Consider the following 72,089-nt stretch of genomic DNA (forward strand, 5'->3'; position numbering starts at 1 on the left):
CCTGTCAGGGAGTGGTGGAGCTGCGGAATCCACCGCAGGAAATGTAGCAGAATCGTGGCCGTGATTGTGGCCTGGGAGTGCTGATCTGTCGGCTGAAGTTCGGCAGTGGTCGGAGTCCGGCCACCGTAGAGGTCCGGACGAAGACTGTCTGCAGTCGTTGGAATCGAGGACGGAGCCCGGCTCCCACAGGAGTCCGGGCGAAGTCTTCCTGCAATCAAGGTTAAAGGCGAAGTCCGGCTCCCGTCGGAGTCCGGACAAGGCTTACCAGCAGTTATCGTTGAGGACGGAGCCCGGCTCCCGTGGGAGTCCGGCGGAGTGTGCTCGCTGCTGAAGTTATCGGCGGAGTTCGGCTCCCGTAGGAGTCCGGACGCAGTCTGTCTTGCAGCCGTTGGAGTCGAGGACGAAGCTCGGCTCCCGTAGGAGTCCGGGCAAGTTTTCCTGCAGTCAAGGTTAAAGGCGAAGTCCGGCTCCCGTAGGAGTCCGGACGGGGCTTACCAGCAGTTGACGCTGAGGACGGAGCCCGGTTCCCGTAGGAGTCCGGGCGGAGCTGTCCTGTAGTCGATTTCGACGGCGGAGCCCGGCTCCCGTAGGAGTCCGGGCGGAGTCTGCTTGCGGCTGAAGTTGTTGGCGTCGAGGATGAAGCCCGACTCCCATAAGAGTCCGGACGGAGTCTCCCTGCAATTAAAGTCAGAGGGGAGGTCCGACTCCTGTAGGAGTCCGGACGAGGCCTACCGGCGGTTGATGCTGAGGACGGAGCCCGGCTCCCGTAGGAGTCCGGGCGGAGCTATCTGTAGTCGATGTCGGCGGCGGAGCCCGGCTCCCGTAGGAGTCCGGGCGGAGTCTGCTTGCGGCTGAAGTTGTTGGCGTCGAGGATGAAGCCCGGCTCCCATAAGAGTCCGGGCGGAGTCTCCCTGCAATTAAAGTCAGAGGGGAGGTCCGGCTCCTGTAGGAGTCCGGACGAGGCCTACCGACGGTTGATGCTGAGGACGGAGCCCGGCTCCCGTAGTAGTCCGGGCGGAGCTGTCCTGTAGTCGATGTCGGCGGCGGAGCCCGGCTCCCGTAGGAGTCCGGGCGGAGTCTGCTTGCGGCTGAAGTTGTTGGCGTCGAGGATGAAGCCCGGCTCCCATAAGAGTCCGGGCGAAGTCTCCCTGCAATTAAAGTCAGAGGGGAGGTCCGGCTCCCGTAGGAGTCCGGACGAGGCCTACCAGCGGTTGATGCTGAGGACGGAGCCCGGCTCCCGTAGGAGTCCAGGCGGAGCTGTCCTGTAGTCGATGTCGGCGGCGGAGCCCGGCTCCCGTAGGAGTCCGGACGAAGTCTGCTCGTAGCTGTTGGAGTTGTCGGTGATGGAGCCCGGCTCCCGTAGGAGTCCGGGCGGAGTTGTCATGTAGTCGATTCCACTGAGAACTTTGGCTGTGGGTATTTTATACCCAACAGGTGTGAATAATTTAGCATAGACTCAACAAATAAGGCGGGACTTGAGAATGACTACTTGTTTTTTTTTTTTTTTTTTGATAAAAAATGGCTACTTGGTTTCTAAGCACATATAGCACAAACATCCATTATCAATTTACCGCATATATATATATATATATATATATATATATATATATATATATATATATAGAGGATATGAATATGGAGATGCGGGGTGCCCATCTCTATACCTCTCACATGCTAACCGTCTGATCTGAGCTACAACCTCATCATTTTTTTTTCAATTATTTTTAAAATATAATAGAATAATATAAGAAATTATAATAAATAAAAGTGTTCAATAATCAAAACTCTACTGCACGTAAATTTAATAGTAATTGAGCAGAAACTTTCATCATTAATATTAGTTAGTAGTGCCAGTATCTATAAGGTGGATAGAAAATTTTGCACGAGGGCATTCCTATCATCAATATGGTGAAAAGTTGTACCGGAATAGGATATCTCCTCTAATTTATGGAATATTCGGCTATGAGGATCATGAGAGCAGTTGCAGGGAAGGAGCAATGCCGTGGTGATCACTAAAGTGTTGTGGAAGCCAAATTTGACTTGGTCCTTGCAGCGGAATCCAAGGATGACCATGGTGGTTTACTTCAAGCAAATGGAACCTGTCAAAACTGACTAGGTGGTAGTTGGTATATAATGGACTGCGGGACCAAATTGAAGGACCCATTCAAACATCCTGGAATCCTTTTTAATGTTTTTTTTTTCCTCCATGATTTAACGTTAGTGGAAAACATTTTTTTCAGCAAAAAAAAAAAGATGATTCCGCAGTCATCGACCCCAGTGCACAAGAGATTACTACAGCGCTACATATGAATTGGAAATTGAGACTAGGAATGATTGAATCCTCACAGACTTTTTTCTCTTTTCCAAAGGGGAAAATGCTCTGTATATGATCCTATCAGCCATATTGCCCACCGAATTGAATGTCCCAATGGAATATCTTGGAATCTCTTTTTGTCCTTTTCGTGATTTTTAAATTTAGTGGTTGACATTTTTTTTAAAAAAAATGATGATTCAGTAGTCACCATCCCCAGTGCGCAACAAATCACGCTACATATGGATCGAAAGTGGAGGACTTTTTTTTAATCTTTTTCTAAGGGGAAAAAACTTCTCAATTCATCTGCCTCGGGAAACACATATATAAAGTTCTTCTTGTGAAAATTCTCACAAACAAACAAAGGCGTATCGATCAGCCAGGCCATTTTAGACCGGACGTGCTTGCTCCTGATCATTTTAGATTGGTCAATCTTTACACCATGCTTTACAAAATGTGTACAAAAATTCTGATCAAATATCTACAGTTGATGATTTCTCGTCTGATTACTTCAGAGCATGGAAGCAAGAAGTTTTTGTTGGGGGTCGAAGTATCACCAATAATATCTTGCTTGTCTAGAAGTTCATGTATGACCTTCAGCATGCATCTATTCGTCAGAGCATGATGGCGATCAAGCTAGTCATGGAACGTGTCTATGATCAGATAAGCTGGAATTTTTTGTGCAGAACGCTCCTTGATTTCGGCTTCTGCACTAGCTGGGTGGACTGGATCATGGACTGTATGGAGAATCCGAGCTTTACCATCCTGATCAATCGTGCCCCTACGGACTTCTTCTATTCAACTGGCGGCCTCCAGAAAAGGTGCCCCCTCTTCTCCTACTTGTTTATTTTGTATGCTGATTATTTCCCGCATGCTCCAAGGGGCTATCCAGAGGGAGGAGCTTGAGCCCTACCAGCCAACCCTAGGGACCTACTTTTGTCGCATCTCCTTTTTGCTGATGACTGTCTGCTTATTGGTCGGGCTTCACTCCAAAATGCGAGGTGCTTTGCAACCATTGTGGAGGTCTATTGTCGGGTTTTGGGCCAGCTGGTGAAACTACATAAATCATCCATCATGTTCAGTCCCAAGACTCAAGTTCGGATGAAGCAGGCGATCCGCAATTGACTGGGGATCCTCGAGCACCTACCTGGGGGTTTCTATCACTGGGTGGAGAATATGGAGGGTGGAGTACAGACATTTGGAGCAGAGGATCTGAGAGCGCCTTGATGGCTGGCAGGCCCAGTATGCTTTCTATAATGGGTCGGACCACTTTGCTGAGATTGGTGTTGAGCTCCATCCCGGTCTATCTTTGGACGAACACCGTGATACCTTGCTCTACTCTTAGGAGTCTTGAGCAGCAGTTCCGGGCTTTCTTGTGGGGCACTCATCAAGGGGGGCATGGAGTCCATCTACTTTCTTGGGGTGTGGTGTGCCAGTTGACTCGTGATGGTGGCGTCGGGATCCAACCTCTTTTGGTCTGGAGAGAGGCTATGATTGTGAGACATGCAATCAGATTTCTGACTCAGTCTGATTGCTTGTGGAGCCGAGTGATGTGGGCCCACTAAGGCCATTGGAGTCTGGGGTCCTGGATTCGAAGCGAGCATGGATGTTCCTTCATTTGGAAAGAGATCGCGCATGTGGCCTGAGTATTGCAGCTTAGGTGAGGTGGCTGATCGGTGATGGTGCCTCGATTGATATGAGCCAAGACTCCTAGATATCCAACTTACCTCTCTCACGTTGGCCGACTTATATCAGCGCTAAGGTAGATGACCATATGGAGGTTTGCGAGTTGATCACTGCTGATGGGATAGGCTGGAGGACTGAGGTTGTCACCAATCTCTTTGGTGGCCAGCTTGCTGATATGATTCTTATCATTCCGATTCCTGTTCATTGGAGTCGGGATCGGAGGGTGTGGGATCGATCTTGCTGCCCCAGGATGCTGACCAGAGATCTTGTCGACATGCGCAGACCGGAGCTTGCTAGGAGGACCGAGACGATCTAGATTTGGAGGGTGGAGGCTCATCCTAGGATCAGGCTTTTCCTCTGAAAGGTTGTTTGGGATAGGCTCCCGATGCGTGTGCTTCTCAGAGGGAGAGGTGTGGAGGTTCTGATTGTCTGCCTGATCTATGGCTCGGAGAAGGAGTCCACGGATCATGCGCTCCTACGCTGCCTTAGAGCAGAGTTGATTTGGAGATTGACGGACGTTCAGTCATGGAGAGAGGGCAGTGGCCCTGGGATTCCCATCTTTCTAGATACTATCCATCAGAGTGCTGATGATGCTTGGCTTGAAGCCTGTCATCTTATCTATATTGCCTATCAGATTTAGTTGTCTCGGAACAGTCTTAGTTTTGATGAGGAGGTGGTTCCTGCTAGATGTGTTTTACAGAGGGCCTACAATTTGGCCACAAAGTATCACCGCTTCGACTCCACCGAGCTACCCTTGCACGACCTGAGTTCCTGGGACTCCCTGGCTATGTTTGCAGCATCTCAAAGGATTTTTTTCTTTTCTAGGGAGTCCCCACACTTTGGATTCGTCAAGATCAATTTCGATAACAGTGTCAGAGGGGGCAGAGGTGGCTCAAGATACGTCATTCGGGATCAGGACTTGAGATTGATTGCTGCAGGGGGCTCACCGCTATTGGAGCCGTCCGTCCCTAGTGCCGAGCTTCGTGCTGCATGGGCTGGTGTGCTATGTGCGACCCGAGAGCTGAGGGCTGGTAGGATCATCATTGAGAGGGACTCAATGATGGTTATCTGCTGGATCAGGAGTGGAGCCAAGTATCGCGAGGCTCACCCGTTCCTCAGAGATATATGGAGGGCGCTTCGTCAGTGCACTAATGCATCCACTCAGTATGTGTTCTGAGAAGCCAACAGTGTAGCAGACTGGATGGCTTCCTTCGTTGCTGATTACTTCGATGATTGGAGCTGGCGTCCGGGTGATGTTTGGCCCTAAGGCTTAAGGGATATACTCTTTGATATACTCTTTTTTGATTCCTTAGGCTATATTCGTATCAGAACTGTGTGATCGTCCATTTGTATCTGAAAAAAAAAAAAATGGAGTATCTACCAATTCCAAAGGCAGCAAGCAATCTTTGAGCCTTCTTCTTTTTAAAAAAAAAAAATAATAATAAAATATGATCTAATTTTGTACGAATATTGACAACAATGTAACGTTAAATCCACCCAGCTATAGGGTATAGAAAATAACAATATTTATTTCTCAATAATATTGCATACATATCAATTGACAAAATGGGGGTGCATCCTGCCCATTCCAAACATCACTCCTCCTCCAACCATAATTACAAGGATGAAGCAAGCAAGCAGAGCTAGGTTGCGAGGATGAGTCCTCTCCATCTGAGACGAATTAGATGGAAGCAAAAAGCATTAAGCAGTCACAGATGTCTCGATTGCAAGCTTGCCCTTGTATCGGACATCCTCTGATTTCTCAGCATCCTCCCACAGCTCAGGCAACGCTTCCCTGATGTTGTGGATGTTCTCCAATGAATGGTCTGCACCTTTGACTCTATGCGAAGTGCCCACCTGAATCAAACAAATTAAGGCAGCAATCGATCATATAACCATACCCAATCTCAAACCAACCCACTCCCAGCCCAGGAACAAAACTTGCATCAAAGAAACATGGGTAGCAAAGGGGCTCACCAGCACTGTATGGAGACCAATGCGTTTGCCTGACTGGATATTGCGGACACTGTCATCAAAGAAAATCTGGAAAGCAATTTGCAGCAATACACAACATCAGTATTTAGCACAATTCACCAAGAATATTTTGAGCAGTAAAGCTTATATGTGTTCTTAGGATGGTCCTATAATGTTAAGCTGATATGCAGAGAAGGAGTCTCACTGTTCTCTGGGGGTTAATGTTGGCGATTCTGAGAGCATGCTCCATAGAATCTGTGGATGGTTTGCACCGAATTGGTGTCTTCGGTAGATCGGAACCAGCATCTGGCTGAGAGAAGTGCTTGAGGATGTCGAAGACGTCTGCTGTGGTGGTGCGTCGGATGGTGAAGACGGATCAGTTGGTGGATTCAGAGTCTCAAAGCATATAATTCCTTCAAAACAGTCTTCCAACCCCAGCTTGCTAAGTACTTTGGCTGCATGGACCTTATCAGCATTTGTGAAAATCTGTTTTACGGTAGCAAAGACACATGCATCAGATTACAGTAAATCTTAGCAGGAGCATTTACCATTCCATGCAGGAGTGTTTGAGAAACTTACCACTTTGCGAATTGGCAGGCTTAGGAGAAGATGTCTAAGGATAGGATCTGGCTTCAACTTGTCATAAGGTAATCTTCCATGAACAAAACTGTTGAATACCAAAATATATGGTTAATATAACATAGACCATCACAAAATTATAGACACCGAATGTAGTAACCGACAAGGATGGAAGATGTGGCATTCATTACCTGTGGTAATCATCATAATCAAAAGTGTAGCCAATGGCCTGGGCAACATATAGTAGAAAACATATAAGAAAACAAGTAGAATAGTAATTTCAGATATTAAGAACAGGAGAAAACGTTATGTATCATACCCTGAGACCGGCCATGGTTGTCCCATAGTGCTTGTACAGTATATTACACATGTCTGAGATCTTGCTCTCCTCAATCCCTAGCTTCTCGATCATATAATCTGAACATAATAGCAATAGTTATGAGCCAGACGTGCCCGCTGCAAACTCTCTAAATATGACATAGAGAAACCATCAACAAAATTCAGAGAAGTGAATGCACACCTCCAATGTTTTTGCGGCACTCGGTTGCTATGCCAGAGCCGTAAGGGTATAGAGTATCGTCGAGATCTATATGTTGTTATAAAGCATAGAATTGGTAAATATTTGTTTTACTCAAATAGTATGTCTTAGAATAAAACTCCAAAGCAGAATACATACCAAAGAGAAGGCAATCATAATTAGGTGTCTGTGCCGGTCGGTATCGGTCCTCAAATTCCATTTCGATCTACTAGGACTTCAAAAGAAGAACAGAAAGGTCTTAGTCATATCGAACAAAACCAGCAAAATGGAGATGGGAAGGATGATTATTTTTCTCAAAATATAACATCCAATCATCCAAGAAGGTGCATTATACGTTTCTCGGTAGCTAATGAATATGAACTGAATTAAATGAAAGCCCCGTCTTCCTCAAATTTATAAAACATATGGTTGTATTAAAACCTCCCATTTTTCAGTACGGGCCAAAAAAAAAAAAAAAAAAATTCAGGCCATTTAAGTTTAAACTCCCCCACGAAAGAGGCACTTGACAAGCTAAGTTCGAGAAGGCTATCCCAAAGCCCAAACGATATAATCTTTGGGGGGGGAAAAAAAAGATTCATCATTTAGCTCTCCTTCATCAGAGGCCCATAGATTGCAAAACCTCCAAAACAGAATGCATTTGATTAAGTAGCGAAATAATCGAGCAATCAACAAAAAGTTAGAAAATTTCTTCACGAAAACAGGTCTTCGTCGAGATTTTTCTCGGGAAAGCAAGCAAGAAAAGTCGGAGGACAGGGATGGGGAAGATACCGGATTCAAACGTCCAAATATCAAATACGCAATGCGGAAGAGATCAATAGGGACGCAGCGAGAGATCGAAGGAGGGCAAAAGCTGGGGTTTTTCCTCGAAGAGAGGAATGGCGAAATCGAAGGCGGAGGGGGAAGAAGAGAGGTCGGGTTCCCCGGGTTTAAATAGGCGAACCGTTGGCCCTTCTAAACGCGATTGGTAGTAATTAAGATTTTTCTTAAATTAATTACGAACAAAAAAAAAAAAACGGGAGAAAAAGGTTCCTCGATTCCTCGCCTGCCAGCTTTCACAAAATAATTGGTAGAATGGTAGATCCCAACTGACGTGACACACGGTTTAATCGCCTGTCGAAGTCCAAATTATTTACGAAACTGTTTCTTTCTAGAGAAATGGGGACCGTTCAAACACAGCAGTCTAGGAATATCTGGCCCTTTGGAGCTAGGACGGGGGAAGCAACGGTGTCATCCGTGACGATTGAAAAGACGCGTAGGAGGGGGGCACTTCACCGGATGGTGGTCGTAGTCATACGTCTCTCGTGGGGGGCTTCTCTAAGCCGATAAATAATTGTCGCCACAAAGAGTGCTGACCAAGGTTTCAATTTCATAGTTTGCCGGTCGGTAGAAATAAGCTCAATGGTGGAGGGGTTTGGTTCGTAACTTCACGGAATAAAATGGTTTGGTCACGATTTGTAGAAAAAGCATCCTCTTCGCCGGCCAAATGATATACGTCCCTCTTTCTTGCATTATCCGGAGGACTTTTGCATACGATCCAAAACAATTTTCCATAGCATAAATTGCTTTTGCACTTAATTGCTGAGGGATAGTACAGAGTGCAGGCAATCCAGCTACCTGTCAATTCATTTAACTTACGCGATTGTTGTTCGGCTTGTGATGATTTGATTGATCTGCCATGGATGTTCTCAATTTTTACAAGTTTCTTTTTTTTTTTTTTCAATGCCATATTGATGAAAAATCTAATGATATAATTGATCGAGTGCCTAATAATTGAAGAATTTGGCGCTTATCATCTACTATAAATAGAAAGAATTAGTATATCTATAAATTCTCCCGAACACATATTCTCTATGATGTTTGGTACAAATTGTTGTACAGCTCTCGATCACTAATATCAAAAAATAGATGATCATTAAATAATATATGTCATGTATAATATAATATGTATGTTATTTGATGATCATTCATTTTTAAATGGCAGCCATCAAAAATTGTGCATCATGGAGAATCTTGATTGTATTATCTCACATGGGGAAACTGGAAAGTATGTAGCGTAGAGATTTTTTTATTATTTTTATATATATCTGCCCTGATACGTGGGCACCATGCAAAGTAGAATCGATCCACCAAGGGTGTTGATCGTAGTGTGTTTCGAAGCAGGTGCGGTTAATATTTTTTTAATACTTAATCCCGTTTTTTACTCCAACAAGTCAGCTTGGGTCACGTGATGGTCCAGGCATGGTATCAAAGCATCTAGCCTGGGAAAGATAGGCGTGAGTTATTTGCCCCGAAGAGACATGTGTGTAGTCCACGGAACTCCCACGTGTCTAATGAAGCTGTGGGAAAGGCCACTGTAGTTATGTTAGGAGGCAATTATTGGAGCATATATTTATGTGGAATTTGACATCCAGCTAGTGGAAACGCGTGGCAGCGGGATGCCCATAACTCTCCCCCCACCCCCCGGCAGAGCTTATAGGTTGGCAAGGTGGGACACGTGGCGTGAAACTCCGAACGGAGACGTGATAAGCCAACAGTGCAATGATTTGTCGACATTCGAAGCTTTCAATCGATGGATTTATCTAAAACTGTCGTCCTCTATTTTTTTTAAAAAAAAGGATCTCCTCCGGTGTTCCACTGCCGTCGGTTTATCACGGCTGGCAGGAAGGAGAGCCATCCATTCCAAGGTGAGCGCTGCATTGGTGGGTTTGCCAGTGAGTGTATACTATAACGATTCCATGAGCAGCCATGCTAGCTGGAATGCGGTGTATGTGACACCACATGTGGTCCAACCCTTTATTGTGCATCCTGAGTGATGGGTGCAGTACAGTGAGTACGACTCGTGACAGTAAAGAAGTGCCCAAATGGAAGGACAAAAATGCGTTCACATGTCTCCCTACAATAATTGCTGGTATTGTTATTTCTGTGCCAGATAAGCTGCTCCGCCCAAGATATTTGGGGGTCACTCTCTCTCTCGCTCTCTCACACACACACAAACACACGGATTACACATGAGACTTTGATTTCATTTTTTTTAATTCAAAGAGCATTGATCGTAATAAAACATATTTTGCCACCCATCGTTTTTTACTAAGAGGAATCTCTTTGATTTCACACGGTGTTTTCATTCGGGGACATGGAGCGCCGAGTCGGGCTGACCACGGAATTTGGTGATGGACAGGTGAAGCATGCAGGGGTGGTCGAAAGAAGAAAAGAAGAAGAAGAAGAGTATGCGGTATATATGAAAGCACCGAGGCCGGAGTGCTCTATTAAATAATCATTCCCAGTGCCACCAATTATTCATGCGCATCCTGATGGTTATGTTTCAACACCAAAAAAGTGATTAGGTTCAATTTCTGCTAGATATTATCTTATTTATTCTAAATTTTTTTTATGATTGACAACCTCTACATGGATGATAAAGACCGCTCAACAAGCCTCCTCTTCCTGCAACGTTCAACTTGCTTGAAAACATTGAAGGGCAATATGACGGAGCAACATATATGTGTATATTATACTACTCTGTTGGAGTCATACTTGATTATTACAACTTGTCGTGAAATGAAATGATTGACAATTGGGATTATTTCATTTTTTTTATTCACAATGTAGCTTTTATTCAGACTTAAATAATGAATGGGAAAGAACTAGTGTTTTGTATAGTAGGCTATAATCTATGACCCTTGGCTCTAGTTCTGTCTAAAATGTGATGTCAACTCTTATGCTAAACAAAAATTCAGTCAAAATAAGCAAACTTTATAAAATAAAAAAAAAGAAAATCAGATGAAATATATAATATTTTATGTTTTCCTTAATGTTTTGCTGATTTCGTGGAACTTCAAGAAATTTGATTTTGGAACGAAATATTTCTACCTCTGTGGCGTTATAAGTTAAAAATAGTCCCTTGTTAATAAGTTAATCTTTGTTCTTCAACATACAATTAAAGATAGTATAGAAGCATCTTTTAAAATACGTGATCAAGCTATGACCATACAAACCTGGGGTTATATAATTCACATATACTATAAATATTATAAATTCATAAACTAATAATTCACATATACTAATAATTTGAAAGGACCGACCTGACGTCCCAAGACAATTCTCATGCTTGTGATTGTTTCTGCAAAAAATAGAAGGTTTGGACGGTGAGACCACTCAATTTGAAATGACCGACCTGAAGTCGCGTAGCGGCGAAGGAACACAATAAGAGAAAAAAAACGCAACAATCCAACGGGGCAGGTGAATGAACTATCACAGCAAGGAAGTCCGTGGAGAGCAGGCTCTTTGGATCTTCTTTTCTTGTTCATAGGAAGATTGTTAAATATTGAGTAACTTGCTACCACAAAATAAATTTAAAAAAAAAAAAATATTGAGCAAGTGAAAGCTCCATCAGTTTTAGCTCTTTCTGCTTCTGCAAATTTTCTAGTGGCTCCACAGATTCCAAACCTAGGATCCGTCTTCAGGCCCAATCCATTTTGTCTTCATTATTATAGAAGCCTTCGATATCATTGGCCCACAGACTCCAGCCGAAAGCCTGTCCACATCATTCATGCATGATTATGATTTGAACGACCCTGCCAGCCAGAAGATCAATTATTTATCGCTAACCAAATTGCCGGGCAATCAAGCCTCGAGAATACGTCAGAATAGCACGTAAATGTTAGGTTGTTAAGCAATGAACCCAAGATCTGAAGGATTTCAGAAATCACTGGAAGTGGCTCGAGTATGGGTCCAAAGGGTGAGAGTAAAACAAGAGACCAACGCAAGCATGGCAATGAACCAAGGGACCTACGCTAATGATAAGGATGCAGCTGTTTTTGAGTTAAGCAGACATAAAATATAATTTTCTGATATCCCAATTGTTTTAACCTCCCCGATCATCCACTCAAAAGGTCAGAGGAAGGATGAGATTCCCAGGCGACGGGCTCTCCTTTTCTGATGACCCACCACGCAAACCAGAATAATTGATTGGGGACACTAGTTTTCAGCAAACAATACCAACATCCAACACAACCAAAACTCTTTAAATAATTAAAGCCTGAAAACACAAACCACGCCTGCTTTGCTGTATTGGACCACAATAGCAGGGAGAATTCTCCGCCCAAATTTGTCAAATCTCAATAAATTTATGACAAATGAATAGCGAAAAAGAATTAAGCTTACACGGCAAGGTGTTTGTCTTATGCAGATGCTGATTTGTACAGTTTCTCGAATACAAGGAAAAATAAATGTGGAAATTTATATGTTGAGTATACCTTGCCAAAACACCCTGGCTATGTGGGCACAACTTCCCCACTGAGTGATGACGACCTGTCATCTTCCTCAATGGCCTTTGAAGGTTCTCTACCCTCATCCTCCGCTTCCTCTTGGAACCCTTGTTTAAACCTATCATAATTTGTTGGTTCGCTCGATTTGAATGGGCGCTCACCAAGGACCCTGACTAAGTCATCTTGGTGCAGGACCTCCTTTTCCAATAGCAGCTCAGCGATCTGGATTACTTGATCCTTGTGTTCCTTTATCAGTTCCACTGTTCTCTGATAGGCCTTGGTAACCCATTCCCTCACCTCTGAATCAATAATTGCTGCGGTCTTGCTGCTGTAAGGCTTGGTCATTTCGAAAGTATCATCTCTCTGCGGAAATGAAAGGAGCCCAACCTTGTCACTGAAACCGTATACCGCTACTTGAGCGTAAGTCATCTTGGTCACTTTCTCCAAATCGTCTTGAGCTCCAGTAGAAATCTTCCCCAACAAGACCTAAGGAACCCATAAAAAATGACTAAGTTCTTGTCATGGTTAAACCATCTATCAGTCACCGCACAAAACATTAAGCTAAATGCATTGAATGGTGGGTGATCTAATACACTTTTGTGCTTTTATTTATTCTTTGTGATTTTCATATATCATCACTTTGCAAAGGAGTTAAGTTTGTAATCAATCAAATTATACTCCAGGACTGAAGTGCACAAGGCAACTAATGGAACTGGCACGACATTAATAAAGAAATCCACCATTTCAGTTTTATGATCATCAACCAGTGACGCAGTATGGCACAACCTTTTAAAAGGTGCGCAACAGTCTTGGTTACAATTGGAACTTCAACACAAATGGCGTGTCCATAAACAGTCACATATTCTGTTAACCAAACTAAAAGTCTATGGCTTACTACTTTGTCAAAAGGTTCTGAAAAACACATAGATGAGCAGAAGCAGATGCACCTACGACATCATGCTTTCAAGAAACAGCAGATTCCAAAACATGATCAGAGCATTCAATTCAAACATTGTTAAGATGGAATATTTGATTGACAGGGAAAGAGAAAACAGAAGGTGACCTGTATAGTTCAACGATCATATGTTACATGCATAAACAATGATATTCATTTCCCACCTAATACTTAATCCAGTAAAGATTCTTAGCAAAAACTCCAATTGTTTAAAAAAAGTCCAATTAAAGAGAATATCACAGAAAAAAAAAAAAATACTGCATGACATACCACAATATACACTGACGCCATTTTACTGAGATGCATTGATTTAAGCCGTATATGTGAATTATGAAAGGAACTATCAAATACTACTTTCAGTTATTATAGTTAAATGGTATCAAGTGCAATATCACACTATCAGGAAAAAGAGAAAGATATAAGCTACTTTCAAAATTTTCATAATAACATATCTAAGTTTTAATTTTCCATCCTTTTCACTTTTTTCTTTTTTTAACTTCTTGCATGGAACCTGATTATTTAATAGATGAAAGTGAGAAGGGAGACAGTTTTTTACCTCTTCAGATGCACGCCCACCCAGTGTCCTGCATGTCATGTCAAAAAGCTGCTCCTTGGTCATTAGGAGGTTTTCATTTGGCACATACTGGGCAAAGCCCAATGCCGCAGTTCCACGTGGAACTATGGTAACTTTAAGTAAAGGCTCTGCATGCTCCAAAAACCATCCAGCAACAGCATGACCTGATTCATGGTAAGCAACAGTTCGACGTTCCAGCTTGCTGATCGCCTACCAACAAGATAATGGCATCAGCTTGGCCAATTACAGTGACAAAGTCAGGATAAAAATCTTTGTAGCATTAGCAGGAGAATTCGAAGCATAACAAGCTTCAGTCTGGAATTTTGGTTATAAAAATGTTGATATTAATATAGTTGAAAAACTGAGTACAGAGTTTTAAATTGGCTATCAGTGGTACAAGCTAATATATTTTTCCTGATATTTGTACTGTTAAATTTTCAGGAAGTCCATGAATGTTTTTGAGCCAGTTATATACATGTAATACGCCTTGTAGAGTGCTACATGTTCTCAGTAGCTCTATCGATGCATAAGGATGCCAAAAGATCACTAGACAAGGTTTAACATTGTTGAATACTAAACACTGATATTATTCATGTCTCATGGAGCACAAGATGTCGGCAACATTGGACTTTTACTCCAAACAACCTGTTATTACAGATAATTTTAAACAGCAGGATTGCCTGATAACTGAAGATGTACCTTTCATCAATTTAGACCACAAATTGTCAATGGAATGTGTTTAATCTATTTTCTTTTAATTGGTCAGAAAAAGTTGGGGAATAGGATACACAATACATCAGTTAACAAGAAAACGCACAAGGGAACAAACCTGAAATAAAAGTGAAAGCAGTTCACTGAAATAGTTTACAAACTCTAGAACCACCAGTAAGACCAAGAAAGCCCATACGCTTGTCAGCTCAGCTAAGCATAAAAAGAAAGCTTGCAAGCTTGTTGCCTAACCTAAGCATTTGGAAGAAAGATGTAACTTCTCCTGACCTATGTCCCTCCTTCCATTAGGGCATTCCACCATGAGCCCAAGGAATAACAGTGCCAAGATTCACTTCTTATGTGAGTGGCAGAACCAAAGTGGGGTTCTGGTGAAAGTTTGTCAAATATGTGTCTCTAGCTCCATAAAAATGAAGACCAAACTGCTAATTTTAAACCTTGACTTCAGAGAAGGTTTCAGAAAGTGGGCACCTTCACTTTCAAGCATTTACTTCCAACCAACTACAGCCAAGGAGAGATGCATCAATCTATGGCCTACTTGTCTCAAGAATACAACAAGGTCTTTTGCCTCCATTTGAGGTATTGCTCTATATAGCATAAAAAACCCCGGACCACCAAAGTAGGAAGGGCCCAGCTTTTTAAAACATTGATTCCATCAAAACTGACATCAAGAACAGTGCATGCAGACAGTTACAGGTGTTAATTTGATTTCATTGTTAAAACGGGAATTCTGTGTGCTCCAATCAGATACCAAGCAATTGCTTCCCAAGCTGAACAAACCCTCTTTGTTGAAGAACCTACAAACTAGAAAGAGCTGTCAATTTTATGTGTCTACGTGAGAAGTTTAATGAAGGAGAGCTTTTCCTCAAATGTTTCCCATTCCTCACTTTCAAATAATCCACACTGAATTTGCAAATCCAACCAAAACAAAAACCATAATTTTTTACCATCCCACAAAACATCAACAGTGATACTTGAAGAATACCTAGCGCACATCCAGCAAGACTAGGAAGCATGACCAGCAATGCATATAATAGCTGGGGAGACCATTTGCTGAAAATCCATTGCTAAGCAAATAAGACAATAGTTGAGCATCCCAAAGAGCTTAAACTCATGTTATGGTAGCCAACCATTTAGACAGCTGGGGATAGCATGGGAGAAGGGGAAGCTGGAAAAGCAAATAGATCCAGCACAGTGCAAGTGATGATGAAGGCTGAAAGGATTTATCTTGAAAACAAAATTCTTTGAAGAAAACACAAGAAAAATAAAAAAAATAGATGGGCATTTTTCTAATCTCAATTCTTATGCATGGATTATGTTTACATGTTTAAGAATGTCTAATGGCATAAGCCTTGTTGATTAACTTCAATAGCAGCCAAAAAAAAAAAAGAATAAGCACAATGTCACTCAACAGAAAATTACCAAATATAAATCATCAAACATGATAAAGTTCTCGCAACAGAAGAGAAGAGTGTCTATCAAAGCAACCTAATAATTTCAACAATAACTTAAATGATAGTACTAAAAAAGGTTCATGGTAATAACAGCAACACAAATGAAGAGGGACCGCACAATAGTTAAGATAACAATATTTAAAGAGAGGTTAAGAAAAATAGTATGAATAATAACTGAACAACCATAAATAGAAAATAGGAAATGAAATGAACATTGAAGTAAAGTTACCTTATTTTTCTTCTCCAAACCACCAATTATACGATCAATAGCAGCTTCAAAATGCTGCATTGTAACATGTGTTTCTTCACTTCTTGCAGCTATAAGAGCAGCCTCATTGCAAACATTGGCAATGTCAGCGCCAGCAAATCCAGGCGTAAGGGCAGCTAGCCTTTGGGAGTAATATGATGGATCTTTATCCATCTTGATCTTCTTAAGATATATACGGAATATCTGATCACGTCCTTTTATGTCAGGTTTGTCGATTGTAATTTGACGATCAAACCGACCTGGCCTTAACAGGGCCTTATCCAAGATATCAGGCCGATTGGTGCCAGCAAGTACAACCACCCCAGAGGTTGTTCCAAATCCATCCATCTCCACGAGTAATTGATTTAGTGTGCTTTCACGCTCATCATTGGAACCCGAGAAGCCTCCACGGCCTCTTGCTCGACCAATTGCATCAATTTCATCAATAAAAATTATGCTAGGTGCACACTGTCGGGCTTCTGCAAACAAGTTCCTCACTCTGGAAGGTCCAACACCAACAAACATTTCCATAAAATCTGAACCAGCAATAGACAAGAAAGGTACACCAGATTCCCCAGCTGTTGCTTTTGCAAGAAGTGTTTTCCCTGTACCAGGAGGGCCTACAAGAAGGGCACCTTTGGGAATTTTCGCTCCTAGTTCCTCATATTTCTTTGGATTTTTTAAGAAGTGCACAAATTCCATAATTTCTTGTTTGGCCTCATCACAGCCAGCTACATCTTTAAAGAATACCTGGACCAGACATACAGGTACAAAATCATCACTACCCATTCAACTAAAATGATCAAGCAAAAGTCATTATATAAAGCATCAAAAAGATGGAACTGATCATGATGAATATGCTCTCCAATGCAACTATTGGTAGTATCATAATTCAATCCTTATCCTGTAATCAACCCACAATAGTTAAAGGTGAACATTACAGATGGGAGGAAAGGGCTAATGTGCAAGTGAGATGCTGACCTTATTTTTTGAATTCTTATCCATCTTTGTCACTTGAGCTTTTCCAATGTTAAATATCCCACGATTCCCCCTTCCTGCACCACCACCTATGCTAAATCCGCCTTGTATTCTTCGCCCCATCAGGTAAATAAGCCCCACAAGAAACAATGTTGGAGCAAATCTAAGCAATTCCTGGTACCAAATTACTTCAGAAATATATCTGACAGGGACATAATCATGAGGATCTATCCCCAAGGCTTTCTGAGCTTCATCCAATTTTTCTTCAAATGATTCCACAGTTCCAATGTTGAAGTAATACTTATACTGGCTACCAGTATGCCCGGGAGGCATATTTGTTGGGGATCGTTGGATCTCATTGTCCTCCGTTTGCTTGCTTATCTTTGGATAATTTCTGACATACACTTTTGCAACTGATTTATTGGACACAACAATGTGATCCACTAAACCAGGTTCCAACAGCTTATTCTTAAACTCCTGGAAACTAATCTGTAAGAAATAACATTAAAATCATCTGACATCAGAAAAATGGAAAAGCAAGAAATTACATTGATATCTAGGCACAAACTACTATTACTGAAAAACTACAAATTCAGTCTTCTCAGGACAACACAACTTTATTTTTCTGCATGGAACAAGTTACTGGTGGCATGTGATTGAATAAAAATATCAAGGAATCCTATTATTTAGAAGTGACAACAAACAGATGAAATGTAAAATCACTTAATTGGTCATAAATGCAGGACTAACCTCTTTTTGGTCAGAAGAGCCCAATGAAAAGGATGAAAGCAATAGTCCAATAAACAGTATAGGAGTGAGGTAACTCAGCAACTGTTTCATAAAATTCTCCTGAAAATATCCCTGATCTTCTGTATTGGAATTCTCTAAAAGAAAGCAACAAAAATAAATAAATAAATAAATAAATAAATTGCTGCAAATAATTTCCACTTGAAAGATCCAGCAAAAACACAATATGTAAATGCTGAAAGAAATATGAAATGTCACATAAATCTGACCTCATTTGCTATACACTAAATGAAATTCCTTTCACAAAATGCAAGCTTTTTGACATATCGTTTTACTAAATGATGGAAACAATATTCTCTCAGCATAGGTATTGCAAGTATTTCCATTATGGTGGAGGATTGCATAAGTGATGGCTGACAACCATGTTAACACTTCTGTTTACTGATCAATGGTATATTAAAGGTTACTACTTCTGAGAAATTACATAGAAAAACTAAAATCAAAATATCTCTCACATACACACATGCAGACAAGTTGCTTTTTTAGAATAATTACATGTTTTTACTTGCAAATAATATAAGTCACCTTAACGAGGATTCCGTGGATGAAGTTCCATCCACGTATAAATAATACAAATAATCTTAAGAGGATTCCAATTGTGTTGATGTAGTATCCAGATTAAGGTAGATCTTAAATAGAACATAATACTCGAACTCAGGTCAAAGAGGGATTTTTTTTTTCCAATCTAATAGATTTTATATGTTGTCCTCCCATAATATCCCCATTCATGTTGACTTTGAAATGTATGAACTGCTTATAAAATGGACATTGACCTAGTTTCAGTTTCTGACCACTATGGGTGTCACTGGGTCTGATTACACCAGCTTGCTGCAATTTGGAATACTTTTCTTCGACTAGTCACATATCTCTGCACAACCGAAGACTGTCTCATAACAGCAAGAGTCATGTCCTTCCATCCTCTAGAGTTTCAATTGCAATAAGACTTGACCAAAGTTGGCCTGATTGGGCCCAATTTTGCCAGGCTTGGGAAAGGGTCTTTGGCCCATCGAGTCACATCAGGCTCAAACTTGGCATTTTTAACCTAGCCTAGCCTGACTATATGTTATATATATTATCTATATATTATAAATTATATATCATAATATATTTTTAATTATTTTAAAATTAAAAATGTGAAATAGAAGGGAAGGGGGAGAATTGAGAGCTCTAAAGGCTAAAACTGTAATCCCCCATCCTCTTCTTTAACGCATACGTCATTAGCTGCCCCGTCGATTCTACTCCAACCTCTTCCGCCTCCTCTCTCTATTTGTGCTTCCCCACCAGCCAAACTGCCACTGCTCTCTACACCTCCAGCCACCACTACTCCTCTCACCCCTTCTCTCTAGGTCCCACCAAGCCAGCTGCCCTCTTTGCCACCCGCCCAGCCCCACTACCTTCCTCCCCAGCCCTCAGCCCCAACCTAGCCAAAGAAATAAAGGCTAGGAACTCCATCTCTCTCTCTCTCTCTCTCACACACACACACACACACACACACAACACATGGGGCACCTAGGTTGGTTCGGGCCATTAAGCCAAGCCAAACTGGGCTTTTAGGATATGCATTGGGCCAAGCTCAGACTCTGAATATCAAACATGAAGCCGAGCCAGGTCAAGTCTGACTTGGAAAATTTTCGTTGATAACAGACTCAAGCCTAGCCCTAAATATGCAAAAAGATACCAAATATATCAACATCTATTTAGATCAAGTCCTTTTAGGGTAGGTACCTGTTCAGGATCAAGTAAATCCTTTCTATGGTAGCTAATATATGTAAAAATATACCAAATACATCAACATCTATTTACCCTAAATCCATCTCAAACTCAGAACAAAGACCTTACTTTCATGCAACAAAAACAAGGGCTATAAGGCACCAAGTACCCATCCATAATGACTACAGAGGCACTCTACTTTAACTCAAATTTAATGTACCTGGATGGGACCAATTTTGATCAATTTCACTTTGAGTTTGACTGGAGCAATCCCTCTAACAACCTAAGCTACAAAAGTAAGATACTCTGAAACCATGGTACACTTTCTTTTCGAGGTTTTAAATACAGATGTTAAGTCTCCTCTAAAACGCAAGTAAGCTTTGCAAAACTACTATATTTTTCACAGAACATGAATAAAGATATATCCTTATCTTCTGTAACATCAACTGACAACCGTAGAGAAACTATATATGGAACGATCCAGGTGCCTCATGACCAGTCCTTGCCTTGTGGCTTGTCAAGATAGGGCCGTTAGGCGCATCCCTTGGCTTAACTTTTGGGCACATAAACTTGGTTCATGAAAACTAGACTAGCTAAAATTATTGTTCTCATGAGAACTAGACTAGCTAAAATTATTGTTCGCAAGCAAGTCTATATCAATTTTGATCTCATTGATCCGAACCAAGTTTTCCATGGATTGAAGAAATTTGCAATGGTGAAGATCTTCATATATTTTGGAAGTGATCATGATCATCAAAATTTCATATCTTGTCAATTATCTGGGATCAGATGACTGTGTATAGGATCTCTAATATTTGGATATTCAAAATGGTTGGAGATCTCTTCTACCATATCATTATTTTCTAGATCATCAATCTTGTTGTTTACTTGGTTTGACATCCAATTTGAATGTTGGCAAGATACTTTTATTGTCTCACGTCCAACAATGTCATTGATTTGATGGAAAACATAAAGAAGCTGAAATAACAAACTGTTGCCCCACAATTGTAAATCGATAGGTACCATGATGATAGAAAGTTTTGCTACTATAATAATAATTGGTCAAGAGTCTACAAATGCCAGCTGATCGACCCAAGAAAATGCTGAAAAGACGGGAAAAAAAATGAAAGAACCTTGGAATTCCTCAGTAAAAATACCACTTGGGAATTCATTATGCAAAAAAGGTCACCATAAAACATTCAAAAACTCATACGCTCATTTATAAAGACATCAAGGGCCTAAATCCAATAGCGACAGCATTACAAGTTTCCAAAGCACAGAAGGAATATGTTTGTATGGAGCAACCAACATATCTTTGATGTTGACAAAACATCCAAAAACAAACAAGGTAATAGAAGAAACTAATTCCAAGATTTCTGACTCTAACTGATGTAAACATCGTTTAAAAAACAACCCACCACTCAGACGATAATTACATATTTTTTCCAGTTCCACGACCAGTATTGTCAAGTATCACATTCCGTTATTCCATTTGAACGGTTGTGTTACAGATTGTTTATTAAAACTCCTTTTTCTTCTTCTATTGAAATGAATACTAAAGAAGATGGAATAATACCACATACCTTTCGAATCCGATTTGTTATTCTCATTTCCTTTCGGAGTTTCCTTCTTATGCTTCGGGTAGTAGTTCTCATAATCTAGCAATTAATGAAACAGAAAATTCCAACTTAACAGAGCCACCAAAGAAAGAGAGAGGGCCCGGGAAAAAACAGACATTGGAAGATCGAAACTTTAAACGCCTACTCTTCTTGTTCGGTGATTCAGTAGAAAAGAACCGTCTCAAGCTAGGATTCGCAAGCAAGAATCTCCAATCCCGCTGGTAATTATTGGCTCCAAGAGCCTTATTCGCTCCAATGGAAGTCAAATAACTCCTCAGAAACCCCAAACCTCCACTGTCACCACGAAAAACCGGTGATTGCAGCAGGGATTCTTTCGAACACCCAGACCTCACACCATGACCACACGAGATAGCGCCCTTCGGATGGAAACCGATACATAAGAAGAGTAGAAAACGGAAAATAATCGAAGAAAAGATCAAAGAGGGGTATGAGAAACGAACTTACGGTTTCGAATCGGGAACGCGAGGATCGCGAGAGAGAGCGTCCGAGCCTGGAAAGGATCATCTTTTTCCGCGAGCTAACGCATGAACTGGCGAGGAAAGGGCGGAGAAGAACCCTAGAACGATGGTTTCGAATCCGATTAACGGGGAGTAGTGGTAGGGAAAGAAGGAAGAAGGGGATTTATGAGGTGTCACGGTCATCAGCCAGAGAAGATGTCGCGGTTCAGGCTCTGGCGCCTAAGATAAATGCAGCAGACCGGAGTGCAATGGTACCGACGGTGATCATAACCAGCGTTGCGGGCGATATGAATTTTTAAACAGAGCCGTGGTGGCGGCTGGCACGCCAGAAGGACGGGAAAAAGTCCAAGTGAAGGGTGAGACTTTCTAGAACATTAAGCAAGTCTTCCCTTCTCGCGCGAGGCTATTGCTTGGGGACCAAGATTTGGATGGGCTTGGCGGGTTCACGGATTGCAGCTACGGAGGTGACCGGATCCCAGACTGGCTGCTGCTAGGGAACTCTTTGAAGACCCTCCAAACGGATGGTTGATTGGAACATCGTATAGGATGACCAGTTTTATGCTACCCATGTAATCATTTTAGTCATCTTTCAGCAACCGGGATGCATCTATTTTTGTTCTGCAGCATTTGGCTCGGTTATGATTTCTTTTAAAGAAAATATGTTTGTATAGCTTACCTCAGCCAAAAAAATAGATGTCTGTCTGGCTCCTTGCTAAAACAGAATAATCGTGTCTGTTATTCCAGTTGATATGCTGATTTCAGAGGTAAATGCCTTTTGATCTAAAAGAAATTATTTATGCATCGTGGGCAGTATAGAATCGTACGTACTGTTCGTAATAATTAGTTCATGCGCAAAATCAAAATGCGATGCACAAAAAAAAAAATTTTTTGTTTCATCCACCCTGAGGAACTAATCACCACGGGCGATGTGCGCTGTTCTGCACTGCCCATGGTTCCCTCTCTATTAAAAAAAAAAAAAAAAAAAAAAAAGGCGTTTTCAGGTACAGGGTTATGCTTAAACGAACGGCTCAATTCATGAATCATTTGCATGCCACTTCTATAAAAATATCCAACAGACCCTCATCGGTTTGAATAAAAATTATGTTTTAGTAAATCTAATATAATTTGCTATTGTTTTTGACTGAACTCTATAATTCAGATTTGATAAAATACGAGACGAGTCTAGCAGCTACAGCCTCTTTTATTTTTTATTTTTCAAAAGAAAGATGAGTACAGCATGGAGGCAACCTACGTTCTCCCCCCCTCGCGCTCTTCCTGCGCTCCCCCTCTGCGCCGCAGCGCCACCTTCCTGCTCTTTCCCCTAAAAATCCCACCAATATCTCTCTCAGACCCAACCACAAACACCTGATCCCCATGTCAGCCTCTTCCCACTCCCAACCTAACCTCCCAAAACCCAAACACCTGATCCCCATGTCAGCCTCTTCCCACTCCCAACCTAACCTCCCAAAACCCTTCTCCTTCTCCTACTTCGGCATGACATAAGTCTTCTGGCCCTGGCTCTTCGCTGTCCTCCTCGCCGCCTACGGCATCTATTCCTTCTTCTTCTTCTTCGAGTCTTCCATCCGGAAGCGCCTCCACGGTGAGTTCTACCCCCGCTCCCACGTCCCCAAGTGGGATGCCAGCCTCCCCCGCGCCCAGATTAGGTTGGCAGTCTTCGGATTCGTCGGGCACTGGCCTGCTGCGTGTGAAGGGCGCCCGTGTTGCACCGGACCTCGGGCGGGTGGGCCAGTGTGGAGATGTGGCTTTTGTTTGCTATGACGCTCTTCATGCGCCACCACTCAATAATTCTTTACCTCTCGAGAAGGTGGTGCGGTTCGTGCCGTGTCGGTGGGTGCACGATCCACAATGCTGCTGTTTGCTCTACATTGCATCACGCGCGCCGATTGGCTTGTTGTTTCTTCTCGTGGTGAAATTGCCGTATTAAGGGCGAAAGGCAGAGTTGGAGTCGTCTCTGATCTTGGAGACTTTTAGGGAGAGGAACACGGAGTATATGAAAAAGGTCAGGTGTAGGCTAATTCCTCTTTTCTATTGATCGATTAGTTTGTGTGTGTTTAGCATCTTTGCTCTTTTTCTTGTTAGCAGGAATCTTACTCTCAGAACGATGAGCTTGAGACTATGACACGTAGGTTTCTTTTTCTTTTTCTTTTCTTCGATGTCAAATAATGTGTACCATATTGCTTTTACCATCATTTTGCGCTACATTTTGTATCTTTGGTGAATTATAGAATCACTACAAGTAATATTTTCACGATCAATTTACCTTCTATGAGGTCCTAACTTTTTTGAAATTGCCTATGTTTTTGAATGAACATAACAAAAATGAAAAATACAATAAACAAAGAAGTATAATCCACTTGCCTTTTTTCCGTTTGTTGTTTGTCTCTAGCTTTATGGATTGTCTTCGCTGGTGGTTCCTAGCAAGGCCTATCTTGCTGTTTCGCTGTCTACAGTCAATATATGCTTCTTTGGATGCTCGTACAAACTCCATCCAATAACATTTCATAATGATGTTAGTACAAAGGGACCTTCTTCATTATAGCTGCCATCATTTTGGCACTAAAAAATGACATCGAGAATAAATTGGACCGGGGAAAAAGGTTAATTCCTAGTGACATGAGTGATGTAGAAGCAGTCCATTTGGGATATGGAGGAAAGATGTCCTGGATCTTGTCATATGCTTAAGTGCACCTTTTCTTCAATTTGATACATGGATTAATAAGAAGCAAAAAATCTATTATTCTAGTTTAGGTGGAGGGAAGATGGTTTTTTTGAACCTGCAGGCATGGAGACAATCAAGCAAACATAAGGAGAAGGCAGTGTTCTGGATGTCCGCTGCCATTCAAATATTGAGATTATAGATCCTAGAGTTTGAAGACCGAGATCTTACGTATATTGTAATATAAGCTTCTCAGAAATAACTTAACCTTTGTCAGCCCATTGCCTCTATAAAGATTTTGTACTTAAGGAAACTCACCTCTCTCGCCTTTAAGAAAGGAACCAGAAAATACAGCACATTTTTCAGTTTACATAAATAAAAAAAAAAAAAGAAAAATGTTGGATCAGATGGGATAAAAGTCATTCATCCTTCTATCCATTCCTCTGCTCTAAAATGTTGACTTTTCTTCTTCTCCACTTTAAGGAAACAAAAGAAGGGAAAAAAAAACCTTCAGGTTTGAGGTAAGCTATAACTTTTGCAGAAGCCTACAAAGCTGACCCCTTTCTTGTTCACTACGTTTTGTTTTTAGAGCAAGGGGTTCCAACTTAAGAGAGCAAAAGCACTTTTGGTGTGTGGAGTCTTTAAGTCTAGAGATATATCTAGGGGCTCTAAGTCAGACATGTGAGGACAGGATGACACAACATGGTTAAATGATACATGGTGCTATAATTGTTGCATTATTGTTCCATACAAGAGGCTGGTGTATGTGATAATCAACTAGAGTGGTAATGATGGTTTGTTTAGGTTAATGCTTTATGATAGCACTAATAAATATTGATATTGTTATGATGGTAAGGGGAGTTTAGGGATAAAAACAGATTGGCTATCGATATACTACTGTGTGTATCCATTTTTATTTGATGCTTTTGGATATGGATGCAGAATATTAATTGGATACTGAAATTCATGTCCATGTTTGTTTTAATTGCATATGAATACAAGTCAGAGTTGACAGTACTGATATACAAGTATATTTAACTTGAATGATGAAATTTTATGAACAATCAAATCAAAGATATCACTCAGTGGAAAGTAAATTAAAGACGTGTGAGTATTGTCCCTCGTTTCCATGTTTGTATCTGCTTTTTTTGGCAGAATATTAGTCAGCTGTTGGAATTTGTATTCATATCCAGATAGATTCGGATATAGAAATAGACACGGGATGGATATTATCCAGTCCATTTTCACCCCCAGTGAAGTGTCTTATTAAGATGGAAATTTTATTTGACATATTAGAAATCAGAAATTTATTTATAGTCAGAACAATCCTATTGTTGCTTTAGGTAGAAAGTTTGGATTATCAACAATTTAGAATTATTGTATACTTTGTCCAGTGTGGTTATAACAACCTAAGATACATTCTCTCTCTCTCATACTCTGTGTGTGTTGTGAGTCTAGAAGTGCCAATGAGGAATCCACTTCCATGACACATTAATAGATGTGGCAAGCAATTATTAGTGGCATTCAGAGTTTTTATTGAGTTGATGATACGATTAGCATAGATAAAGATTTGTTGGTGCCATATTTCTCTATAAGCTCTTTTTTCCTGATTTATGTTTGGACCACTGCATCTCTGTTGTACTGTTTTGTGTTTAGTGTATAAAAGTCATAAACTCATGACATCTGGGAAGGTTAGCTTGAGGCTGAGTTCACCAAAAGGCTTTTAATCTACATGATCCATAAGCCAATATGGATAAAATATGACACGCTGGTGTAAGGTTTGTGTGCAAGTGGAATTGGAGCCTTGTCCCAGCATCAGTGCATGTAATGGTTGATAGTGCTGTCCTATATTAGATATGGACTAGTAGGTGTCAAAAGCTTTCCTTTTCAATGAATATCTTCATACATGGTACTTCCGATGCATGTATTTTTGGCTAGCATCCTTCTATGCAGCACATTGAAATTGAAACCCACTTGTGACAATACCTCTTTGCAATATGGCCATCATAACACGGTGTATTGACAGTAGCATCACCGGACCAAAATGATAGGATAACTTACATGATAAAACATTCTTGGAATAGGTAGATATAAGAACTGCCTTCCTAAATTGACTAATGGAAAGCATCGCTTAACAACCAACCACCAACATAAATACTTATGGGACACTGGTTACTGAACTGCCTTTCTTTCGTCCTGTCCATCCATGGGAAAAGATACTATGGTAACTTAGAACTGAATGCACCATTCATATACTCAATCTCCCACTCTGTTCATAAATAAAAAAAATTAGATAAAGGGCTACTCAACGTTATTGAATGGTGATTTTTAAAAAAGTGTGCAGTTTGCTGTAGGTCTGTGAGGCTCCACTAATTGGTGTACAGCTGAAAAGTACTGATATTTGCTGACAAATCTTATATGACTTAAGATGAGCCAATGATTTATGCACCACTTGCATATGTACAGACTAAGTAAGCTTCTTTTGGCAAGCTCAAAACAGAAAAATGCTTGTGCATCAACATCTATTCATCTTATTTTAATTAGGGATAATTAGCAGGCATGTTGTGCAATTCAGTTGTGCATCTTCTAACTGGGTGTCTAGTATTGCTGTATCATTAATTATTTTTAACTGGTGAGATACATCAGGCTTGTTGGCATTCGGCTTAAAAATGAACTTGATTAGGTATGTGCTTGTTGACCAAGGCCAGCAAATAATTTGTTTGTGTTACCATGCTTGAGTGATTATGCAATCTCCTTGCCTTTGTCATCATAAGATTGGCTTTATCCATAACTTTAATTTCTACCTAGTAGTGATAGAAAGTCTTAGATTCATAAAAAGTTGGGTTTCTGTAACAGCCCAGGTTCTTGGGCCTGTAAATCCTTGACGGCCCAACGAAGGAAAAAAAAAAATTTTAACGGAAGGAGGAAGACTCCTAATTCTTCCTCTCCGTTTCCGATGAAATCGGACTCAAGGAGTCCGGCTAGGGTAGAAGACCTTCCCTATAAAATCCTCCTTCCCTCCCTTAAGACTCTCCACCGGCGATCTTCGAGCTTGATCTCTTGATTTCTTCTGTTGAAGCCGTGACCTCTCATACTCGTGCTCGCCGGAAATTGGAGCCAACGATGCTGCTGAAGCTTGAGGTAAACCCTTTTCCTCCTTCCTCTCTTCCTTCCCCTCCTTTCCATGGCCTCGTGCACCCTCGCCAGCCGTCGGGATCGTCGGAAAATTCACAAAACATCATGACCCTGTTTTGCTCTGTTCGAACGAGCCATCTTCCTCTCTTTTCCGGCCACCGACATCGCCGTTTGCGGCGTCTCACCCCTAGGATAGGACCTTCATCCCTCTATCCCTCTTCCTTGAAGGTCTTGGCCGTCGGTGACCGGCCAATGATTGGAAAATAAAAGAAAAAGTAGCGATCCCCTGTTTTTCCGATCTCTTCTTGATTTCTCACCGGTCGAACCTTGCCGATGGCCATCCCTTGCTCCACCGCTGCCTCCATCTGCTGCCGGACCTCTGACGAAACCGTCGCCCTCGTCGGAGCCAAGCTGGAGCCCCCTCGTCCGTCCCCTGTTTCGGCCCAAGGGAGGCCGCGGGAAGAAAAGGAAAAAGAAAGAAGAAGAAAGAAGAAAAAGAAAAGAAGGAAAAGAAAAAGAAAAAGAAAAAGAGAAAGAGAAAAATAAAAATAAAAAAATAGAAAAATAGAAAAAAAAAGAGAAAAGAGAAATTTTCTCTCTCTCCTCGCTCTCCTTTTTCTCTCTTTCCTCTCTCCTCTCTCTACCTTCTCTCTCCATTTTCTCTCTCTAGATTCTCTCTCTATTTTCTCTCTCTAGATCTTTCTCTCTTTTTATGAATTTATCTTCTAGTCTTCTCTCTCTTTGATTTCATCACAGACCCCAGGATAAACTTGAGATGAAAATAAGATGATCTGAGATTGCTCCGAAATTCGTGCAGTAGATCTGATCCCAGCTCGATCTTATTCGAAATTTATAATATTTGATTCATATTGAGTCACCCTGATAGGACCTCTGATGATCTCGACCATGATTGCCTCATTTGAAGGATATGAAGATTCTCTCTCACTTTCTCTCTCTACTTTTCTCTCTAGAATTTTCTCTCTCTTCATGGATTTTCTCTCTCTAAAAATCTTATGGATCAGTGGAGGATCCAGATACTTAGACAAATCCTAATTTTGGTTAATTCTAAGAGAGGTCCTAGATTTGTGTTATTAGGATCGATTATCGATAATTTTCTCCATATATAATTTTTATATTTGATCAGGGTTACGAAGAGATATGATTGTCTACATAAGATGTCAAGTAGAATATTTTGTTAAAAAAATTCATAAATTAAAGAACATTGATTTCTGTGCTTGGATTAGTCATCGATAAAGGTAAGAATCCCTATACATGATCACCATTATATATATGCTATTTTACTGTTGGTCTTGCATTATTGGTTTTGCGTCGTCGGATTTGAGATCGATGAATTTATTATATCTGAGATATTATTATTTGATTTTGAGCATGAGTATGTTATGTCAATACATATGTATCAGAGATTGATGGCATGATTATATGGATATGACATATCTGAATTGATCATAATGCAAGTCGGAATTAATTTGATGAAATCAACACATAATGATTAAATGAAAAGAAAGAGATATATGGTATGGACTAACCTTGTCATGTGGAACAGCCGGCCAGGAGCTTATGCCTGGGACAACCCGCCAGGAGCTTATGCCTGGGAAAGCCCCCACTGGCTTACAGATGGATCAGTCGGTCAGGAGCTCATGCCTGGGACAGCCCGTCAGGAGTTTATGCCTGGGACAGCCTCTCACGGACTTTCGTACGTGGGACAGCGGTCAGGAGCTCATCCTGGGACAGCCTTGAAAAGCTTTTATGTGGAAATTGATTCGGATGATGACTGAGGTATAGACTTGGATAGTCCAGAGCCAGAAAGAAAAAGGTTAAAAATCATGTGATTATGAAAAGAGAAATGAAAGATAAGACAGAAATAATTGTTGAATAAAAGTATTTTATCTGTTAACATATGATGATGCATCTATTTTAACAAGACATTAAATTTATGGATGTTTGCAGTATTCTGAATATTGAACATAAAATTTTATGTTTTATTGCTTATTCTTATTTTCAGATTATATTACTATATCAGTGTGATATGAAAATTCTTACTGGGCTGTAAAGCTCACACCTCTTCATCTTTTTTTTCTTTCAGAGATATAGGATGCTCATGATTGGCTATGGTATTGGATTGTGGGTGAACAGATGTGTAGATAGAGTGTCATAGTACCTAATCAGAGGATTGAAGAAATTTAATTTGTAATTATGCAAGTTTTATGAATTATTATTGAAATTAAATATTATGGTTGATAAGGTTGTAATGATTTAATTTGGCCTTCCATATTCTTTAAGGCTTGCTCTAAGGAGTGTGCGGCCATCACGTATCCGATCTGAATGTTGGATTCAGGGCGTGACAGAATGGTATCAGAGCTTAGGTTATGATCATTGGAGATTACGATATAAATGATTAGGATGTGATAGAATAATATCAAAGCTTAGGTTTAAGATCACTAGAGATTATGAAGAGATATTAAAACTTTATGTAAGATCAGTAGGATGTGACAAAGTGGCATCTGAGCTTAGAGCTTAGGTTACGTTCATTTGGAGACAATGATACAAGTGATTAGGATATGACAGAACAGTACTAGAGCCCAAGTTTAAGGTCACTAGGGATTGTCATATAAGTGATATCAAAACTTTGAGATTATAATCAATAGAGTATGATAGATAATATCAGAGTTTAAGGTTATAATCATTAAGGATGTAATAGAATGATATTATAGTTTAAGTTATGATCATTAGAGAATATGATTGAAGTGGTATTTGAGCTTAAGATTATAATTATTTGAAATTATGACTTTAGTGATATTTAAACTTAGGTTATGATCATAAGGAACATGATTGACATAAAAGAAAGGAATCAATATTTGGATTTTAAATCAATAAATACTATGATGAAAATTTATGTATAAGTGTATATGATGTCTAAAATAAAATTGATGAGTACATATTGGATTTCAATTAGTAAGGTTGACCTAAGTATGAGAAGAGTTGACCTTAGAATGAAGTGCAAGGTATTGATAAGTTATGTTGAGTATACTAGATGATTTTAAAATGTTAAACTTATATGATTGAAGATCATGATACTTTTTCTAATTTCGATGATAATTATCTGAGCATTATGAATTTTGGACTTATCAAAAGAAAGTTAATTAGGGTATGGTCTAAGAAGAAATTACATCATATGAGAGAGAAATATTTTTGAGCATTGAACCTATAAGAGGTCATATATGAAACTCAATTTAGATGAAAAAATATACTTAAATTTTATTATGAGAATATGAGATACACATCTTGGTAAAATCTTTGGTTACTCAAAATATCATATTCTGAATATGATTTCTTGATCTTTCAAGTTGCATTGAATTTCAAATCAAAAGCTTACTTTTCTAAGTGGATCAAAAATATTTTGATATTATTATTAAATTAAAGAAGAAAATTTATTTTGTCAGAGTATGATATACAGGTTATGATGAAATCTTTAATAATTCATATTACCATCTTTGGATTAGATTTTTTTAAAATTTTTTTTGTGATTGTTGAAGATGGTGAAGTATATTAATTATTCAGGTCAAAGTTCGGATTTCTGAATTGAACTAAGATATCTTGCTAGTGTTAAATTTTGAATGACTTATACAAGGGATAAGATTTTGTATGGATTTATCGATTAATATTAAGGATTGTGATGAAGAAAGTTCTACAAGAAATTATCAAGTTGATTCTACTTACAAGGATGTTGGCTTGAGTTCTTCTAGTTTGACAAGTTGGAATTAATTCTTTTAAAAAGGAAGATTAATTTGAAAATTATCTAAATGATTGTAAGGTAAATCTAAGATTAACTCTAATTAATTTCAAATATGTTAGATTTTTGAAGAGTGATGAAGCTTATACAATGATTTCAAATATAGGAAGTGGATCAAGATTTAATTTTAATGTGCTATGCCCAACAGATAGTAAAGATAAAGAAACTTAAAGTTTTGCTCTAAATTTTATATGAAATTTGAAAGTTGGATCTACCTTTGATTGATCTAACATACAAGGATATTTTATCTTTGATAGACCTATATAATTTGATAAATTAAAATCAGAGTGTGCAGCAAAAGTATGGTTGATTAAATTGATTAAAAATATTAATTTTCTGATTCAAAAGATATTATGATGGAATACATTAGTTGTAAATAAGGAAGGATTTTATCGATAATAAAAGAATACTATAGATCTTAATCTAATCTAATCATAGCCGGATAATTTTTATCAGTAGGTTATTTTATTACAGATAATGCCAAGAACCTTAGACATCTCAAATTTATTATTAACAGCTTGATAATTCTGTTATTAGTTCAAACTTAGAATGTCTTGATATAGATCTCATATTTTTTTAAATTTAATATTGTTACTCGAACTGATATAGAAGATTGAGGTTTTCTTAAGATAAGAGTCTACATATAAAATTTGTTGGAAGGTCGAGAGAAGAAAAAAAATCGATGATTGTAAAGAGTATCCGATGTTTGGCCTTTATTTATTCTATTATAGGCAGTTTGAGATAATTATGAATTTCGAGTGGAATGTATTGGAACAAATAACTGTGGTATGTTAATACAAGTCTAAAATATTACTATTCTTCAAAAAAAAAAAAAAGAGAACCAGTATGAAGAGAATGAGTTTGAGACCTCACATAATTTTATTATATCAAAATCTTGTGAAACAAATATTATGTAAGGCAGACTATTAAAAGCTTGAGAATGACATGAAGAATGTATATTTTGAAATATATATCTCAAATGACATAACTTAATTTCGAGGACGAAATTTTTTAAGGGGAAAGATTGTAAAGCCCAGGTTCTTGGGCCTGTAAACCCTTGACGGCCCAACGAAGAAAAAAAAAATTTAACGGAAGGAGGAAGACTCCTAATTCTTCCTCTCCGTTTCCGATGAAATCGGACTCAAAGAGTCCAGCTAGGGTAGAAGACCTTCCCTGTAAAACCCTCCTTCCCTTCCTTAAGACTCTCCACCGGCGATTTTCGAGCTTGATCTCTTGATTTCTTCCGTTGAAGCCGTGACCTCTCATACTCCTGCTCGTCGAAAATTGGAGCCGACGACGCTGCTGAAGCTTGAGGTAAACCCTTTTCCTCCTTCCTCTCTTCCTTCCCCTCCTTTCCATGACCTCGTGCACCCTTGCCGGCCGTCGGGATCGTCGGAAAATCCACAAAACATCATGACCCTGTTTTGCTCTGTTCGAACGAGCCATCTTCCTCTCTTTTTTGGCCACCAACATCGCCGTTTGCGGCGTCTCATCCCTAGGATAGGACCCTCATCCCTCTATCCCTCTTCCTTGAAGGTCTTGGCCGTCGGTGACTGGTCAATGATTGAAAAATAAAAGAAAAAGTAGCGATCCCCTGTTTTTTCGATCTCTTCTTGATTTCTCGCCGGTCGAACCTTGCCGCTGGCCATCCCTTGCTCCACCGCCGCCTCCACCTGCTGTCGAACTTCTGATGAAACCGTCGCCCTCATCGAAGCTAAGCTGGAGCCCCCTCGTCCGTCCCCTGTTTCGGCCCAAGGGAGGCCGCAGGAAGAAAAGGAAAAAGAAAGAAGAAGAAAGAAGAAAAAGAAAAGAAGAAGGAAAAGAAAAAGAAAAAGAAAAAGAGAAAGAGAAAAATAAAAATAAAAAAATAGAAAAATAGAAAAAAAAAAGAAAAGAGAGAAATTTTCTCTCTCTCCTCGCTTTTCTTTCTCTCTCTTTCCTCTCTCCTCTCTCTACCTTCTCTCTCCATTTTTTCTCTTTAGATTCTCTCTATTTTCTCTCTCTAGATCTTTCTCTTTTTTTATGGATTTTGTCTCTCTAGAGTCTTTCTCTCTCTCTTTGATTTCATCACAGACCCCAGGATAAACTTGAGATGAAAATAAGATGATCTGAGATTGCTCCAAAATTCGTACAGTAGATATGATCACAACTCGATCTTATTCGAAATTTATAATATTTGATTCATATCGAGTCACCCTGATAGGACCTCTGATGATCTCGACCATGATTGCCTCATCTGAAGGATATGAAGATTCTCTCTCCACTTTCTCTCTCTAAAATTTTCTCTCTCTTCATGGATTTTTTCTCTTTAAAAGTCTTATGGATCAGTGGAGGATTCAGATACTTAGACAAATTCTAATTTTGGTTAATTCTAAGAGAGGTCCTAAATTTGTGTTATTAGGATCAATTATCGATAATTTTCTCCATATATGATTTTTATATTTGATCAGGGTTACGAAGAGATATGATTGTCTACATAAGATGTCAAGTGGAATATTTTGTTAAGAAAATTCATAAATTAAAGAAGAACATTGATTTCTGTGCTTGGATCAGTCATCGGTAAAGGTAAGAATCCCTGTACATGATCACCATTATATATATACTATTTTACTGTTGGTCTTGCATTATTGATTTTGCATCGTCGGATTTGAGATCGATGAATTTATTATATCTGAGATATTATTATTTGATTTTGAGCATGAGTATGTCATGTCAATATATATGTATCAGAGATTGATGGCATGATTATATGGATATGACATATCTGAATTGATCATAATGCAAGTCGGAATTAATTTGATGAAATCAACACATAATGATTAAATGAAAAGAAAGAGATATATGGTATGGACTAGTCTTGTTATGTGGAACAGCCGGCCAGGAGCTTATGCCTGGGATAGTCCGCCAGGAGCTTATGCTTGGGACAGCCCCCACTGGCTTACAGGTGGATCAGCCGGCCAGGAGCTCATGCTTGGGACAGTCCGTCCGGAGCTTATGCCTGGGACAGCCTCTCACGGGCTTTCGTACGTGGGACAGCCGGCCAGGAGCTCATCCTGAGACAGCCTTGAAAGGCTTTTATATGGAAATTGATTCGGATGATGACTGAGGTATAGAATTGGATAGTCCAGAGCCAGAAAGAAAAGGTTAAAAATCATGTGATTATGAAAAGAGAAATGAAAGATAAGACATGAAATAATTGTTGAATAAAAGTATTTTACCTGTTAACATATGATGATGCATCTATTTTAACAAGACAGTAAATTTATGGATGTTTGCAGTATTCTGAATATTGAACATGAAATTTTGTATTTTATTGCTTATTCTTATTTTCAAATTATATTACTATATCAGTGTGATATGGGAATCTTACTGGGCTGTAAAGCTCACACCTCTTCATCTTTCTTTTTCTTCTCAGAGATACAGGATGCTCATGATTGGCTATGGTATTAGATTGTGGGTAAGCAGATGTGTAGATAGAGTGTCATAGTACCTAATCAGAGAATTGAAGAAATTTAATTGGTAATTATGCAAGTTTTATGAATTATTATTGAAATTAAATATTATGGTTGATAAGGTTGTAATAATTTAATTTGGCCTTGCATATTCTTTAAGGTTTGCTCTAAGGAGTGTGCGGCCATCACGTATCCGATCTGGATGTTGGGTTCGGGGCGTGACAGTTTCAATCTGACCAACCTGGTTCCAGAATAAACTTTGACTTGAACCTTGCATTATATTATTTAGGGTGGGTTCAGGTCCATGTTTGCATCGATGGATAAAAGTTGGGCTGGTGTTTCATTTTCCCCTTTGACCTGGATCTACTTTGCAAATTTCTGCGATGCATTATATTTAGGTATCATCGGTCTGGAACATTTTGGCTAGAACCAACCTCATCACTTTATGATAAGGCTTCAAGTTTTGATTCTCAGGCTGGGTGAGTCAGATCCTGGTTCATGTCATAAGTGGGAGTGATCTAAGTTTGGTTAATGTCTAAGTGTTATATTCACATATTCCGTGTATTCTGAAATTTTCTCCCTTTTCATACTCCATGCATTTTACGGTAATATGGTAGTTGGGAGGTCATAAATTCCCTGTTTCGGGTTTGATCTTTATTGAAAATCCTTATCATAGATGGTAGAAATTTTGATCCATCATTTAAACCTTCTAAGCTATTGCAATTTATCTGCTTTTATTCCCTCCACTGTCATTTCTTGAACTTGGCCTTGATCACCAGGGAGGGGAAAAAAGGAAAAGAAATTAGTGTTGGGAAATCCTTTTGGTATAATATAAAAAGTTATGAAGAATTAAAAAGGGAAAGGTAAGCAGAGATCCCTGCAGCAAGAAAATACACAATATTTATGATGTACATAAAATTAGGCTTGAATATTGTTCATTGAGTTTGCGATGTTTCCTTATTATGCTGTCATATCCAATGGCTGAAGTATTACATGGTGTAAAAGAGGACTGGAGCGACTATGTTTTACCCATGCAGTTCTAAGCCAAAGTATATACTTCTAGCTATCTAATTACCACTTACGTGACATTATCTTTGTCCTTTTGACTACCAGTTTCCATTCAGATAATGCTAGAGAGTATTCCCACATCAAGGTAAGAAGAAATGGGCGTCCAAGAAAGGGAGGAATAAGATGGAGAAGATGCTGGGGATGAGGAGCGAGGATCATAGGAAGAGGTGGTTGAATTGGATGGCTTTCTCACCAACAATGGTACTACATCTTCCAACAGCCCTTGTGGGCTCTGCATGAGATCATCAAGAAACCCCTGCTGCGAAGTGTCCTCTCGGACCGGACACTGCACAACTTCTTCCAGAAGCCTTCCTTGTGGGCTTTGGCCTCCACTGATCCAAGGCTGCAATTGATTCTGCTCCATTATGGATGAGCTCCATGCTGTGTTCTCTGTAACCGGGCAATCAGCTACTTGGGTCTGCATGCTCATGGATTGGATCTTTGGTTTCTTAGACAGATGAAGGTCAGCAGCTGAGGAATCCTGGGTTCGGGATAGGAAGAAGTGCGAGTAGGTATAGTGAAGGTGGAGGCCTTCATAGGTGACAATGAACGTCTCTGGATCGTCCATCGACCTCTCCACCTGCTTCTTGGCATTGCATCTTGGGTTGGTGCACCTGTAGTAGCTCCTGTCCACAAAAAAAAAAAAAAAAAAAAGGAGCGATCATGACAGTGGTACAAAATTTTGGGGATATTGGTGGCATTTTTTGCGATGCTTGGTATGTACACTTGCTTGTTGCTGTATGAAACTTCTCCAGGCAAACAAAATGGCAGCATGTGGCAAAAGGTTTCGATCAGGGGGCCTTAAGCAAGTTCTGGTGAATTTTTATTTCGTTTAGGCGTATATTTGTCGCATTTGGAAGCAGGTCCGCTGAACAGCCTTTAATTTTGTACGTAGGTTGGCGCGGAAGGATCCAAAAATAAGGCAGAGCATGCGTTTGAAGGGAAACTAAAAGGAATGTATTCAGAATGGGCTGGCGTCCAATTCCAGGGGGTAGGTGGGTGTGGGTTATTTATGCGTTTTACCCGGAAAGGGAGGGATTTTTTAGGAAGGAGATAAAGCATCCAAGCGTGGAAAGTGATGGTTCCACTCATGGTGCACCTAGTTATGTATATTTTTTTCATTTATGGAAATTAAGTGCAACTATAAGTGATCTCCTTGTGTCATCGGGAATTCTGGGTGCAGAATATTATCAAAAAAAGAGAATTCTGTGTGCAGAGAAAAGATAGGAGCTTCTTAAATTGCCGGTAGTTTTCTTTTCGGTGATTCTGGGTTGCTGAAAATTTGTTCCTTGTAAGAATGTTCATCCAACAGTAAAATTTAGTACATTTAGGTGGTAGGGACATGCCTGTCATTGTCTCTAGGAGCTGTTCATGTCAAACTTTGGTGGGGGCTTTGTCTGTGTCTTGAATGGTGGATGCTAGGTGCTCAAAATTTTAGAGACTGATGTGCAGATACGTACCTGCGAATTGGAAATGAAAATTACTTGGAAGGGTAATGATCATGTTAAAATTACTTGGAAGGGAAATGAATAATGTTCTTTGTTTCTGAAAAGACTATTTAACGTTATTGTTTCTACATTTTTTTTTTTTTCTATTCTCTCTCTCTTTCCCTATTTACCCTACGGTGGAAGAGGAAAAAAAGCAAATAGCCATTATTTTATATTCTGAAAGAAACTCGATGGATTGACATCATTGGATTGCAAAATTTATTGGAGGAGAATTACATGGCAGCAGGGGGTAGAAAAGAAGCAGCAGCAAGACAGTATGGAAGAATGCAGTAAAACAGAGTAGTCCTCGACGACAACCTTAGTCCTCTGAATTTTAGGGAAACAGCGAACGCATTATCAGCATTTTTAAGAGTAAGTTCGTATGAGACACAAGAAAGAACCTCGGATTAGGACTGTTCTTGATGGATTTCTGCCCATACTTCCTCCACTTGTAGCCATCATCAGCAGGCCCATTCTGGGAGGTCTTGATCCTTAGAGTATACTTACTCTCCATCTTACCCAATCCTTTCTCTGGTAGTGAGATACTGCAAGAACGGTCGCAAATAGATTGCCAAATAAACGCAAAAGATTAAAGCCTACAACGAACCAAGACAAGAACAAACTTCTAATGAAGAAGAAAGGCTTCACGAACATACATGGGTCGGGAACTGCCATGGCCATCTGGCTCACCACTCTGAAAGGTTTCAGATTGTGCACTCTCGATACCACCAATTGTCGGGCCGGATGAGTGGACCCTTGAGATGAGCTTGTTGATTATGGATTCACTTCTTGTATCTGGTTCAGGTTCTGTGACGTTGGGCGAGACGAAGACAGGTATAGTGTCATCAAGGAGCTCTCTCACAAGCTCCTCGCCCAAACTGTCGAGCCAATTGGTCTCTGATTCATCTACTTCTTCCATTGGATTTGAAGTGTAACAAGATAGGCTCATAGGAGTGACGAAGAGATCGGAGCAGAGGAAGGGAGAAACAGGGAGGCTTTAACCGTGCATCGTTTTCATGCAAATGCGGAGGCTTATAAAGCGTGAAGCGTACAGAATTTACCAGCTTCCTATATACCCTTAACTCAGTACTTTCAACATTTTCCTTCTACGTTTTTTTTTATTGGTTGTGGATCTGATGGGGTTAAGATTAGACTTTAGAGACCATATATGTTAACCAGAACCACCTGATCCACGATTCCCGTTTTCAACTAATGCGAAGGTCAACCACTACGGTATGATGGATGGACCGTCTAACTAATGCATGCGCTCTCACCAAATTATATATTTCTGTGGAATCCAAATCAGAGCCGTTGGCATAATGGAAAACAGTCGAATATTGGATCAAGAGAGTGAAGATCAGGGATTGCATAGTTAAATGCGTGGAGGTGAGACACTATATCGCTTTCATGTGTGCACGAATTGTATTCCTGTGAATATTATCCTACAGTACAGTCGTAGGGACATGGCATGTCTCTTTCCTATCTATCTACAACTACCACACCACAGGAAGCGACCCTCAAATAATTTAGTTCTCCTACCTAACCAACCTCCCTCCATTGTGACTAATGCATCAATTCCCCCAAATACTCCCCAATAGAAGCCATATAAGACTTTGCACCCCAAGCATGAACAGATGAAGGCATAAGGACAAGAGTTTCCATCAACAGTTCCATAAATGACCGCCATGTGTTCATCTCTTCTATGGTTCTCGATAGAGCTAACAAATCGATCCACGTGGTCATGAGCAGTTCGTTGATTCTAAACCTGTTCGAGTTAAAATTAATTATGAATAATTGCCACTCAGTTAGGCTCGCTTCCGTATGTTATATTTACACAATCAAACTTGGCAGGTTGACAAACCATGCCCTCTCGAGCCATCTCTCCATTTCTTAAAGAGTATTTGGTCAGTAGGGGTTCTAAGTATAATAATCATGCAAATATCTGTGTGAGCTCCGGGATCCACCACATCGGACCAGTGAAGCCAATTGCATGAGAGCGAGGGAACGATAGAGCGTCTCATTACTCCTTTTCTTTTCTTTTCGTTCTTTTTTTAAACGTAGGGTTGACTTTGGAGATGGAAATTAGTCACGACGTTGGAACATTTTGAAGCAAAGAAACAAAAGAAATTAAAGCCATAGGTAGAAGGAGACAAGACATTGACCGGCAGGGAGGGGGTGGGGATCGGCGAGCCAGCTGGTTGTGACCGGCGAGCCAGCTGGTTGTGGCGGGCGAGAGGACGGGGGAGGACTGGCGGGCGTTCAGCCAGGAGTCGGCGATTGGCGGGTGTTCAGCCCGGAGCCGGCGCGCACGTTGCCGTGACGTCAACAGTATCGTGACTATGGAGACGATAGAGGGAGGAGTCAACGACCGATGGGGCCCAGCCTGGCGTTTACGTTAGTTGGAGACTGCTTGGATTTTTGTCCGTTCTTGTCACGTGCAACCCGTGAAGCAGTTGGGTTGGATGCGCCTCTTACGGCATCGACCGGTGGTATAGTATAGATGGTAAGTGTTGGATGGATCCCAGTCGTTTAGCCGATTTTTTTTTTTTTTTCATCTTTTAATCGATCAAGTACACAACATCCATTTTTTTCTAATCTTTATATTGACCTAATTACTATGGATTTGAATCAACGAGTCTTATCCTAATCAATATTCAACTGATCAAAACAATAAAACTTGACCACTTATGAAAGACGATGAACCTAATTAAGTCGGCGTCTAACCGACTTAATTCGATATACAATCTATGATTAGCCGGTGATATTCGATATATACTCGACTACTTTCTCAATAGCATACCGACTACTTAAATTTCGTATATTCGAAAATCAATGATGGTTATTCAACATGGATATTAACTACATGCGTCGATAAAGTGCAATAGTCGTCCATGAGCGATCTATTATTCGATTTTAACGACAGTTAATGAAGTAATCGTCCACTAAATACCATAACTCTCACGTCTTAAATATTCAGGATGAGAGTTACATAGTAACTGCATCACCTATCCTATAAATATCGCTAAATAATGAAAATTTGATAAATTTTATTATTATAAACTTTCATTCTCATTTTTAATTTTATTTGATTATTTTTTTTAAATTAATTTAAATATCGAAAAATTTTTGCCGGATAACTTTTGATAAGAGAATATTTTTTATAAATTTTCTATCATCCATTGTTTAGATGCAACAATTCAACTTCTGACCATCTATCTCATCAGAAACTGACTGCAACAATAAGTAATTGTGCTGTCGAGATCCAGAGAGAAGATACACGCAAGGGTGGTAAAAAGAAGTTGACTCACGCAAGTTGACCCCAATCTTTGACGGGGCCCTTGGGGGCAGCAAGTTTCCACTCCTCGTGCTCGCATGGCATGCACAATTGATCCATGCAGGGACCGCGTACGTGCACCACGTCGCAACCATCGCGTGCGCTACTCGCGGCCCACAAAAATGTTGCCCGTCGCCCAGCGTTCTGCCCTGGCCTCACTAATCAAATGTATTTACCCCATGCCATGTTATAAACAAGTGAAAATTTTAGCTATTTAGAATAAAACAGGCACCCGCTATTGTCTTAACATCATGTAATGATCCTGAAATGGTAAACACAATCCCGGCCGGTTCGAGCGAATTGCCAGTCCCCTTAAAATGGATTTGAACTTCAAACTTAGTCTGACCTAGCCTGGATAAAACCATTTCTACTCCAGATTTCAACTGTCGACGGTTAAAAGCTACATGATATGATAGCACGCATCCTTCTCATCTTTGACACATCAGAGCATACTTTCCAATTTCGTTCAAGAGTTCACCATTTTGGTTCTGCACGCTTGAGGTTCTCGCTTGCAGCACGTGAAAACAGATAAGGGCGAACTGTATACCAATAATTTACAATTATTATCAGAAGCCATGATGCTAGGAAATTCTGAAAACTGCATGCAGCAGCCAAATATAATATCAAACTCGCAGCCAATCATATCATCCAATTCACAAGCTTTATCTAATTATAAAATATTTATATTTCTACACGTACTCTGAGAAAATAACTTTTTATACTTGGAAAAGCATATACTCTGGCAAGCTAACGCTGATTCATATACTTCTGTTACATGAAAACTTGGAGGCATTTGGACCGGCATACTACTGGAAATGAGCCTTCAAAACACTTCGCAGCAAAATTCAAGATTAGTTCTCTCCTTAGCAGTTTAGGCAAAAATTGTCACCGAACCCATTCTGGATGCCAGTATCGTCTGGAGGCCAGTATGGTTTGATGCATCCAATTAATTATCAGAAATCCTGTAGGATCATTTGTATGTAATTTATCAGAAAAGTCTATAATGACAACGACCTTGCATCTAGTGCTGCTGCTCTGGCATGGTGACCTGGGTATGGCCACAGAAGCCACAACCTTCGTGCGAATGCATATTAGAATATCTCAGCATTTTATTTTTTTTTAAAAAAAAGACAGATTACAGTATAGTTATCAGAGCATAAGTGGATAAATTATGACACATAGAATTTGACATAGTATGAGTGTAGGTGGGTAAACATTAGGAATATTGGGACGTTAAAGTATGAGCATCATAATAAATCTATCCTAACAAATAGATAAATGAATCTAATAAGGTTTTACTATTACAAGGTTACCATGCCTCCCCGTAGAATGACAAGAACTACTCAAGGAATTGCAAGAGAGACATCACAACCACGGGATGGTAGCACTCCCCATCTGATCAGTGGCACCCCTCAGGAGGAGGGAGTCGTAGATCCTAATGAGAGTACTTCGAGAGCACGTCAAGAACCAGATATGGTTCAGTTAATGCAGACCCTAATCAGAATGGTATAAGCACAACAACAAATACAGCAGCAAATGCTTGAACAACAGCAGATACAATGAGATACACAACAACATCAGCATCCACCACCACAACATGGAGAGCAATCAGTACAACGGAACAACATTTCAGAATTTAAAAAGCTTGCTCCTCCAGCTTTCAAGGGGACTACTGAACCTCTAGAGGCTGATAACTAGATAATGGAGATAGAGAAGGCCTTCGCTGTCCAAAAGTGTCTTGATGAAGAAAAGATTCGATATGCAGCTTATTTACTACAAGGAGAAGCATACAACTGGTGTCAGCGACTACAGCGCAAGCATGAACAAGACGGCGAAATACTTACCTGGGAAAGATTTCAGATTGCATTCTATGATCAGTATTTTCCTCGGAGTATAAGGATCCAGAAAGAGCGAGAGTTTATTTATTTGAAGCAAAAGGGTATGAGTGTGACTGAATATGAAGCAAAATTTACAGAGTTAGCAAAATTTGCTCCGAGATTAGTGGATGGTGAGCAAGAACGTGTTCACAAGTTTGAGATGGGACTGAGAACTGAGATTCGAAAACAAGTGGTTTCATATGAATTGACAACTTATGCAGATGTGGTAAACAAAGCACTGATAATTGAAAGAGAAGTCAATGAAGAACGCATGGAAAGGGAAAGAAAGCAAAGAAAGAGAGCAAAATCAAATGATACACAAGGGCAGAATAATAAAAACATCAAAAGATCAGTTAAGAGAGCAATAGATAATAAGACGCAACAGATTGATGGTGAGCAGTGCTCCAGATGTGGCAAAAATCATACAGACAAGGATTGCTATTGGAATACAGGTGCTTGTTTCAAATGTGGTCAGATGGATAATAAAATTGCTAGCTGTCCGTTAAATACAGAAAATCAAGTTGGCCAAAGAACTTATGAAGGACAACATAGGGGTGGTGGACAGATTTCTAAAACCTAGAGAAGAGTTATGCACTTACTCAACAGAACGCACAGGCTTCCAATATAATGGTGACAGGTATGAAAAATTTCGAGGACGAAATTTCTTTTTAGGGGTGAAGAATGTCATAGTCCAAACCCAAGCCCAATCCAGCAAGACCCAAGCCCAGGAAAAAAAAAATAGAGAAAAAAATCGGGAAGAAGACTCCCGATAGGAGTCTTCTTCTCCGGCGAGACCCGGGCAAATTGGGAGTCTTAGGACCTCTCGAAGTCCTAGGACCCTCTATAAGAAGACCCCCCTTTCCCTAGAAACCAAACATTGGTCCTCTTCCTCTCTCTTTCTCCCTATTTTTCGATTTGGAGCCGCGGACACTCCTCTTGTTCTCGCCGTGATTGCTCGCCGGTGGGGTCACCGGAGGCCGAGGTGAGTTTCCCTTCTCTTCCTCTCTTCCTTCCCCTTCCTCCCATGCCCTTGTGCTCGACTGCCGGTGACGGGAGTCGCCGATTCTTGGTCGAAAAAGAGACCCCTGTTTTGACCTCTTTTTCTTGAATTTTCCGGCGCCGGCGATCGCAATCGACTGTCGGCCATGCCTCTTCATGACCAGGGGAGTGGCCCCCCTCTGCCGCCGGCCTCCGCCGTGGCGGCCGCGGCCTGAATGGCCGACAAAGGAGGGGACTGTCGGTCCCCTGTTCGGTCTGGAAGGAGCTCGAGAGAAGAAGAAGAAAAAAGAGAAAAGAAAAGAAAAGAAAGAAAAGAAAAGAAAAAGAAGAAAAAGAGAAAAAGAAAAGAAAAGAAAAGAAAAAAAAGAAGAAAAGAAGAAAAAAGAGAAAAGAAAAGAAAAGAAAAAAAAAAATAATAATAAAAAATATATATATATATATACACACATATATATATATAATAAATAAATAAATAAATAAATAAATAAAAATAAGAGAGAGAGTTTCTCTCTCTTCTCTCTCTTCTTTCAGTCTGAACCCTTACTTTCTCTCTCTGGAATTGAACTTTCTCTCTCTAGAATTTTCTCTCTCTAGGTTGTTTCTCTCTCTTGATGGATTTCTCTCTCTCTAAAGTTATTCCTCTAGGATTAGCATAGTGTAAGGCTTCATTTGATGATTTTGATCGAGTTTAGGGAAGAGTCTGATTTTAAGTGAGATTTTGATTTGGGACTTGTTTCGATTTAATTTTGAATTAAAATTAATGTAAAAATATAATTTTGGATAATAGGCACGGAAGAATCTCCTAGAAGTTAGTCGATCTGTTCATTCAGTGCTCCGTGAAAGGTAAGTAATGAACCATCTTCTCGAGATATTTATATTTATTCTGAAAATAAATAATTATTCTCTGAAATTATGCATGATTTATGAAATTATATTTTGAAGGAAAAGTACTTTTGAAATATTATGGTACGTCGATTATGCACATGTTCAATAAAAAATTATGATATATTATGATACAAAAGTATTTTGATACAGATCGGATTTATGCTCTCAGCCTAACTATGTTTCAGTGGGCCCAGCCAATGAGGATTATACATTGGTACTCAGTGGACCCTACCAGTGGGGGTTGTGCGCTGGTGTTTGTGGATCCTGCCAGTGGGGGTTGTGTGCTGGTATTATGTGGACCTCGTCAATGGGGGTTAAACGTTGGTCATAGTCGAGGCTGTTGAGTTACGAGTGTTTTGAATCGAATCGGATTTATGATTATATTATATGTGAATATTTGAAAATATTGGATTTATATTAAATCAGCATGAAATATATTTTTATATTTATTTACAATATTATTCTTGAAAATTAGGTAATATCTGAAATATCTAGTTGAGATATTTGTTACTTACTGGGCTGTCTAGCTCATTACCTTTCTTTCTATTTTTCAAATTCAGATAATTAATTTCGAGCGTGGGAAGAAATATTGGGACAGAGCTTTTAACGGCGAGATTTAGCATTGTCAACTTCATTGAACTTAGATCTATTATTTTATGTTTAGTAAAATTTTATTGGATGCAAGATATTTATTTTAAATATTTGAATTAAAGTTGAATAATAATTATTTGAATTTATTCGGCTGTGATGCATTGATATCGTGATGAGATGCCTTGCATGCTTATGGAGAGAGTTCTTCATAAGTATGCGGTGGTTGCCGCGACCTCCTGCTCGTGATCTCGGCTAAGGGCGTGACAATAGTAGTTAGACATAAGCAAACTACATAATGGCAATAACTTGATAAACTTAATGGAGATATACAAGTAACTTCTCATGCTTGTCATAAAAGCATATATGCAAGGCATGTACAAGACTACAACTTATACCTGGAACAGTCAAGGAGATATCGGTAACCAATTAGCTGCGATGGAGGGACGTGGGGCTTCCTGAAAATTACCCAACAGTCTCGTTTCTTTCATGTAGTATTGCTAAGACCACCAAAGAGTGTACTTGATGTGGTACTGTTTAAGCCAGCCTTCATCTCTCTCATGATGATGTTGGATGCTGAAGGTTTGTGTTGCAAACTGCAATGAAGCTGCATAGGTTGCCGCACCTCTCCATGCATCTAATATTGAATCTGATGCTCTTACAACCTTTAGGTTGGAGAGGTATGGGCGAATTTGCCTGATTCCAGCTTCCAAGCAACGCACCCAACCAGGGAAGAGAGAACTACCACCACTAACAATCATTGAACTACTGATGCGGGTCCTTAACAGCATCATCTACTGTAGACAGCCTCGGGAGGGAGACTCCAGCAATCTCATCGAGGCAAGCTTGATTGATTCCAACCATGACGGGCTGGAATAGTATTTCAGGACATCGGAAATGCTCAACACCAGGAACAATCTGGAAGTCATCTGCAGAAAGAGGGCAGAACTATGGAAAATTAGGAGTTCCTTGAAGTGGCACCTAATCAGATTTAGCAACAAAAGTACAGTCGCTGCCATGCAAAAAGATCAACAGATTACATTTAACAGTGATACCAATTGTTGATCACGATCAATCCAGACTTCTTCTAGGAGTGAAGCATAGCCAATATGTGCAGGCTAGCCAGAACCTCTGTTTTGGCATTTGTAATGTGTACCAAATAGCTTGACAGACACCAAATATCATTAATTAATAACTGAAGTTCAATGCAGGGTTCAAACATGTCATAATAACCGATATCCAACAATATGTAGAAGAATGAGAATTATTGGTGCAAGGCAGCCAGAGATAACACACTGAAAGGAAATAAATAAACCGTCTTGGTAGCATATGTCCAGAGACCTAATTATAAGCCAGATCTACATACCAGCCAAGTAAACCAACACACAACAGATGCTGACCTAAGTATTAAACCTGAATTTGTTATCTTAACATGAGGATCTCAGCTAGCAAAATTAGACCAGGATGATGACTGGTCTAACCCAAAAAAAAAGAAGAAGAAAAGACTAAAAAGTAGGTTGACATTATCCTTACCAATAACCTGATGTTATATATATATGAATGCAAGCAAGTCGGATCACAGAACCCAATAATAGAACCAATAACTTATCAGGCTCGTTCAATCTAAGCTGATACTTCAAAATGTAACTTATGCAACCCCGCAAGGAACCTTAAATTACAGATATATATCCTGCAGTCACAGTACTCATAAAACATATACTAGATCCCGCAGATCCCATGAGGAACCACCACTCAAACAGACAAAAGTGCATGTAGATTTAGAGAAGATCATTATTTTTTAAGAAACTTTTTTTTAAAAAGACCGTTTTCATAACTTTTTTTTTGCAACATAGTTTCTTCATCAAACAGGACTATCGAAGAAAGTATATAAATTTTCTCGAAGGCAATCAGTTGGTTAACCTAATGCCCTGAACCTGATGGACCCTACAACCCAATCCTTTTGGATTTTTGGAGTATAATGCAAACCATGAAATTTGTAAGAGCTCTCATGTGCAGGGAGGCTAACCAAGTCACTGACTGGTTAGCCATCCTGGCTGCAAGCAAGCATAGCACTGTCCTCTGGATCTCTGAATTCCCACATGAAATATCTGAGTTTGTTCGAGCAGAAAGAGAGGGGTGCTTGAATGCAATAAGGCCTTCACAGGTCTTCAACTACCAATAAATAGCAAGCATTAAAATGGAATTTTAATAGTGTGAACTGCATCAATGTTGAGGAACAAAGACAAAGTGAGTAATAACCATTGTGAGTTTGAGCTTTGCAGCATGGATTAGCTTTATGCCCCTAAATAGGAAAATATATAGATAGTTATGAAAAAAAAAAAGACCTTGCATTTATTTGCAATCATACAGTATTTAGTAGGTAAAGATTTAACATAACTGAAGGCCAAAGTTCTAAAAGTTGCTGCCAGTGGGCTAGCCATTCATGCACCAGCAGGGTTTGTGTCATGCCATGCTGGATGCAAGTACAAGCTTGTCATTGTACATGCCAGCTGGCACAGACCCTGCACTGCCAGCACCTAAATCCTTGATAAATGCTATACAGAGATAGGTAGTAAGCCTTCAGTTCTGCACTCCATGCCATAGTGCCTCCATCATTCTCCAATGATGTATAGTGTGAAATACCTTCTGGGGAACCCTACCCATGCTTCTTTAGTTTTGCTTCTTTTCCCCAACGCTGACCAGAACTTCTCTGGCCCAGACTGCAAATCCAACTCATCCCAAACAGTTTTAGCACTATCAAATTTTAGTCAAGAAAATGGAGTCACATATCATAACATCAACTGCCTACAGACAACAAGTCTTAAAAAATCAAACAAATATTTTTTGTTTGTGATTAAGGCTTAGTTGAGCTGAATCAAGTTGAGTATATAAACAAATATATTTTCCTTTTTGTTCTTGCAATCCCATGCGGTAGACTCTCACAAACTGCTCTAGAGAGAGCAGGTGATTTGACAGCGGCATATCTATGGAAGGAAGGGGTGTACTTACAAATTCCCTTCTCTCTTGTGACATTAAGTGAAGATAAGCTGCAAATATCCCCACGGGAGTTTTGTGTTATATTTAGGAGAATATTTGATGGTTAAACTCTTATATATCAAATATTTCCTATGCATAATTACATTGCCCATGTCACATCATAAAATTAAACATCACACATCAACATGAAAGTATATTTGCATGGCAAAATTAGAAAAATTCTTACCAACTCACATGCCTAACTCACATAATCAGGTGCTCTTAGGTATATAGTCATTTTCTCATTTATATTTGTATGCATTGATCATGCATCAAATGCGTTGGTCACTTGGTCTTAAATTCCCCAATCACCCAGGAGAATAATTATACCTGAAAATGAGGGGAAGTTTAGAGTAGCAAAAATTAAAAAGCACGACAAGAAATATCACTGGTCGGTGATTTCTTACATAGCCAACCAAATAGCTGTGTCGTTCTAAGAGATAAATTCTTGGATCAAAATTCTAATGACTATTAATTTCCACCTAAATAGTTTGTATGGTAAGTGATCTAACATATTGCATGATTTCAAACTGATAGACCACATTGCTATCAAAAGGCGAATGCAGAGATGTAAGCGTGCGTGCAATCCAAGTACTTCATCAATGCAGGATCATCTGACGTACCGGTACTCTCGTTGGTGAGGCCTTTAGACGACGTCTCGCCAAGTGACGCGAGGATCTGGCTCTCCTGCCCATCTGGAATACGAGAAAGAGAAAGGCCGTTCGGCAAGAAGAAGGAGAAGAAGAAAGCGTTGAGAGACCGGAAGCACAGGGGAAAAGAAAGGTTTCAAGAACGAAGATTAATTGGTGAGGGTTTGGGTTTTGGACGTTACCCGACTCGGACGGCGGAACCGCCATTGTCGATCACGATAAGGGTGGTCGGGGAGAAGCGATCGTATGCATCGTCCATCCTTTGCTCCTCCCTCTACGTTCCTGAAAGAGGGTGGGAGAAGAAGGTAGGAGTTTCTTCGGCATTCTCTTCTCCTGCATTGGGTGCCGAGCGTTGGAAGTCGGTATATCGTTTGCCGCCTTTTGTTCACTTGCGCATTTCCTCACGCTTCATATTGTTTTATTTATCCGTCTCATTTAGAGCAGTCCCAGCTCTAAACTTATCAAAACATGTCTTATTTAGCTGTCATAAGCCACTAACCTACAAATTGGCAGAGAGGATGGCAATACCTTACTGTTACGGTGGTTACTATGATATCTCGGATCAATACGATAATCATAGGATATCTCGAGTTTCAAACTATCATCGGGACCGTTTGCTTAAGAGCAAAACTATATACAATATAGAGCAGCTTGCGTATGATCTATCGTGTGGTCTGTCCAGTGCACTCTATTACCTCAACAGTCAATGTCTAGTATGTGGACTGTCTCAGTTATCACAGTCGTCTCATCTCGCGATGTGCACGACAGCTATCTATCCCGAGTGAATAGATTCAGATGTAACCGACTCCTCTAATCTAGCAGGAGTGATTGAAGACTGAATTATCTTCTCGCAATGACATGTTCAACGTCCTACAATTTCAAGATCGCATGATCTCATAACTGTTTGACCAGCTATTCGACAGCCTTCTATATAAGCGATCAAAGTTCCGAAGACAAGGTAAGTCAATCAATCCCTCTTAAAGAACTCGTTGTTGTTTCTGTTGTCCTTTGAATCTGATTTGAGCATCGAAGGATCTTCATCGGAGTAAAAACTTTCGATTTAAACTTTTTTGTAGATCAGTCCAGCACCATCATCCCTATATGAGGCTCAATCATCTTTTCTCCGATCTCAACCAAATCGAGCAGCAACACTAACCATTAATTTTCATCAAAAAATATGCTTAACTATTTAATCCATCTAATTTATTTCAAACCCTTTGTAGATTGGATTTGATTATTTAGTTGATAAAATAATTAAATTTATATTTGAATTTTTAAATTATTTAATAAATAATTAAGATTCAGTTGATAGATTTTGATCAATCCATGTAATCCATCTCTTTTCTGAGACTACCTGTGCTCTTGATTTTGAGTGCGAGGTAGACATAAGTTGATTCAACCTTTTTTCATTCAACCAAGCACCTAAAAATGATTGTATGAATCAAATAATCAAGATTTGATCGTGTTATTAGTTCGGGCCAGCTCCTCTATCCATGTCGAATATTGCACAAATCATACAGACAGAATTATTATTGAAACTAGGGTCTTGATGTGCAACGCACTTGCAAGTCAAGTTTCTTCGAATAGTAAGCCCAAGATTTTAAGAAACTAGCTTTTTTTTTTTTTTTTTTTACGGGAGGGGTGTTAAGAAAATGAAAGATGAAGAGTTTTCTTTTTGTTTTCCCCTCCACATTAAGGCTTAGATTGGGATGCTAATACAAAAGGAAGGATAAAGAGTACTCTTCAGAACACCGTTACTACGTCAGAAGTAAAATAGTTTAGGCTTTTAAACCTGCTCATGCTCATGATTTTCTTGACATCTTTGACAACAAAAATAGCTTTTCTTTGATAGTTTCTACGTATTTTAGAGTAATTTATTTCACTTAGAAGGTACCATCTTTGTGTTTCCTCAAAATCAATTTTGATGTTAGTGTCTTAGAACAAGATGGATTCGGTGGAGTAGGTTTTATTATCCGAAATAACAGTGGTGCTTTTATGGCTGTAAGTAGTGTCATGGTTTTTGATACATCGATATCTATAGCTGAATTGAGGGCGACATGATAATATGTGCACCACAAATTTATTTAGAGATTAATCCTAAGATGTTACTAAATGGCTTGCTGATCTAACTTATTCTAAGCATAATTGCAATCCTATTTTACGAGATTGCTATAGACTATTACAATCATTACAAGTTTTTTGTCGACTCATTAAAACTTGTTGTAGGAGGAGTGCAGTTTTAGTCCCATATTGATTGTGAGTTAAGAAAAAATATAGATTTATATGCAATGGGAGCTTCTTTTCTTGGTAAGACGTCTTTTAAAGAACAATATCGTGAGGTCCAAAATGATCCATACAATAGATCAAAATGGATGTTAATTAATTAACTAATATTTATATATTTTGATACGTTTTGTGTCATATTGGTCCCCTCTCCGGTTCCAAAACCATTCATGGTAAATTACTGTATTTTTATTACTAAAAAGGGGAAGCGAGACTAGCTTCCTTGGTTACCACTCAAAACAAAAGCATTCTACTTATGCACCCGGTCTGGAGTAGTTGAAATGATGGCTGTACCCAAATGATACCAATCGATTCACCCACTCCCACACAGAGTAGTGCAAGGACAAACCCCGTCATATTCAAATCTTTGAATTCGGGCAGGAAATCGTTATCCTAACAACTACCGAGATGCCCAATTGTATATCTTGTCATTAGAACCCGATGGTGGAGAGGTTCTATCAGCAGAATAGTTGTGATCAATGAGATTCCCTTCCAAGAGTCACCAAGGGAAGGTAAAAATGGTTCATGAGAAATATATGGTGATTACCAACGCTTAGGGAAGGGTTTTGCTTACCTGGTTACGTAATTAAGTAAAAGTTGTTTCCTTAGCCACTAAGACAAATGAGATGGCTCGTTTGAGGGCCGTAGGAGACGATGGAGTGAACAGACGAGGACGAGCGGATCCCTTCGGGTGGTGGAAAGCGTAGTTGGCCTCATCCAGCTGGATCACCAGTCCAACAACCGTACATTTCGATGCTAAACCTCCTAATCATAGTGGTTTTACAAAAATGCCTCCGGGCGATGCCAATTCGATCCATTGCGTTGATTGATTTCCAAAATTCTTTTACAAGCGGGTGGTGTCGTCACCTCCCTTATCTGAAAAAAAAAAAAAATAAAATAATACAAATATAAATTTTTTTATTCAAATATAGATTTAATTTATTAATCAAATTAATATAAAAATTAAATGACACTTTCTGTCCAATCAATCCACTCTCAGCAGTCTATGTGAAACTTAAATAAAAAAAATAAAAATACCTTTGTGAATGACACTTTTAGAAACACCATTTCGATTAAAAAAAGGGTGAGCATCGGATGGAAAAACGATCGAATGTTGGATGGGGAAAAGGGTTGGGAAGTTGGCATCGGATGGAAAGGAGAAACAGCGTTGGGAGATTATTTTAAAAGTGCATTCTGAACGGTGCTTTTAAAAGCCCATTATAATGGACTTTATTTTTTTTTTATTTGGTTCCATATAATTGAAGAGGGTTGGGCAGAAAGCACTATTTGGAATGACGTTTTCTCAAAAAAAACGTCATTCCAAAAGATACTTTTAGCTTTTGTTTAGTTTGATAAATAAGTTCAAACCTGTATCATTTATATAAAAAAATTTATATTTGCATCATTTGATAAAATACTCAAAAAAAAAAAAATATAGAGAGAGAAGTGAAAATTCCTAGACTGAGCAAGAAATACTGAGTTGGCCTCTTTTATTTATGTAGTCCATAGCATACATGATGATTAAATCTATTTAAGAATTTTTTGAGGGGGAAGAGAACGAGAGAGGTATGACTGGACCAAGGATTTTTTTTTAGTTATTTTTATGGTTCATGTACAAACCTAGATCGCAAATGATGCTCCCAAAGTTGGTTAATTTATAGGCACTTGTGTAATAAAATTGTTTGCATATAAACCAGGTGGGAAGCGCTTGAGAATTATGTTTTTTCTTCTATCCGAGAAACAATTTTCATGGAAACTATTTGGTGTTCACATTAATAAAAAAGAAAAATTAAAGTTTTTTATTTTAAAAAGACAAGCTCGGAACACTCAAGTTTGTAGCATCATTCTGCTATTCTTGTTGATTTTTTTTTTTTTTTAAACATGTATAAATCCATTGCGTGACATATGTCATGGATCCTTTGATACGAGGAAAAGTGCTAAAACAAAATGGAATCATGAGCCTCTGAGGCCAGCCTATGAGCCACAGAATTATCGGGATGGGAGCAAGGCACCTAACCTGCTTCTAGAGAGGTTTAGATCGTACCTGATCTTTTTTTTGCAACACCACTCATTGGATCATACCTCGGAACAGCTCTCAAAGTATTTGTAATGCTCTCTTTTATATGTCTACATCGATTTCATAGCGACTATTACACGGTTCAATGATGTATACTATGAAAAAGGTTGAATCATCCTTTCGCACAAAAGATACAATCCGGACCCTTTCTAGAGTCGATGCCTTTAGTCTTTTTTGTGAAGAAGAGCATCCATTCCATCTTAAGTTTTGTGACGTTGATCCCACAAAATTGTCAATATATTAACACATAGGGCAAGGGTGTCCTCTCCAAGAAAAATGGTGGTTTTTGGATGCACCGAGGGAACAGTTCTCTTAGTAAAGGCACCTTACTTTATCAGCACTCTAAAATTCAGCTCGACCGAACCGAAGAGCCTGCCGAGGATGGCAATGTGAATGAATTTGTACTCTATTTCATTCATATCATTACCTAATCGACCAAACACACCACTATATATATCTGACCTCACATCTGCCATGACCCCCGTGCCAAAGTTTGAAGAAGATTCCAACTAGCGTCTCCCTTCCTTTCTAGCTTCCCATTTCCATTTGGTAAGGGAGGAGAGATTAGGTGAGATGGTCGCTGCTTCGGCAATGTCCATGGCTACTTTGCTTCTAGCCTTATGCACTCTTTTAGCCTCGCCGGAGATTTCGTGCGCGAGCATAACGAGACACTACAAATTTGATGTACGTTAATTACTTGCTTTGGATGAAGATTTGCAATTACTGCAATGTAGTTAGCTAATAATATGTTTATGCTTTGGAATTGCTTCGCCAGATAAAAATGCAAAATGTGAGTCGACTATGCCACACCAGGAGCATAGTGACGGTGAACGGGAAGTTCCCAGGCCCTAAAATTGTGGCAAGAGAGGGTGATCGTGTGATTGTGAGGGTGGTTAACCATGTCAAGAATAATATCACCATTCACTGGTAATGGATTCAGTGGACAGGTTTAACATAGGAAGAAGAGAATTCGTTGTTTGGTGAGTTATTATAGTTGGCTATTGCTTGATTTTGTTTGATTGATGGTGGGATGGCAGGCATGGGGTTCGGCAGCTGCAAACTGGATGGGCTGATGGGCCGGCATATATGACCCAGTGCCCGATACGGACGGGCCAAAGCTACGTTTACAACTTCACGATCGTGGGCCAGAGAGGCACTCTCTTTTGGCATGCCCACTTCTCTTGGATGAGGGCCACCCTCTATGGCCCCCTCATCATCCTTCCCAAACGTGGTGTTCCTTACCCATTTGCCAAACCATACAAGGAAATCCCCATTATCTTTGGTAATCACTTAGCTAATTCATTGCTGAAATTGATTAATGAGATTATTGACCAACTTTATACGTTTTCTTGGGTAAGAGTGCTTAATCTTTTGTTCAAACTTCATAAGCTTAATATGAAAACCTGGCTCTGGAATCACAGGAGAGTGGTTTAATGTGGACCCTGAGGCAATAGTTGCGCAGGCTCTTCAGACAGGTGCAGGTCCAAATGTCTCGGATGCCTACACCATTAACGGGCTGCCCGGTCCCTTGTACAACTGTTCAAAAGGTAATAACATTCAAAACAAATCTTCTCAGTTTTGATCCAGGCCTAAAGCCATCTAGCTAGCATGGTCGAATTGGTGGAAGATCTTGCATGCGAGCAGTTTTAAACCACAAAAGCTACCCAACAAATTAACTTATTATCAACCAGGTTGGATCCCTCGGATTCGAAACATAACCCAAGCCTAACCCAAATCCACCCTTTTGACAGTCCTTGGATCATGCTTGGAATAAGTATCCTTCGCATGATCATCTTTCTAAATATCTCGATCGTCACCATATATAGTTTCTAAAAGAATAAAATATTTCTCATGCCCAGGAGATACGTTTAAGCTGATGGTGAAGCCCGGGAAGACATACCTCCTTCGCATGATCAACGCTGCACTCAACGACGAGCTCTTCTTCAGCATCGCCAACCACACCCTCACCGTCGTCGAGGTCGATGCCATCTACACGAAGCCCTTCGACACCGACATCGTCCTGATCACACCAGGCCAAACCACCAACGTTCTCCTCCAAACCAAGCCCAGTCTTCCCAACGCCACCTTCCTAATGGCTGCCAGGCCCTTCGCCACCGGTCTCGGAACCTTCGACAATACTACCACCGCCGGCCTCCTCGAATACCTGCCACCTACTGTTTGCCTTCCATCAACTCCAGCTAAGAACCTCACACTCTTCAAACCAACCCTGCCATCACTCAACGACACCGCCTTCGCCGCAAACTTTAGCAGCAAGCGACGTAGCTTGGCGAACTCTCAGTTCCCAGCAAACGTGCCGCAGACCGTGGACAGGCGATTCTACTTCACGGTAGGCCTCGGCACGAGCCCGTGCCCGAAAACCAGACCTGCCAAGGCCCCAATGGCACCATGTTTGCTGCTTCGGTCAACAACATCTCGTTCGCACTACCGAGCACCCCGCTCCTGGAGGCCCACTTCTTGGGGCAGTCCAAGGGGGTCTACACGACCGACTTCCCGAGCAACCCTCCTTTCCCGTTCAACTACACGGGGACTCCACCCAACGACACCTTTGTGACCAACGGGACCAAGGTGGTGGTGCTTCCCTTCAACGCGAGCGTCGAGGTGGTCATGCAGGACACCAGCATCCAAGGGGCCGAGAGCCATCCATTGCACCTCCATGGCTACAACTTCTTCGTAGTGGGCCAAGGGTCCGGGAACTACGACGCGACGAAGGACCCAGCCAAGTTCAATCTAGTGGATCCCATCGAGATGAACACCGTCGGAGTGCCGGCCGGCGGGTGGGTCGCCATCCGGTTCCGGGCCGATAACCCTGGTGAGTTTTTTTATTTATTTATTTATTTATGAATGGATGATAAGGCCTCTAATATTTTTTGAATGGTCATGAGGCCTCTGCTATTATTTTGGGCTAGGGTAAGAGTTCTCGTGTTTGACTCTTCGGTGTGATAGGTGTATGGTTCATGCACTGCCACCTGGACGTGCACACGAGCTGGGGCTTGGGGATGGCGTGGGTGGTCAACGATGGGCTGCTCCCCTGTCAGAAGCTGCTACCACCACCGTCCGATCTTCCCAAGTGTTGACTTTTGACCACCTGGTCCCTAGCTAGTCACTTGTCTTTTTGATTTTTCCCATAAAATGTGGTATACCATTTTTTTTTGTAGAAATAATACCCGGTATACCCTGATCGTAAATTATTCCTCTCTGCTTTCCATATGTTACCAACTTTATCATAAAAAATGTTTCATTTGGAGTGTGGTCTTTTGGGTAAACACAGGATACACACTAGTTCATATTTTTGTAAGGGAAATATGTCATCAATTGGGTGACATCCGCTTCTTCCCTCCTTACTCTTTCGTGATTCTTGGCTTCTCAAACCAGTGAAAAATGACTTAAATTGCTTCTCCTCCATTCCTTTAATGAGCCAAAACTTCATTCAAAATGGATATACCAGTCCAGTATCTCCAGTGGTTGCGGACATAACGACGCAAGTGATTAAAATACGAGAGAATATCGTAAATTTGGTCAGCAACCGAAGCATTTCTATGTGGCATTCTTTCATCTGCAAACCTCCCCTTGCAATTGTTCGTACGTTAGGTGCAGCACCCACGCACGTGCACACACGCGTGTGACAGAGAAGAAAAATCCATGCTGTTCGCCGAGCGTGACCAGCCGAAGGCACACAAACAGAAATACGATCAGAAACTCGACCGTAGATGCAAGGAAAATCCGATAGAAACTTCTGGGTTGGCTGCGTTGCATACAAGGCAGCATGAGTTTTCTGGGAACCTAAATTGCAGGTTAATCTGTCAATTTAATAAAAGTACACTTCTCAAGGCCCCCACGCCAATAGCGAGACAACTTGACCACTGCATACGACTGGTAGTGAATTGCCATTTTCCTTGGCTAGAGAAGCCAGCCGAACAAAAATCATATACATAGGCCGTTATTGGGAAAAAAATTATGGCACGGATTTTACAATTTATCATTTTTTTAATATCAATTTTAAAAAAAAATTAGATAAAAACTTTTCTTACCAACAAAGTCATTAGTCTCCTAATTAAAAATAAAAAAGTACGATATTCTTTTTCTTTTCATTTTTATAATATATTTTTTATCAATACATGCTACATGGTCAAGTGATACACATCAAATAAATTAATTATTAAATAAATTAAAATATATATCTCTAAGTAAATTGATATGTATATAATTTTTAAAATATCGAATTCATCAATATACAGTATATGATCAGATAATATATAATTAGCAAATCAATCATATAACAACTTAACATGTATCTCCAAGAAAATTAATAGATGGTTTTCAAAATATTATATTCATTAACACATACTACTTGATATAATGATACATATTCGATCATTGGCTTTCTGATATATATACTATAAGATTTTTTAAAATATATCTAGTAGTAATCCAATACACACCTCTAAGTAAATCATATGCAGTTTTTAGAATATGAAATTTAACAATATATAGTATATGGCTAAATGATACACTCTTAGTAAATTAGTCATGTAGCAACCTGATACTACATCTCCAAACAAATTGATATGAATTTTTTAAAATATTATATTCACGAATATATGTTACATCACTTATCAACTTTCTAATATATACTATAAGTTTATTGACACACATCTAGCAATGATCAAATGCACTCCTCTAGATAAATTGATATATAATTTTAAGAATTTAATTTTTACCTATTTATAAATATATCTTGGATCATTATTGGTTTTGTATCACTATTTAAGTTTATTCTTTAATATTAGTATTAAAAAAATGTTATAAATTATCAAATCCACCTCATAGTTTTTTCTCTAGTGCCTGACAATGGTAATTTCTTTATTGAGGATAATTTCTGATTTTCACACTTTGATTTCATTGATCTCCAATAGGAGTATTTGTAGATTACAATACCAGCAATTACAGTAATTACAAGAAAAAGTAACATCTTGATTACATACTCAGTAAGGCCAAAGAACCAAAAGTAGAATTGCTAAATAAAGAGAAACCAAAAATAGGTGTGCAGGCTAAATATGAATATATGTTGACTTACTAAATATAGAGAGAAAATAAATAAGAGTATATGCCAAAAGTAGAATGATGAGGTGGAATGAATATGTGCTGACACACCCCCTCAAGATGAAGAGTCAGGACCACGAATCTTCAACTTGTCCCTTAGGAACCTAAAACGTGAGGTACCCAAGGGTTTGGTGAGAATATCGGCAAGCTGATCTTGGGTGGAGATGAACTGAATAGATAGTAGATGTCGTGCAACACGCTCACGAACGAAATGAAAATCAATTTTGACATGCTTTGTGCGAGCATAGAGGACTGGATTGGCCGAGAGATAAGTGGCCCCAATATTGTCACACCATAGAATGGGGGGGCCATGTAAGGATAGCCAAGTTCTTGAAACAATGACTCAAGCCAGATTAGTTCAGCTGATGCATCTGTTAAGGCCTTGTATTCAGATTCTGTGGATGATCGAGCAAATGTCTTCTGTTTACGAGATGCCTATGAAATAAGATTGGGGCCAAGAAAAATTGGATAGCCCCTAGTGGAATGCCTATCAGTCCCACTACCTGCCCAATCTGCATCGGAGAAGGCTTGAAGAGAATGAGAGGTTGATCTCTGAATTTGTAACCCATGATCAGCTGTAGCTTAAAGGTACCGTAAGATACGCTTGACCATAACCCAGTGATCAGAACTAGGAGACTGCATAAACTAACATACTTTATTCACTGCAAAGAAAATGTCAGGATGTGTCAATGTAACATACTGAAGAGCTCCAATAATGGAGCGATACTGTATAGGGTCTAGATAAGGAGCACCTCCTGAATCAGAATCCTGTGTCATGGCCATTGGGGTCTGAACAGGTTTACAATCAACCATGCCTGCTTTTGAAAGAAGATCTCTAATATAGCGGGTTTGAGATAATAATAATCCAGTAGAGTTTTGAACAGCCTCAATTTTTAAAAAAAAATGAAGATCACCAAGATCCTTAATGGAGAATTCTGTAGCGAGCTGACGAAGAAGTAGAGAGACCTGACTGGAGTTATTGCTAGTTACCAAAATATCATCAACATAGATGAGCACATAGAGGACATGAGAGTTCGTCCTCAAAATAAATAATGAAGGATCAGTCTTGCTGGCAACAAATCCTAGTCTGAGAAGAAACTCGGAGAGACGGTGAAATCAGGCACGGGATGCTTGTTTTAACCCGTATAGAGATTTATGAAAATGATAGACATAATCTGGATGGTCACGATCTTCAAATCCTAGAGGTTGTGACATGTAGATTTTCTCGGTCAGGTTGCAATGCAGAAAAGTGTTATGAACATCTAATTGCTTGATGGACCAACCTTGAGAGATGGCAATACTTAGATAGCCTGAATGGTGGTAGGTTTGATAACTGGACTGAATGTCTCATTGTAATCAAGACCAAGCTGCTGGTGGAACCCTTTTGCAACTAATCGTGCTTTATAGCGCTCGAGAGAGCTATCAGCCTTTCTCTTGATCCTGTACACCCATTTACACCCAACCAAATTTTTTTGTTGAGATGAACGTGGAATAAAAGACCACGTACCATTACGAACTAAAGCATTAAACTCTTCAGTCATTGCAGCATGCCACACAGAGTGTTTAGATGCCTGAGTATAACAAGTAGGTTCTATGGTGAGGATAGTGCTAGTGAGGGCGGATGGTTGTTTGGGATGGGGTCGAAGCACCATGGAATGTGTATGGGTGGATTGGGTAGGTTGTTTAGAGGAGATTGTGTCTTGCTGAAAACTTGTCATAGGGAAGATGTGGGAAGGGAGGGCTTTGTGGATAAGGGATTGCAATAGGGGTCAGTAAGTAATCTGGTCCGAACAGGTACAGAGTCTGTAGTACTAGAGGGGCTGGAAGGGAGAACGATCATGGGAGGAGGTGCTGGGGCAGACCGAGACATGGGGGATGCAACCGATGGTGAGGTGGACAACTGGGGCAAAGGAGATGGAGGAATGGATGGTGGAGGGTTGGCCTCTTGTAGAGGTCGAAGTGTTATAACACCCATGACAGGGAAGAGGGAGATGGTGGTGGTGGACAATCCAATAGAGAGTGAGATTGAAAAAGAAAGATAGATTCGTCAAAGCGAACATGTCTAGCGATATATGTATGATTTGTTTTCACATCAAGACATCGATAGGCACTATGAGAGGGACTATAGCCGAGAAACAAGCACGGTTGAGAGTAGTACTCCATTTTATGACGATTGTAAGGACGAAGAAAGGAAAAGCATAGACACCCAAAAATTCGTAGGAAGGTATAGGATGGTGGTTTATTGTAAACGAGTTCGAAGGAGGACACACCACTAGAGACTTTAGATGGCATCCTATTAATGAGAAATATAGTCGTTTCAAAGGCATAGCGCTAGTACAACATGGGTACAGATGCATGAGCAAGAAGAGACAGACCAGTTTTCCGTAATATGACGGTGACGATGTTCAACAGCCCCTTGTTGCTCGTGGGTGTGGGGAGCTGCGATACGATGGGTAATGCCAATTTTACTAAAGAATTGAGGAAGAGAGTGAAACTCCTCTCCCCAATCAGTTTGGATTGATTTAATAGTACGAGAGAAATGTTGTTCAACCAAAGCTTGAAATTGTAAGAAAATAGAGAACACATCAGATTTGCGATATTTACTGTGGTCATCAACAAAAATTACATAGTAGCGGCGTCCTAGCAAAGATGGAGTAGGAGAAGGACCCCAAACATCACTATAAATGAGGTCTAATGAAAATTGACTACGACGATGGGATGGAGATAAGTGCAACTTACTGAACTTGACTAACTGACACGAGGGACAAAGAGGAAGAAGATATGTAGACTTGCAGGGGAGATTATTGGTCTTCACCATGGAGCGAAGCAAGCGATAATGAGGATGGCTCAAACGGTTGTGTCAGCCATCAAGAGTGGTGCTCTCGGCTATGTGAACAGATGCGGACAAAGAAGAAGGGCTGGGACGGAGAGTGTATAATCCTCCTTCACTCGGATCGGATAATACTGTAGTCTTGGTGGTTCGATCCTTCACAAGAAAATGATATGGGTGAAATTTAAAAAAGACATTATTATCTTTTGTAAACTGTTGTACGGAAAGTAAATTTTTAGAAATAGAGAGAACGTGTAAGATGTTAGATAATTGAAAAGAAAGAGAAGAGTGAGGAGAAAAAAAAAGAACCATAACCAATATGTGATATATGTAATCCCTTACCATTGCTTACATACACCTGATCAGGACCAGTGTACTCAGCATAGGAGGACATAGAATGAATGTCAGGAGTAATATTGTGAGATGCTCCTGTATCAGGGTACCAGGTGAGGGCGGTGGATGGGTGAGGGGTAGGGAGAAGTGGCGGATTAGGGTGATGGTGAGATAGATTTGGATTTGGGTATGGTGAATATGAAAAATTTGCATTGGGTTGTGGTGAATATGGATAGGACTGCTGAGGACGATAGAAGCAGGTGGCATTAGAGTAGTTGTTACGATTGCAAAAGGAGCACCATTGAGAACCACGACCACCAGGTGAACCAAAACGACCATGACCTCGACCAAACCTGCCACACCCCCCACGACCTTGATTAAAGCCACGGCCAATAGAGGGCCTAGGGTCAGTAGAAGAATGGGGGGACCGTTGAGCGGTATTGGCGATAGGATTGGTAGGAGTAGTATCAGTAATGGTTAATTTTCTGAATGTCCGCATGCTTTCATGGTTAAGTAATAGCCCATGAAGTTCAGTATATGTTGGAGGAGTATGTCGATTAAGAATACCAGGGACTGCATCTTGTAGATCATCACATAGAGCACGCAGCACATGTAGATTAAATTCAATAGGCTTGAGAGCATTACTAGATGCAGTAAGTTCATCAGCCACAGCTTTTGCATGTCGGAGCAGAGAGGTGACGGTCTCATCTGATTTTTGACGAAGATTCTGCAACTCCAGATGCAGAACATGAGTCGGGCAGGAGATGCTGAACCAAAAACTTCATGAAGAGTGCTCCAGCACTCAAAACTGGTCTCTTTGTCAAGAAGAAGGAGAACCAAATCTTCAGATAATGAAGCAATGAGAAGGCTTACGAGTTGGACATCTTGTTGTTGCCAAACGCAGTAGCAATATGATCGATGGGCTATGGGTGAGAACCATCGAGGAACCCAAATAAGCCTTGACCTTTTAAGAAGGGAGTAATTTATTTTCTCCAGATCAAAAAATTAGAGGTATTCAACTTGATGGATAGAAAATGCTGTGCAGATGGAAAGGTGAGAAGGCTCGTTGTGATTGGTGGAGGAGGAGAAGAGGGATTGAAGGAGGTGGAGATAGATGAACTGGTGGCCATGAGAGAGCACTGAAGGAGGAGGAAGAAGGGATGCTCGTTGGATCTTCAGGGCTCTGATACCATGACAATGGTAATTTCTTTATTGAGGATAATTTCTGATTTTCACACTTTGATTTCATTGATCTCCAATAGGAGTATTTGTAGATTACAATGGCAGCAATTACAGTAATTATAAGAAAAAGGAAAATCTTGATTACATACTCAGTAAGACCAAAGAACCAAAAGTAGAATTGCTAAATAAAGAGAAACCAAAAATAGGTGTGCAGGCTAAATATGAATATATGTTGATTTATTAAATATAGAGAGAAAATAAATAAGAGTATATGCCAAAAATAGAGTGATGAGGTGGAATGAATATGTGCTGACAGTGCCTGTCGCATGTAATTTTTTTTCAAGCCAACTGGCTTCCATGATACCGAGTATATGTTTTGCCGAAAAAAGTTACATGGTAAAGCACCAAGCTTCCTCCCAACTCTTGACCGGAGATAGCAACTGTTAATATTTGGGGTCCTTTCCTCTACTTGATTGGTATTAAAACAAGTTCTTTTGAAATTTGTTACAACTTCACAAGCTACACTTCATTGGAACATCATTTGCATCACGGTCCTCCTACCATAGCGTGTTTTTTCGGGACTTCCATACTTCTTCCCACAGCAAAATTTGTTAATTAGCAAAGAATTGCTCTTCTTTTCTGCCAAAAAAAGAAATGCTCTTCTAAGAATGTTTCATGCACTTATGCATGAAAATTAAGATAATTTGTGTATTTCAAAGATATAAATCCATCAGAAATCTGTTTTGGATGATTTAACTGGGTTCATATTCTCTCTCTTCAATTACCAACATTTCTGTTTTAGTTCTAGTTGACAAATTAGCATTAGTTCTCCTATTTGCGCTCAATCCGGAAAACATGCAAGGTTGAATTGGAGAAGGCAATTAGAGGCCTTTCCAATCTCGCCCTAGTTTAGTAGTGAAATTGCATCTCATTTTGAACCTAAACTTTGGTTTCTTGAGATTGATGTTCTAATTTTATAGTTGAAATTGTTGGATCAAGCAATTCTACATTTATATAACAGAAATAAAGAATGAACCCTTTTTTTTTGATAAATAGAAGAGCCATTGGCTATAGATTAAAATAAGCTAGAGCAACAAGGTTTACATAAAACCACCACGTCAGAAAAAAGACAAGGAGGTCTAGAAATACAATACAGGAGAGTCGTAGAAAATAAACAGTTGAGAAAAAAGTGTATTAGCAGCTGGTTGTAATGCCCGTGAAAGAAAACAAAGAACCGTAGCATGCTTGTAAACATGAAGTAGTACATAACCATGAGGATCCCCAACAGATAGGATAATAAAAGGCGGAGAGATATTGATCGGTGCTTGCTGCCGCTGATGATAATAGCAGAGAACCATTGAGAACGAACTTTAATTAACATGGAACAGCAACAGATAATCCTCTCTGCATGTAGTTGTTTGTGAAGCTTTCAATAAGTTCGTTTGGGAGGCACATGTCATTCTAAAGATAATAATACAGATTTTTTTTTTTCTCAATTTTGGAAGGCCATAGCTTCTGCCTTGGCCCCTATATAAATATATTCCTTAATATTCACGTTTTTGTAATAAAAAAACGAAGAAATAATTTCATTATTTATGAAAACTCCTGCAGCCAATAATGATTGATGGAACGACAACCACCCATCAGATGCTTTTACCATCGAAATACACCACATGCAATGCAAGTACAGCGGGACAAGGAGGGGTTCCTCGTTCTCTTTTTAGCTCCTGGGTCAGCCGGTACGTATACTAGAGCAGAAACGTAGGCGCGGATGTCGTATTCCAAAAAGGACGGGTGTCGTTGGCCACCACCCAAAGCACGTAGACCCCACCGGAGCAAAAAGGAAGATGCGAGTGATATGCATGGTTCGGAAACAGCGGGGAAAGAGGGGAGAGAGATCGAGTGTGCGTGTGTGGCTCTCTCATCCGACTGCCCCTCGATCGCTATGCGTTGGTCCGTGACAGGGCCCGGACACTGGGGTGAGCTGCGTGCTGAAGGCAGCAAGCGTCCTCGAGCTCTGCCGTCGGGGGACCGGATGGAGATTGGAGACAAAGGAGAAGAGGTGGGGGGGTAGGGGAGGTGATGATGGCCAGCGAGACGATGCGGCCCTAAAAGCCTTGCAAAAGTGCTGAAGTGACCAACCGACAGGGACAGGGGGACGGATGGATGGATGGACGGGTACGAAGAGATGGATCGGATGGATAGTTTGATTGCCAGATGCCAAACCCAACCCCCACGAGATGGATTGCTTCTCCCAGTTCCTCCCCAGCTACGACTAGCTAGCTAGGGTCTCCAAACCGGATGACACCAAATGATCTCAGCCTCGCACTGATTCTTCCCCTTGAAATAAATATACATATATAACATCCATAAGTTACCGCCCATCTGCCATTCGGTGTTGCATCAAATTTTGTGCACTTTGTGGTATAAAAGCGCCGGTCGGTTTGTGCAAAAACCTAGATGATTGAGCTAATAGATTAAATAAGCTACGTGTTGGGGTAAATCTCAGTCATTTAACCGGCTATCCAGTCTTCCCGTATTTGGGTCAATTAAAAAAATTTCACCTGCCAAGACACCTTCAATCAATTCGGCTCAAATTGACGGGTCCTGACCGACAAAAATGGCATCGAACACTGGCATGAATTTCCAACCAACTAAAGTCGGACATCAGTCTGATTAAGATTAATATACCATCTATGACTTCTGATACCCAATGACGTTCGATCTGTGACTGAATTTATACTCGATTAGTGACCGACTATACCTATCAAGGACAGGACAATTCGACGATCCCATTCTGCCGACTCCGACAACACGGATCTCAGTTGATTAGTTGAGCATCAAACATGGCTATCATACAATTTGGCAGGCCACATCAAAGTCATGTCACTTCGATTTCATATTTTGATCGGCTAGCTGCGCACCATGATGGGATACTACGATTTTATTAAATGCATCTATAGGAATCATTAATTATACCCCACATCTGATAGCATCCGCTGCTATAAGCACGCCGAGTAGAAGGCACGCTCGCCGTCAGCATTTAAAGATGCCTACGTAGCACCATACGACAGGACATGATCGACATGATCACCTGTCCTCTCACCATTCATTGCTCCCTTTATAAATAGAGATGAGCGGGGACCTCTCCAGCTAAGGGGGGCATGCGTACATTATTTTTGCAATGCAGAGACTCAGTCACTCTTTTCTTTTGAACCACCTCACTAACTTGAGCGTCAAAGGATCTTCACCGGAACCACCTCTGATGGGATTCATTTTGCAGGTTCTTTTTCTCCGATGCTGAGCGGAGCCCAGCATCATCTCTCTCTCATCCACGTTTCGTCCTTAGCCTCAATCTTGACTGTGTGCATCTTTTTCGATGACGGCATGTTATCTTTCTACAATTTCTGCCATCCACTAACAGATACAATCTTTAGTCAGCTTTGAACTGACTACTGACTATCCAACAGAGAAAGGCCGCAACACTACAATTTGATAATAACAAAAGAAATGTTTATATGAGTAAGCAAACTTGTTGACCTCAACGTGTTTGCGTCAATCGATCAAGGAAAATGACATGATCGTAAATTTTCATTACTTGCATTCATGATTTATATCTACCATACATAATATTTACTTACTCATAGCGAGCAAAGAAGAATGTCACTGCAACAAAAATATAATACCAACTGAACCGTAAATGAATCTAGCTATTTAGCCCAGTGAGAGATAATATGATCCATATGAGTATACACATACATGAAAGGGAGTATAAAACTAGGCCTGCATATGTGGTGTAAATGTTAAGAGTAAAGAAGTCAGCACCAGTGGATGCCTGGATGAAGGAGTTACATGATTTGACAGAAAAAGTGAAAGACGACTTAGAAGGATGAATCGTGTCATGTGTTTAATGGTGGTGGTGTGAAACACAAAAATTTTGAGGCGAGGCGGATCCACCAAAGCTCTGCTACAGTATGAACGTGTCCAACTTATACCAGTTATCAGTCATATCTGTCGGCTAACTCCAATCCCATTCAACCAATTTCTCTTTTCAAAATTCTCAGACATACAGCATCAATTTTCAGCTAAAATAGTTTGAAAGAATTTCAGAATTATTTACAACATGACATCTAAGCAGGGGAAAGGCATTACTGGTCAATGCTATATATAACTTCCAAAAGTACTATCATTGCTTACCAAAAAATGCCGTCTTAATTTAGATGACCAAATAACTAATGAAGACGCGTCTTTATGCATCCGATTTACCCCAAAAAAAAAAAAAAAGTACGCATCTTTATTCAAACAATAGCTGAGCCTTAATGTTTGCTCAGTGGATACTAAGTTCAGCACTTTAATGGCGAAAATCCATACATTCTTCCAAGTTTCCACACCTAACCATCCTTATATGTGACCAACAAGTCTTATCCCCTTGTCTTTACATGGACAAAGCTACAAAGGCATTGCTTCTAAGAGGATGCATGTTTGACTTTGTGCTACGGCGTCTTGCACCAAATTATGTTGGGTTGATCTCACCACCAACATTCTAAATATCCTTGTTACCATTAGACCGCAAGCGCTCCACCGTGTCGCCCACTTCCAGCAAGTTACCATCAGGACATCATCTCGCCAGTAGTCCATTGCACATAACTCGGTTATTGTTTGCAAGATGCTAAACTAATGCGGCCCAATAAACTCTCCATTGTCAAAGCTGCTTACAAATTGTTGACCACCGTAAAGCGCAATCAAAGGAGTTATTCTGAGCATTCGTCATTGATCTAGAGAGGTCATTAATGGGTCCCATGTGGAGACCTAGGGGTTAATACCCCGCGACCAAGAACGGGGTGCAGCTACCCAGAGCGAACTTGCATTGCCAAAATTGCAGAGAGAACCCTCCGACAACCCAAAGGGAGGAGGAACCGTCAGGAAGGAAACACGTCCATATAGAGCCACGCACCTCATGTGCTGGGGGATGGGTCTTTTATTATTATTAGAGAGCCTTTATCTATTTATTGTCACACTTGGTAGAGAATAGAGAGAATGAAGGTAAAGATGGGGGGAAGTCCGAATGGAATGAGACTAACCAGCTCAAAAGACTTGATGGAGAAAAAACCTCAGAGAGAGAGAAGGAGGGGGGGAGTGGTGGCGGGGTGATAATTTTTTGGTTTGGAGGTCCGGGGACGTCAATTCATGGCAGTCCCACGTTAGAATGCTTGTGGGAAACGCAACAGATCCTCCAAACTTAAACGCCAGGGTTACAAGGGCGAGAGTTGAAGGGTTGGGTAGAGAGTTTCCTTTTTTCTCTTTGCTCATCTAGGGGTCTGGTGAGTTTCCAATCCGGGAAGGTTCTCCTCTCACTCCTTTTCTCCCTTTTAATTGTTGGCGAAGGGTGGACGTCTGTGGCAAGTGGCCGAGGTCAGGAGGGAGTAAAAGTCATGGATTTTTTTGGGGCACCATGGATTGCGATGTATAACTGTTGCTGTTCGGGTACAATACTTCTCTGGCACCATAAGCCCCCACACGGACCTCGATCCACATGACTCTCTCCCTCTCTCTCTCTCTCTCCAGGTTCACACTTCACACGCACCAACCAATCCATCCACCACCACCTCATATCGGCCTCAGGCACTATATTTATACCCCTCCGCACCCCAAGCTCCTCCCCCACTCCTCTCCTTCTTCTCCTAGCTAGCTCCATAGTGTTCTACTTTTTAACTCTTCTAGGAGGTTGGGCTTCCATTCTTTATTCTTCTTTTTTAATCATAACTTGAGTTTCTTTTGCTTCTGTTCACTCCTTTTCTTCTGTTCCTTTGGGCTTTTAACCAATACAGGTCTTCTCCGTCTTCCTTTTCCTAGTGGTAGACTCTGTTGAACGAGCAAGTCCTTTTACATATTCCTACAGTTCCTTTTTTTTTTTTTTTTGCCCCTCCACTTTTTGTGTTCTAGTGTTAGGGTTAGGGTTAGGACTAGGGGTATTAGGGTTCTTTATAGCTGATGATGACTGAAGAAGATGCTAATGGAAAGCAGGCTTATTAATATGTGGAAGCATCACCAGTCACTGTTTGCTGCTGTGGCATCATCAAGATTCACAAGCTCTTGTTTGTAATGCTCCGCTCCATTCTGAGGATTAATTTTCATGCTCAGAAGAGAGGTTGAAAGAGAGATGGGAATCTTGATGATGCTGCATCGGCAATAAATGACTATTTCCGATATCTCCAAGCAAAGCTTCCAAGTTAATGATAGACGAGAAGGAGAAAAAAAAGGAGAGATCTGCACAGGTTAAAACCCAAACTCCTTTTCTTGCCTTCTATTTTCCCAGGATAGAGATTTTCTTCTCGAGGCTTATTTTCTTCTCTATTTGAATATTATAGTATTTTAATATTATTGTATAAGAGCAGTGACCAGTGCATCAACCAAGATCATGAGTAGGTTGCTACGGTCGCCGTCGGGAACTGTTAATATAAGCTGTACGTGGTGGAATATTATGGGCACAACGAGACGCATACGTTACGAGAGCATCCTTTGTTCCAGGGTCTCTGGTTCGTGCATGGACTTTGAAATAAAGTATGCCTTACTTACCAGAAAAAATAAAGTATGCTTCTTCTCTCTCTCTCTCTCTCTCTCTGAGGTAGAAGCAGCATTGCTGGGTTCATGCATCAGAAAAAGTGGTCTCATAAGCAATCATTCCTTGGGATCCCGGACCCAGAATCAGGGGCTTCTTGTCTGCTTGTTTCTGAAGGTGCTTTGGCATGTTCTATTGCTTGGAGACTTTCCCATGCCTCCAAAAGTCGGATGTAATCTCGCCATACCATACCTGCATCACGTATTTGTTAGTCAGACATTACCAGAGAGAGAGATTTTATCTGATACTATAATTACATCATCCATGTGTGCATTCTTTGGCAGAAGAGCGCGACTGGCATTACTAGCAAGATTTCAAACAATTTGGGCCACAAAAAAAGCTCGTCAATTGCCTTCAAGTACTTGGGACACTCGTCTGGTGGGGCAATAATCGATTCCATCTATCCACTGATTTCATCTTATAGTAAATGTCTAATCTAACAACTTATGCTCTGGCGCATGTTCATGAATTAAGCACTTTCTGGTATTTTGATCAATATCTTACTAGTCATGCTTAATTAAAACTCATCTTCTTTTATAGCAAGCAATTTCATCTTTACTCAGAAATATTCCACCTACGATGAGTCTCTTGTTCCAAGTAATATTACAGGTAGTGTGCTAGAAGTTGGCTTTTATCTGACAGTGTTAATTAATTATAATTACATCACCTTTGCTTACATTCTTTTGTCCAAATATATATCCACTGGCAGCAATTAATATTGTAGTTCTATAATATTGTATGTTTTGACTTTTGAGACTTTGGACCACCAAAGCTGTTAGATACAAATACTAGGGGATACTTGTGGCGTGGCAATGGATTCCATCAGTGCACTGATGAACTTTATAAGACCCCTGATCATACTAGTTGCTCTTAGATACTATATATTTTATCAGTCCTTCTTCATTAAATTTATGTTTTCTACTGCCTGTGGAATTCCTATTTGTTATGCATTCAGACCTGCTTTAGAAAGAAAAACAAAACTTTCTTTCAGAACCTATTTAAAAAAATTTCATCTATCTGAATTTTTTGCATCATTTTGTTGTCAGCAATATGCATTTCTTCTTAAATGCTTTGCGGGAGCAGAGATCAAGTCACCCATTTCCAACACTTGTGCGGAAGCTCAAGTGAGGTTAAATATTTTGTTGGGAAAAGCCATGTTCAGTACCCTTCATATTCTTCATTAATTCTGATATGCATGACATTGTTCTTATATTGCAAGCATGTGGCAAAGATTTTTGCTTGAAATATTTTTTCTCTTGACAGTGTTAAATGATGGAGAGAACCTATCCACTATTAAATGTTTGAAGCATGAGATAGTTTAAGGATTAATCCACGCAGCAGAAGTCTGGAAAGAAGCCCTCATCTTCTAGCAGAAATTTGGAATGAAGCCCATATTAGGGCACTGGTATGTATGTATCCACCTGAGTTGCTTCATAATCAAATCAACGGCATATACGCTGGTCTGGAAGAGTGCGTTTGTGATCGAGTGCCTGTGTACGTGTTTGTTTGGGAGATTATTACCTTGTGCTCTTGTGACAAATATGACCTCCATAACTTCCATCCAGGAGAAATTATTCCTGGAAACTTTGGGAACGTAAAGGTGTTATAAACGATTTATGTTGCTCCAAGAACTTTGTAGATCTCTTGGACATTAATCCATTCATTCATCATGTGTACATGGATTTCTGTGTCCACAGTGGTGGCCTGCTCGATCTAAAGACCAGCCCGGCCAGGCTTGGAACGGCCGAGCCGGCTTTCACCACCCCTATGATGGGCCGCCCCTTAGTTGTGGTAGGCCACATTTCGGAAGCATTAGATTGCTTGCAAAGTATGACAGATTCGGGAGAACTTTATTGGTGCAGTCTATTGGTGATGCCATTTCCCCTCTCGCTTGATAGTTCTGATAAGTTTTATATTCGGACGTTACAACGATAGCATGTGGTGGATATATACCACATTCTATGTTCTACAATAAGAAGCACTCCATGACTACATTCTTTGTAAGATGATGCTTTGAATCGAGGATTAAGGAAGACCAAGTGGATTGTAAAATGCATCAAATGTTACTGTATAGAGTACATGCTGGTGTGAAATAAAGAACGTGAGTCACTCTAAAATGATCTAAATTTTTTAATCAATGTTGATTTTTTATCCAAGACCGATAATTTTTAGGCTAATTGGATCGATTCTTCCGAAGATCCTATTTTGAATGCAGAAACATCCTCTTTTTGGTACTTTGCTCCTGGAGATTTCTCCTGCTTTTGTTTTGCAGGTGATAGAGGGTAAGTAGGGATAGAGGGATGCAGAGAAATTATACTCTACGCCATGCACCAATGTGACTGTGCTTCATGCACCGATATGGCCATACATGCTATCACCTTGTCTCCTTGGGATGGGTTAATCATTGAGACACGTACATGATGAATGGAGCTCAAAGGAAAAAGAAAAGACGATCAGTATGGTGTGCTGTAGCATGGTGCATGAAGGCAGCGCATTCTGGGCTCAGGAGTACTAATTAACTAATGTTAGGATATGATAGCAAGATAGTCATGGTGGCAAAATATGGGTGAAGAGGGGGGGGGGGGGGGGGGGGGTGATCTGTGTAGCAATCTCCTCCCACCACGCTCGAGGAGAAACCTAAATCGGGTGAGTATGGCACCCCCAACCCCACCTCAACATACGGAGGATCAGACACCCGCATCTGAACACACTCGTCCAGGTCTCGAGGGATAAATTCCTAT

The 72,089-nt window shown here is 40.2% G+C and overlaps 3 protein-coding genes and 2 pseudogenes across 3 annotated transcripts; 2 read left to right on the forward strand and 3 right to left on the reverse strand.

The window, feature by feature from the left end:
- Window positions 1-5,508: 5,508 nt before the first annotated feature.
- Window positions 5,509-8,032, reverse strand: LOC105056921 (uncharacterized protein C24B11.05). Its single transcript, XM_010939292.4, is given in 10 exon segments — window positions 5,509-5,854; window positions 5,975-6,040; window positions 6,177-6,326; window positions 6,329-6,457; window positions 6,551-6,638; window positions 6,742-6,779; window positions 6,870-6,967; window positions 7,071-7,136; window positions 7,227-7,302; window positions 7,857-8,032. Coding segments are annotated over 9 exon segments (852 nt in total). The 5' UTR covers window positions 7,288-7,302; window positions 7,857-8,032; the 3' UTR covers window positions 5,509-5,698.
- Window positions 8,033-12,091: 4,059 nt separating this feature from the next.
- Window positions 12,092-22,528, reverse strand: LOC105056920 (ATP-dependent zinc metalloprotease FTSH 8, mitochondrial-like). The gene is made up of 8 exons (XM_073248509.1): window positions 21,891-22,528; window positions 21,571-21,802; window positions 21,390-21,464; window positions 18,040-18,173; window positions 17,293-17,778; window positions 16,294-17,061; window positions 13,867-14,094; window positions 12,092-12,841 (listed from the first exon to the last, which is right to left on the reverse strand). Exons 1-8 carry the CDS (start codon window positions 21,948-21,950, stop codon window positions 12,362-12,364), a joined length of 2,463 nt encoding a protein of 820 aa, XP_073104610.1. The 5' UTR covers window positions 21,951-22,528; the 3' UTR covers window positions 12,092-12,361.
- A 606-nt stretch (window positions 22,529-23,134) lies between these two features.
- On the forward strand, window positions 23,135-23,957 carry LOC109506584 (uncharacterized; annotated as a pseudogene).
- An 11,115-nt stretch (window positions 23,958-35,072) lies between these two features.
- On the reverse strand, window positions 35,073-38,533 carry LOC105056919 (probable WRKY transcription factor 49). The gene is made up of 3 exons (XM_010939290.3): window positions 38,191-38,533; window positions 37,936-38,079; window positions 35,073-36,673 (listed from the first exon to the last, which is right to left on the reverse strand). Exons 1-3 carry the CDS (start codon window positions 38,481-38,483, stop codon window positions 36,100-36,102), a joined length of 1,011 nt encoding a protein of 336 aa, XP_010937592.1. The 5' UTR covers window positions 38,484-38,533; the 3' UTR covers window positions 35,073-36,099.
- A 15,221-nt stretch (window positions 38,534-53,754) lies between these two features.
- On the forward strand, window positions 53,755-56,644 carry LOC105056918 (laccase-17-like; annotated as a pseudogene).
- Window positions 56,645-72,089: the final 15,445 nt, after the last annotated feature.

The sequence above is a fragment of the Elaeis guineensis genome, chromosome 14 (assembly GCF_000442705.2).
Source record: "Elaeis guineensis isolate ETL-2024a chromosome 14, EG11, whole genome shotgun sequence".
Taxonomy (NCBI): Eukaryota; Viridiplantae; Streptophyta; class Magnoliopsida; order Arecales; family Arecaceae; genus Elaeis; species Elaeis guineensis.

Excerpts from the sequence above, each read along its gene's own strand:
- LOC105056920 (XM_073248509.1), bottom strand. The coding sequence starts at position 21,950 with ATGATCCTTTCCAGGCTCGGACGCTCTCTCTCGCGATCCTCGCGTTCC. Across the intron at positions 17,779-18,039 it reads GCTCTTCTGACCAAAAAGAG|ATTAGTTTCCAGGAGTTTAA; the intron begins GTTAGTCCTGCA and ends TATTTCTTACAG. Across the intron at positions 17,062-17,292 it reads ATAAGAATTCAAAAAATAAG|GTATTCTTTAAAGATGTAGC; the intron begins GTCAGCATCTCA and ends TGTCTGGTCCAG.
- LOC105056919 (XM_010939290.3), bottom strand. The coding sequence starts at position 38,483 with ATGAGCCTATCTTGTTACACTTCAAATCCAATGGAAGAAGTAGATGAA. Across the intron at positions 38,080-38,190 it reads CATGGCAGTTCCCGACCCAT|TATCTCACTACCAGAGAAAG; the intron begins GTATGTTCGTGA and ends CCGTTCTTGCAG. Across the intron at positions 36,674-37,935 it reads AAGAACAGTCCTAATCCGAG|GAGCTACTACAGGTGCACCA; the intron begins GTTCTTTCTTGT and ends TTTTGTGGACAG.